This window comes from Oncorhynchus kisutch, linkage group LG12 (assembly GCF_002021735.2).
Source record: "Oncorhynchus kisutch isolate 150728-3 linkage group LG12, Okis_V2, whole genome shotgun sequence".
In the NCBI taxonomy this organism is placed as follows: domain Eukaryota; kingdom Metazoa; phylum Chordata; class Actinopteri; order Salmoniformes; family Salmonidae; genus Oncorhynchus; species Oncorhynchus kisutch.
This window is the reverse complement of record NC_034185.2, coordinates 4,131,085-4,203,173: the sequence shown is the minus strand read 5'-3', so window position 1 is coordinate 4,203,173 and position 72,089 is coordinate 4,131,085. Positions and strand designations below refer to the sequence as shown.

General features: G+C 47.2%; 2 protein-coding genes across 3 annotated transcripts in view; both read right to left on the bottom strand.

Annotated features, from left to right (window-relative positions):
- LOC109880982 (L-threonine 3-dehydrogenase, mitochondrial) overlaps positions 1–1,258 on the bottom strand; it is a 22,798-nt gene extending 21,540 nt beyond the window's left edge. Inside the window, exon 1 of the mRNA XM_031836748.1 lies at positions 1,103–1,258. The gene's annotated coding sequence lies outside the window, so the exon portion shown is untranslated. The remainder of the gene's footprint in view (positions 1–1,102) is intronic.
- Positions 1,259–16,068: 14,810 nt separating this feature from the next.
- mtmr9 (myotubularin related protein 9) lies at positions 16,069–69,162 on the bottom strand. Of its 2 annotated transcripts, none has more exons than XM_031836747.1 (11): positions 69,050–69,162; positions 67,603–67,809; positions 67,047–67,155; positions 66,303–66,428; positions 62,492–62,665; positions 61,673–61,890; positions 43,427–43,588; positions 43,194–43,335; positions 40,933–41,153; positions 32,117–32,268; positions 16,069–16,255 (listed from the first exon to the last, which is right to left on the bottom strand). In XM_031836747.1, exons 2-11 carry the CDS (start codon positions 67,782–67,784, stop codon positions 16,092–16,094), a joined length of 1,650 nt encoding a protein of 549 aa, XP_031692607.1. In that variant the 5' UTR covers positions 67,785–67,809; positions 69,050–69,162; the 3' UTR covers positions 16,069–16,091. The 2 variants fall into 2 exon arrangements, with proteins under 2 accessions (XP_031692607.1, XP_031692606.1); XM_031836746.1 differs by having other exon boundaries at positions 67,603–67,787; positions 69,050–69,122.
- Between the last annotated feature and the right edge of the window lie 2,927 nt (positions 69,163–72,089).

Sequence of the window (72,089 nt, the reverse complement as noted above, 5' to 3'; positions counted from 1 at the left end):
AAAAATAAATACACAATGAATAATGATAACTTGGCTATAGACACTGGGTACCAGTAATAATAAATACACAATGAGTAACGATAACTTGGCTATAGACACTGGGTACCAGTAATAATAAATACACAATGAGTAACGATAACTTGGCTATAGACACTGGGTACCTGTATTGAGGGGATGTGCAGGAGTACGAGGTCGTTGAGGTAGATATGTACACGTAACATATTGATATGCACTATTGAGTCGTGTCATCTTACTGTGCAAAGGGAATGCATGCAGGCGGCTATACAAGCTGCAAATGCGTCAATTTCCTCCTTTACTCTATTTAATAGAGAGAAGGCAACAACAACAAAAAACTGGGAAAATGTGCACTTTGTTCATGAAACACCATTTACCACCACCATGCTAGAGTAGGTAATGCTAGTCCCGGGTGTTGCATGTCACTTTCAACCAATCAATAATTTTTCCCGCCTTCTCGCCATTAAATCGAGTTGAGGAAATTGATGCCTTTGCAGTTGAATGGAGAATGTTTTATGTAAAGAATTGGTCCACGGGGAATAAATGTATAGCATGCTGCATACATTCCCTTTGGAAGGTAAGATGAAACTGCTCAATATCGCCATCTACCGGGCTTTGGTCCAACTCCTCACACTGGTTTATATGAACGGTGTCCTGGGACTGATTGGAAAAGCCTACAACGAGCAAAGGCCGCGTATCGGCCACGTAACGGAAATGCTATAAACCACATTGGCAGGTTTTAATTTCAAGCATTAGTGTTATATCTTCTTCTCTATGACGTCTTATTTGCTTAGGATAGTTTTTTTTTGGAGGGAAGGTTAGATGTGCCAACAGTTGAATCGATCGAGTTGTTTTAATTGTACTAGATTGCTGATTTCGAGAAATGTTAACAATAAGCGACAGTCTCTATAATATAGTTATTTATATTACGTCCTTAAAATAAGTTATTTGCGCCAGCATAAAAAAAAACCTCAATGTTGTCCCATGTAATTGTCCTTTTTGCTTCAAGAAATTTGAATAAAACCCCAATTCAGTGTACACAACATATCTGCTTTAACTCAATACGTTAAAATGAATAATTACTCACCAAAATAAATAGTCTGGATCTTTATGAAATTCGAAGAGTGTTCTTTGTTTCTTTACGCCTTGGTTAGGTATGCTTCTCCCCAAGTTTGGCTGGTCCGTCCTATTCGCTGTCAGCTAGACAAGCTATACGACGCTCGTAAGTTTTCATAAATTATGTCTCAGCACCAGGCGTTATATATCAGCAGAAGCCATCTGGGTTCAAGAGAAGCCGGTTTCCCCTCGGATTGGCGGAGCCTCGGAGGTGCGGTCCCACTGCCGCGCCGAGTCCACACCCACATGACGTCAATGAGTGGAGTGTTCTGTCAGGATATTGACTGAGCCTGCACACCAACTCAACGACTATATGTGAAAATCTGAGGCCCCACTCAAACCTAACCCGTAAATATAGAAAATGCACTATAGGCTACAGTCAACACGGCAGAACGATTTTTGACAGGGGGTGCAGGATTTTTCGTTGTTGCCTGATTTAGTTTCTGCTGATAATTTCCGTCATTTTGTAAGGCTTTTTGTGAGTCAACTTGTCTATAATTAGATACATACAGCTTATCTTTTGTCATTATATTTTGCCCTAGAAGACTAAATCAACCCTTGTTCAACAGAATAATGTAATAGGTCGATAGAATAAATGCTTAAATCTAGTTGACATCGGTAAAGTTCTCGGTCATCTTTCGCGGTGCAAATACGTTTAGGGGAGGAAAATACAATAACGCAAAAAAAAAAGCGGGAAAGATTATATATATATATATATTAAGTACTATGTGCTTTTATGATGAAGACAGCACCTCTACAGATTGTATCTAACTGACTATTGCGTTCTCTCACGATGCAGAAATAAATTCAGCATATTTCTCCGCTCCTGTTCCCAGGTCCAAATTTAGCCTACATTTGGAGTATCATTTTACTGCAAGAAACGCTTAATTCTGCAGAAGTTATTAAGGTAATGTGAGATGTTCTAGACCTACAGTCAGTGTCCAGATGTCAGTTTCCATTTAACCCATCTAAACAGCAGGCTACAGTTCCCTTGACGTGCCCAAAGGCCTATTCTGAAATCCCATCTTGTGACTGTTGCATTTGTATAGCGCCTCACAATCACCACACAACACAGCCGGCACTGCTGCCTCACAATCACCACACAACACAGCAGGCACTCACAATCACCACACAACACAGCCGGCACTCACAATCACCACACAACACAGCCGGCACTCACAATCACCACACAACACAGCCGGCACTCACAATCACCACACAACACAGCCGGCACTCACAATCACCACACAACACAGCCGGCACTCACAATCACCACACAACACAGCCGGCACTCACAATCACCACACAACACAGCCGGCACTGCTGATCCCAAAAGCATCATTTGGCGATTGGCTGTGTTGGCTATTTGGCGCGAGTACAGTTAAACCCTAACATTTAGGTTTATGCACTAAGACCGAAAAACCCTCAAAGTAGCCTATAGATATAAATTGCACAAGAATGATACATTTATAAAACATGTTAAGGTATTGTTTCTCTTTATTCAACCCGCCCGCCCTTCAGCCAGGCAATATTGAATGACCCTTAACCCGTCCGGACTGCGGGTTATGAGTCAAGCCGCTCATCACTATTGTGTGTAAAGGGACATGAGGGAGAGGTGACAAAACTAAAAAAAATGCCACAAAAAAACCTCCTCCTCTAATGTCTGGAAGTCAAATTTCTTGCACAGTCTATTTGCAAAAGAAAATTATACTGAGTCAACCAGAGATTTCTATAATTGGGGTAAGAAACGTTATTCCGGTATACTGTGTAATGTATTACCTCAGAGCTGGTATTTGGCATTTGACCTCAAGTGGGAGTATGGAGCAGCATTATGATAAAATACGGAATACGGCATATGACGCTAAGGTGCTGTAAAACTGTTACCAGAGAAATGTTCTGGCAAGTATCTTAAATTATATATATATTTTTGACAATCCCATAACATTGTAACAAAGCAACAGGTCACTGAAAATACATTTGTGTTGCTGTCAATTGGTACAAAATATAGGCGTAGTAGCATACCTTTTTGTTTCATGTTTATTACGATTTAGTAAATGATACGTAGGAAATGTCCCAAGGGGAAAACTGTCTTAAACACAGGTACTGCTGTATAGAAAATAGACCCTGTACATTACACACTCAGCATTAATACATACAATACACCCTTATTATCATACACTTCTCATACACTTACATAATACTTACGAAGAACACCATCGAATGCGTGACGCTATTGTGAGAAGACCGATTTTAGGGATGTCACCTGGTCTGACAAACACCACTGTAGCTCTGCCACTTCCCACCACAGACGGGGGTCTGCATTCCAAACACGTCAAAGACATATGCTTGTCCACTTACCCTCATCATATGTCCTTGGGGGGATCCCAGCGGCCATCTTTGCTGTCGGTCCAAACAATTAGCCATGTAAGGAAAGTTGGCAACCTAAGTCCATCAGCCTTCGTTTGTGGTCCGAGTGTGAGTGATCGAATTCTGTTCACTCCAGGGCCTGAAACATCCCATAATTTAATTCTGGATGATTGTACATCTCAAAGAAAATTTTCCCAAAACTTAAAACTAACATTAATATGGAGTCAACTTACAACTATAAGTAAAAATGAATGTAAATAAGTTAGAAATTGTGTTACTAATACACATAATGGCACCAACACGTCTCTCTTTTGGAAACGATAGCCAGCGCATAACTTTCCCTGACATCACATTATAATTTTCAATTTACCTGATATCGTCAGATGGCTAGTATTCAATGTCCGTGGATGCATTGTCTTTTGGCCAAGATATGAAATGAAATCATAATTGACTGTAGCACATATAAAGCACACACAACAGACACCGGTGGTTCCGTGATGACTGAAAACACTACGCTGGGACAAACTAATGACGAATTTCCATGCAAAGGCGATTCGTTTAAAATTAATTAATTCCTCCCTCGCCCTGCAAGATAGATCATCTCTCTCTCTCTCTCTCTCTCTCTCTCTCTGTGTGGAAACCTGGCTGTAGTCCTAGATCATCAGAGGTGTCCACTTAATTTGAGGGCTGAGGGGAGAGTGTGTCTTTTCCGTTTACGTTTGGAATGCAGCCATAGGCGGATGTGGCGGACTGAGACACAGCCCATACAACAAAATAAACATCTTCAGTTTAAACAGACAGATTCTGATGGGGATTTTATATTATGTTAATACTCTAGGGGATTAAGGCCTACAGATCATGTGATTAAGGACAACAGATCACGTGATTAAGGCCTACAGGTCACGTGATTAAGGCCTACAGATCACGTGATTAAGGCCTACAGGTCACGTGATTAAGGCCTACAGATCACGTGATTAAGGCCTACAGATCACGCGATTAAGGCCTACAGATCACGTGATTAAGGCCTACAGATCACGTGATTAAGGCCTACAGATCATGTGATTAAGGCCTACAGATCACGTGATTAAGGCCTACAGATCACGTGATTAAGGCCTACAGATCACGTGATTAAGGCCTACAGGTCACGTGATTAAGGCCTACAGGTCACGTGATTAAGGCCCACAGATCACGTGATTAAGGCCTACAGATCACGTGATTAAGGCCTACAGATCACGCGATTAAGGCCTACAGATCACGTGATTAAGGCCTACAGATCACGTGATTAAGGCCTACAGATCACGTGATTAAGGCCTACAGATCACGTGATTAAGGCCTACAGGTCACGTGATTAAGGCCTACAGATCACGTGATTAAGGCCTACAGATCACGTGATTAAGGCCTACAGATCATGTGATTAAGGCCTACAGGTCATGTGATTAAGGCCTACAGGTCACGTGATTAAGGCCTACAGATCATGTGATTAAGGCCTACAGATCATGTGATTAAGGCCTACAGATCATGTGATTAAGGCCTACAGATCATGTGATTAAGGCCTACAGATCATGTGATTAAGGCCTACAGATCATGTGATTAAGGCCTACAGATCACGTGATTAAGGCCTACAGATCATGTGATTAAGGCCTACAGATCACGTGATTAAGGCCTACAGGTCACGTGATTAAGGCCTACAGATCACGTGATTAAGGCCTACAGATCATGTGACTCGACCTACAGTGTGAACATGTTGGTTTTTCCACACCCTTAGTTTGACTTTGAGGTTTGTTTGTATCTGAGGAGAGGCAGGGCAGGGCCGACCACGGACTGACCCGAGTAACCAGAGAGCAGGCTCATAACTCAGATGACTTGTGATTGGTCGATAGGTGCACACCCCCTTTCCGTCATCAGGGGTATGGGAATTAGGAAACAAGACACTAAGTACGTTCCAAATAGCCCCCTAATATAGTGCACTACTGTTGACCAGAGCCCTATTCCCAATATAGTGCACTACTTTAGACCAGGGCCCTATTCCCTATATAGTGCACTACGTTAGACCAGAGCCCTATGGCACCTTATTCCCTACATAGTGCACTACTTTAGGCCCCTGACTCCAAAGCAACAGGTTAATCAGTGATTTAGAGCGACACACTTTTTAAAGTAAAGTACACAAAGTTCAGTGACCTCAAGGAAATTACTCTGGGTTATGTCCCAAATCTAGCCACCTGGACCCTGATACCTGTAATTTAACAGGTATTTTTGATTAGAAACTAGTTGGATAAGTTGTATTAAACTAGTTGGATAAGATCTATTAAACTAGTTGGATAAGTTGTATTAAACTAGTTGGATAAGCTGTATAAAACGGAGCCCCAGATCATCAGCTAGGACAGCAGGGCTACTAAAGAGAGCTAGGACTACAGCCAGGTTTCCACACAGCAGGGCTACTAAAGAGAGCTAGGACTACAGCCAGGTTTCCACACAGCAGGGCTACTAAAGAGGGCTAGGACTACAGCCAGGTTTCCACACAGCAGGGCTACTAAAGAGGGCTAGGACTACAGCCAGGTTTCCACACAGCAGGGCTACTAAAGAGAGCTAGGACTACAGCCAGGTTTCCACACAGCAGGGCTACTAAAGAGAGCTAGGACTACAGCCAGGTTCCCACAGAGCAGGGCTACTAAAGAGGGCTAGGACTACAGCCAGGTTTCCACACAGCAGGGCTACTAAAGAGAGCTAGGACTACAGCCAGGTTTCCACACAGCAGGGCTACTAAAGAGGGCTAGGACTACAGCCAGGTTTCCACACACACACACAGAGAGAGAGAGAGAGAGAGAGAGAGAGGGCTACTAAAGAGGGCTATATATATATATATCAACATGACAGCAGGATATATGCCCATGCCGTGAGTAGAGCAACAGGCCCAACCCCCACTATTACAGCCGAGCCACATCCTGCGACCTAAGAGGTATGTATCAGATGTTCAACATGCTCTGCTCACACCTACTGTGATGGTCCGGGCCTAAGCCACACAAAAAACAACACTTGACACTATGGAACACAACAAAGCTTTTACTATCTCATCCAGGAATATACAAGGTCTGAGGTCATCTGCCTTTGGTCTAAAGAGCAGGAACTCAGACTTCATCAAAGAAATTGTAAATACAGACATTGTCATCCTACAAGAAACATGGTATAGAGGAGATGGGCCCACTGGTTGCCCTCTAGGTTACAGAGAGCTGGTAGTCCCATCAACCAAACTACCAGGTGTGAAACAGGGTATAGAGGAGATGGACCCACTTGTTGCTGTTTAGGTTACAGAGAGCTGGTAGTCCCATCCACCAAACTACCAGGTGTGAAACAGGGCAGACACTCAGGGTATATGCTAATTTGGTATAGAGCAGACCTAACCCACTCTATTAAATTAGTTAAAACAGGAACATTCTACACCTGGCTAGAAATTGATAAGGAAATATCTCAACAGAGAAAAATGTCCTCCTGTGTGCTACCTATATCACCCCTAATAGAATTCCCATACTTTAACGATGACAGCTTCTCCATCCTACAGGGGCAGATCAACCATTTAAAGGCCTAGGGACATGTACTAGTATGTGGCGACTTAAATGCCAGAACTGGACAAGAACCTGACACCCTCAGCACACAGGGGGACAAACACCTACCTGGAGGTGACAGCATTCCCTCCCCCATATGCCCCCCTAGGCACAACTACGACAATGTAACCAACAAAACCGGGTCACAACTCTTGCACAACTCTTGCAGCTCTGTCAGACGCTGGGTATGTACATAGTTAATGGTAGGCTCTGATGGGAATCCTATGGTAGGTACACCTATAGCTCATCTCTTGACGGTAGCATTGTAGACTACTTTATCACTGACCTCAACCCAGAAACTCCCAGAGCGTTCAGTCAGCACACTGACAGCCCTATCAGATCACAGCAAAATCACACTCTACTTGAACAGAGCTATGATCAATCATGAGGCATCAAAGCCAAAGGAACTGAATAATATTAAGAAATGCTATAGATGGAAGGGAAGTAGTGTGGATATTTACCATAAAACAATTAGGCAATAACAAATTCAACCATTTCTAGACAACTTCCTGGACAAAACGTTCCACTGTAATAGTGAAGGTGTAAACTTCGCAGTAGAAAACCTAAACAGTATATTTCACCTCTTAGCTTCCCTATCAAATCAAAAAATGTCAAGCAGACAACCTAAGAAAATGAACAACAACGACAAATTGTTTGATGAAGAATGCAAAACATCAGAAAGAAATTGAGAAACCTATCCAATGAAAAACAGACCCAGAAAACCTGAGTCTACGCCTTCACTATGGCGAATCACTAAAACAATACAGAAATACACTACGGAAAAAGAAGGAACAGCACGTCAGAAATCAGCTTAATGTAATTGAAGAATCCATAGACTAACCTCTTCAGGGAAAATTGGAAAACACTAAACAAACAACACAAAGAATTATCTATCCAAAATGGAGATGTATGGATAAACCACTTCTCCAATCTGTTTGGCTCTATAACAAACAACACAAAGAATTATCTATCCAAAATGGAGATGTGTGGGTAAACCACTTCTTCAATCTGTTTGGCTCTATAACAAAGAACAAACAGCAAAAACATATACAGGATCAAATAATCTTAGAATCAACTATTAAAGACCAGAACCCACTAGATTCTCCAATTACATTGAATGAACTCTACAGGACAAAATACAAACCCTCCAACCCAAAAAGGCCTGTGGTGTTGATGGTATCCTCAATGAAATGACAAAATATACAGACCACAAATTCTAATAATCTCTTTAACAAAATCCTTAGCTCTGGCATCTTCCCCAATATTTGGAACACAGACGGATCACCCCAATCAACAAAATTTGACTCCAATAACTACCGAGGGATATGCGTCAACAGCAACGTTGGAAAAATCCTCTGCCTTTTCATTAACAGCAGACTCGTACATTTCCTCAATGAAAACAATGTACAGAGCAAATTTCAAATTGGCTTTTTACCAAATTCCCGTACGACAGACACCTTAAATCACAATTCTAATTAACAAACAAACAAACAAAAACAAAGGCAAAGTCTTCTCATGCTTTGTTGATTTCCAAAAAGCTTTTGACTCAATTTGCGTCTGCTTTACAAATTGATGGAAAGTGGTGTTGGGGGAAAAACATACAACATTATAAAATCCATGTACACAAACAAGTGTGTGGTTAAAATTGGCAAAAAAACACACATTTCTTTCCACAGGGCCGTGGGGTGAGACAGGGATGCTGCTTAAGCCCCAACCTCTTCAATATATATGTTTTCTATGTTTACAGTTCAAGTCGGAAGTTCACATACCCTTAGGTTGGAGTCATTAAAACTCGTTTTTCAACCACTCCACACATTTCTTGTTAACAAACTATAGTTTTGGCAAGTTGGTTAGGACATCTACTTTGTGCATGACAAGTAAATGTTCCAACAATTGTTTACAGATTATTTCACTTATAATTCACTGTACCTGACATGATGACTCCTTGCTGTCCCCAGTCCACCTGGCCGTGCTGCTGCTCCAGTTTCAACTGACCTGAGCCCTAGGACCATGCCCCAGGACTACCTGACATGATGACTCCTTGCTGTCCCCAGTCCACCTGACCGTGCTGCTGCTCCAGTTTCAACTGTTCTGCCTTATTATTATTCGACCATGCTGGTCATTTATGAACATTTGAACATCTTCTGCCATGTTCTGTTATAATCTCCACCCGGCACAGCCAGAAGAGGACTGGCCACCCCACATAGCCTGGTTCCTCTCTAGGTTTCTTCCTAGATTTTGGCCTTTCTAGGGAGTTTTTCCTAGCCACCGTGCTTCTACACCTGCATTGCTTGCTGTTTTGGGTTTTAGGCTGGGTTTCTGTACAGCACTTTGAGATATCAGCTGATGTACGAAGGGCTATATAAATAAATGTGATTTGATTTTGATATCACAATTCCAGTGGGTCAGAAGTTTACATACACTAAGTTGACTGTGACTATTTTAAACAGCTTGGAAAATTCCAGAAAATGATGTCATGGCTTTAGAAGCTTCTGATAGGCTAATTGACATCATTTGAGTAAATTGGAGGTGTACCTGTGGATGTATTTCAAGGCCTACCTTCAAACTCAGTGCCTCTTTGCTTGACATCATGGGAAAATCAAAAGAAATCAGCCAAACATTGGAGACCTCCACAAGTCTGGTTCATCCTTGGGAGCAGTTTCCAAATTCCTGAAGGTACCACATTCATATGTATAAACAATAGTACGCAAGTATAAACACCATGGAACCACGCAGCCGTCATAACGCTCAGGAAGGAGACGTGTTCTGTCTCCTAGAGATGAACGTATTTTGATGTGAAAAGTGCAAATCAATCCCAGAACAACAGCAACGGACCGTGTGAATATTCTGGAGGAAACGGGTACAAAAGTATCTATATCCACAGTAAAACGAGTCCTATATCAACATAACCTGATAAGGCCGCTTAGCAAGGAAGAAGCCACTGCTCCAAAATATCCTCCATGTACAACGTAAAACAGCAAAAAATGCATGCAGAGCAGAATTAGACCAAATAATTATCCAAATATAGAAAAGAGACGTTAAATTCTACAACCACATAAAAGGAAGCAATTCTGGGCCTCCCGAGTGGCACAATGCACTGCATTGCAGTACTAGCTGTGCCACTAGAGATCCTGGTTCGAGTCCAGGCTCTGTCGCAGCTGGGTGCGACTGGGAGACCCATGGGGCAGCGCACAATTGGCCTAGTGTCATCCGAGATAGGGGAGGGATTGACCGACAGGAATATTCTTGTCCCATCGCGCATTAGCGACTCCTGTGGCGGGCTGGGTGCAATTCACGCTGACACGGTCACCAGATGTACGATGTTTCCTCCGATTGGTGTGGTTGGCTTCCAGGTTAAGCGGGATATTAGAGATATTTTTCCCTGAATCACGCTGTACCGTAACACCCTGTATATAGCCTCCACATTGACTCTGTACCGGTACTCCCTGTATATAGCCTCCACATTGACTCTGTACCGTAACACCCTGTATATAGCCTCCACATTGACTCTGTACCGTAACACCCTGTATATAGCTTCCACATTGACTCTGTACTGGTACCCCCTGTATATAGTCTCCACATTGACTCTGTACCGTAACACCCTGTATATAGCCTCCACATTGACTCTGTACTGGTACCCCCTGTATATAGCCTCCACATTGACTCTGTATTTCGCCCCGCTATTGTTATTTACTGTTGCTCTTTAATTATTTGTTATTATTATCTCTTACATTTTTGGGGGCATTTTCTTGAAACTGCATTGTTGGTTAAGGACTTGCATTTCACTGTAATGTGCATTCCTGTTGTATTCGGCACGTGACAAATACAATTTGATTTGATCCCTGACCTCAAACCCCATAAAAACATGAATTGGAACACTGACTGCAGAGCCAGAGCTAATCGCCCAACATCAGTGCCCGACCTCACCAACGCTCGTGGCTGAATGAAAGCAAGCAGTGTTCCAACATCTAGTGGAAAGCCTTCCCAGAAGAGTGGAGGCTGTTATAGCATCAACGGAGGGACCAAACTCCATATTAAATGCCCATGATTTTAGAATGAGATGTTGGATGAGCAGGTCATGTAGTGTATGCCTGTCCGGTGTGAAGCTGAAACACAACCTGTCTGAAATAAGTCTTGAGACAGGGACACGGGCACAATAAACACACGTCAATGCCTTCAGCACAATCCTCTTTTAATGCCCGAGAAAACATATTTAATTTAAATCACTCAATAAAAAGGTTCATTTCATAAAGACAGAAGAAATCAAAAATGGGAGACGAGAGAAAAAAACTAAAATATTTAACTTAGATTATACAGAATATATATTTTTTCCCCCCCAGAAGGAATTGCACTGATCAGAGGTGTGAATGTCAATCAGAACGTGAGAAGGCTAAAACAGAACAACTTGTGTCAGCGATAACAGCAATGTATTAGTATAGATAATTATAACCCACGTGATAACAGTGGACACCGATATAAGGCTAATATGTACAGCTCTTTCCTGTCATTCTGAAGCTGTAACTAGTTTGACATCTAAAAGCAAATCATGATGTGGTTTACAAGATAAGTGTAGGTATATAAAAACGGGCATCGAACATGAAACCCTTTTCAGAAACTCTTTCAATATACAGATCCAAATCGTCGTCTCGGTCTCTTAAGTCGCTCAGCTTTTCACCCAAATGACAGTGTAATTTTCAGAGGCCAACTCTTGTAAAGTTGTTGGCTAGCCAACCCTGCAACATGACTTAGCAGAAAGCAGGCAGCCCCCCTACAAGTAGACAGTCAGTCCCTTTATTAAGACAGAGTGTTCATAGATTTAAGGACTTCCTGTGTTCTAAATAGTCCACTACATTAGGCTAGGGGGACTAGGTATCGCCCTTTGACCTCTACATTAGGCTAAGGGGACTAGGTATCGCCCTTTGACCTCTACATTAGGCTAGGGGGACTAGGTATCGCCCTTTCAGGATGTAGGCGTGGAGAGCGCTTGGAAGGTTGCTATAGGCAACACCGCCACCCCATCGCACCCGATAGAAACACGTACGACACAGGACAAGAGAGTCATAAAAATAGTTTTCTGAACGTTTAATGCCGCTTTGCGTCACAAGATGACGCAAGATGACTTGATCGCTCAACCTCAGCGTCAGTAGCTTTTTGCCGTGTGTCTTCTTCTAACCGAAGCAGGAAGAGGAAACCTTTAAAAGCAGCAGGACAGTGGAGTCGACGACTGGTGGAGACTCAACGTGTAGAATCATCAGGAAACTATCAGAAAATGACGGTCGATGTTCTGGTCTGAGGCGATAAGACGGCCCACCGAGGTTTTGGGGGCAATTTCCGTTCCCAATTCTCTGCAACGCATTTTAACTAGGAACATTTTCTAAATTTGGTTAACTTTCTGAATCGGAATGGACCCTAACCCCGATGAACACCCTATACTGTTATCTTAAGACATTTTGACCAATGAAGACAGCAAGTCAATGAAACGTACAAAACAGGTTCATCGTAGTGTTAAACATACAACATAAGCAAATTTCCATCTACTGCAGTTAGCTAGTATAATGACAATATTACACATGAAATACCTCTCCCAAAAAGCTATTTTAGAGCAGAACAGCAATGGCAGTAGTAACGTCTGCCAAGACAATGGTTAAACTGTAATTTTTTTTCAATTTATTTAAACATGTTCAGTTTGGATAAATAGGGTGAGTGTGTGGTTCTGTGTGCCCTAAAGTAGCCAGTGTGTATATGGTCCTGTGTGCCCTAAAGTAGCCAGTGTGTGTGTGGTTCTGTGTGCCCTAAAGTAGCCAGTGTGTATGTGGTTCTGTGTGCCCTAAAGTAGCCAGTGTGTATATGGTCCTGTGTGCCCTAAAGTAGCCAGTGTGTGTGTGGTTCTGTGTGCCCTAAAGTAGCCAGTGTGTGTGTGGTTCTGTGTGCCCTAAAGTAGCCAGTGTGTATGTGGTCCTGTGTGCCCTAAAGTAGCCAGTGTGTGTGTGGTTCTGTGTGCCCTAAAGTAGCCAGTGTGTATGTGGTTCTGTGTGCCCTAAAGTAGCCAGTGTGTATGTGGTTCTGTGTGCCCTAAAGTAGCCAGTGTGTATATGGTCCTGTGTGCCCTAAAGTAGCCAGTGTGTGTGTGGTTCTGTGTGCCCTAAAGTAGCCAGTGTGTATGTGGTTCTGTGTGCCCTAAAGTAGCCAGTGTGTATATGGTCCTGTGTGCCCTAAAGTAGCCAGTGTGTATGTGGTTCTGTGTGCCCTAAAGTAGCCAGTGTGTGTGTGGTTCTGTGTGCCCTAAAGTAGCCAGTGTGTGGTTCTGTGTGCCCTAAAGTAGCCAGTGTGCGTGTGGTTCTGTGTGCCCTAAAGTAGCCAGTGTGCATGTGGTTCTGTGTGCCCTAAAGTAGCCAGTGTGTGGTTCTGTGTGCCCTAAAGTAGCCAGTGTGTGTGTGGTTCTGTGTGCCCTAAAGTAGCCAGTGTGTATGTGGTTCTGTGTGTCCTAAAGTAGCCAGTGTGTATGTGGTTCTGTGTGTTCTAAAGTAGCCAGTGTGTATGTGGTTCTGTGTGTTCTAAAGTAGCCAGTGCGTGTGTGGGTCTGTGTGTTCTAAAGTAGCCAGTGTGTATGTGGTTCTGTCTGTTCTAAAGTAGCCAGTGTGTATGTGGTTCTGTGTGTTCTAAAGTAGCCAGTGTGTATGTGGTTCTGTGTGTTCTAAAGTAGCCAGTGTGTATGTGGTTCTGTGTGTTCTAAAGTAGCCAGTGTGTATGTGGTTCTGTGTGTTCTAAAGTAGCCAGTGTGTGTGTGTGGGTCTGTGTGTTCTAAAGTAGCCAGTGTGTATGTGGTTCTGTCTGTTCTAAAGTAGCCAGTGTGTATGTGGTTCTGTGTGCCCTAAAGTAGCCAGTGTGTGTGTGGTTCTGTGTGTTCTAAAGTAGCCAGTGTGTATGTGGTTCTGTGTGTTCTAAAGTAGCCAGTGTGTATGTGGTTCTGTGTGTTCTAAAGTAGCCAGTGTGTATGTGGTTCTGTGTGTTCTAAAGTAGCCAGTGTGTATGTGGTTCTGTGTGTTCTAAAGTAGCCAGTGTGTATGTGGTTCTGTGTGTTCTAAAGTAGCCAGTGTGTATGTGGTTCTGTGTGTTCTAAAGTAGCCAGTGTGTATGTGGTTCTGTGTGTTCTAAAGTAGCCAGTGTGTATGTGGTTCTGTGTGTTCTAAAGTAGCCAGTGTGTATGTGGTTCTGTGTGTTCTAAAGTAGCCAGTGTGTATGTGGTTCTGTGTGTTCTAAAGTAGCCAGTGTGTATGTGGTTCTGTGTGCCCTAAAGTAGCCAGTGTGTGTGTGGTTCTGTGTGTTCTAAAGTAGCCAGTGTGTATGTGGTTCTATGTGTTCTAAAGTAGCCAGTGTGTATGTGGTTCTGTGTGTTCTAAAGTAGCCAGTGTGTATGTGGTTCTGTGTGTTCTAAAGTAGCCAGTGTGTATGTGGTTCTGTGTGTTCTAAAGTAGCCAGTGTGTATGTGGTTCTGTGTGTTCTAAAGTAGCCAGTGTGTATGTGGTTCTGTGTGTTCTAAAGTAGCCAGTGTGTATGTGGTTCTGTGTGCCCTAAAGTAGCCAGTGTGTGTGTGGTTCTGTGTGTTCTAAAGTAGCCAGTGTGTGTGTGGTTCTGTGTGTTCTAAAGTAGCCAGTGTGTATGTGGTTCTATGTGTTCTAAAGTAGCCAGTGTGTATGTGGTTCTGTGTGTTCTAAAGTAGCCAGTGTGTATGTGGTTCTGTGTGTTCTAAAGTAGCCAGTGTGTATGTGGTTCTGTGTGTTCTAAAGTAGCCAGTGTGTATGTGGTTCTGTGTGTTCTAAAGTAGCCAGTGTGTATGTGGTTCTGTGTGTTCTAAAGTAGCCAGTGTGTATGTGGTTCTGTGTGTTCTAAAGTAGCCAGTGTGTATGTGGTTCTGTGTGTTCTAAAGTAGCCAGTGTGTATGTGGTTCTGTGTGTTCTAAAGTAGCCAGTGTGTATGTGGTTCTGTGTGTTCTAAAGTAGCCAGTGTGTATGTGGTTCTGTGTGTTCTAAAGTAGCCAGTGTGTGTACACAGTGCAGCTACTGGCACGTGTTGCCGTGGTTACTCAGAGTAGTGCTTCAAAGTCTCCTCATATCCAGCAATGAGAGCCCCTTTCATAATCTGGACGAGGTGCCTGGGTGTGTGGATCTATTTATGTAGAACGTGAGCTGGTGGGGGGTTACTAAAGTCAGGCAGCTGCTGGCTGGTGACCAGAGGGGTAGCATGAGGAACATATCTATACATGTCTGTAATATAGATAGATATATATTTATATATACACTTGGGCTTTAGTGCTGCTCTAGAGAACTCTCTGAACTTTCCAGCAGTCACTGACCTAACACCAACAGATTGGTGTAAAGGAATTTACCGCATTACTTAAAGACGAGGAAGCATTTTTAAAGTACTCAAAAATCTCTCGTCCCAGTCCCTCCGTCCCCGTCCCTTCGTCCCAGTCCCTCCGTCCTCGTCCCTCCGTCCCTTCGTCCCTGTCCCCCCGTCCCTGTCCCTGTCCCTCCGTCCCTGTCCCTCCGTCCTCGTCCCTCCGTCCTCGTCCCTCCGTCCTCGTCCCTCCGTCCCCTTCCCCGTTCATATCGTACTCTTCTTCTGGGACCGCATGCGTCAAGCAGTTCAGAGTAGGAGCATCAATAAGGCCTTTTATATAATAATGCTGAATAACATTAGATAGAGTAGGAGTGCTGATCTAGGATCAGGTAAATCCTGTCCAAGATGTTTAATACATACAGCCTCAGGTTGCTTGAGTAGTAACCTACAGTGTTGTTACCTCTCCTTTAATCTTCCTTCTCTCCTGCTCTCTCTCCCTGCTCCCTTTCCTCCTTCAAGTCTCCTTCTCCCACTCCTCTTCTCCACCACCTCTCCTCTCCTCCCTCCCTCCCCTCCCCTCCCCTCCCTCCCCTCCTCCCTCCCTCCCTCCCTCCCCTCCTCCCTCCCTCCCTCCCTCCCTCCCTCTCCTATCCTCTATGGTGTTTGCAGCAGAGGCTCCTCAGTCTCCAGTTGGGCCAGCTGTCTCCTGAGGTTGTTGACTTTATTCTGCAGCTCTTTGTTGTACTGTATGATATGAACCATCTCGTCGTATGCCTCATCCAGACACCTGGAGCTGCGCTTCCAACGCAGGAACACACCTGGGGAGGGGGGGGGGGGAAGACAGAGAGAGAGAGAGACATTGATCTGTTACTTCCTGTATATAGCTCCACATTGATCTGGTACTGGTACTTCCTGTATATAGCTCCACATTGATCTGGTACTTCCTGTATATAGCTCCACATTGATCTGGTACTTCCTGTATATAGATCCACATTGATCTGGTACTGGTACTTCCTGTATATAGCTCCACATTGATCTGGTACTGGTACTCCCTGTATATAGCTCCACATTGATCTGGCACTTCCTGTATATAGCTCCACATTGATCTGGTACTTCCTGTATATAGCTCCACATTGATCTGGTACTTCCTGTATATAGCTCCACATTGATCTGGTACTTCCTGTATATAGCTCCACATTGATCTGGTACTTCCTGTATATAGCTCCACATTGATCTGGTACTGGTAATTCCTGTATATAGCTCCACATTGATCTGGTACTTCCTGTATATAGCTCCACATTGATCTGGTACTTCCTGTATATAGCTCCACATTGATCTGGTACTTCCTGTATATAGCTCCACATTGATCTGGTACTTCCTGTATATAGCTCCACATTGATCTGGTGCTTCCTGTATGTAGCTCCACATTGATCTGGTACTTCCTGTATATAGCTCCAGATTGATCTGGTATTTCCTGTATATAGCTCCAGATTGATCTGGTACTTCCTGTATATAGCTCCAGATTGATCTGGTACTTCCTGTATATAGCTCCAGATTGATCTGGTACTTCCTGTATATAGCTCCAGATTGATCTGGTACTTCCTGTATATAGCTCCACATTGATCTGGTACTTCCTGTATATAGCTCCACATTGATCTGGTACTTCCTGTATATAGCTCCAGATTGATCTGGTACTTCCTGTATATAGCTCCACATTGATCTGGTACTTCCTGTATATAGCTCCAGATTGATCTGGTACTTCCTGTATATAGCTCCACATTGATCTGGTACTTCCTGTATATAGCTCCACATTGATCTGGTACTTCCTGTATATAGCTCCACATTGATCTGGTACTTCCTGTATATAGCTCCACATTGATCTGGTACTTCCTGTATATAGCTCCAGATTGATCTGGTACTTCCTGTATATAGCTCCACATTGATCTGGTACTTCCTGTATATAGCTCCACATTGATCTGGTACTTCCTGTATATAGCTCCACATTGATCTGGTACTTCCTGTATATAGCTACACATTGATCTGGTACTTCCTGTATATAGCTCCACATTGATCTGGTACTTCCTGTATATAGCTCCACATTGATCTGGTACTTCCTGTATATAGCTCCACATTGATCTGGTACTTCCTGTATATAGCTCCACATTGATCTGGTACTTCCTGTATATAGCTCCACATTGATCTGGTACTTCCTGTATATAGCTCCACATTGATCTGGTACTTCCTGTATATAGCTCCACATTGATCTGGTACTTCCTGTATATAGCTCCACATTGATCTGGTACTTCCTGTATATAGCTCCACATTGATCTGGTACTTCCTGTATATAGCTCCACATTGATCTGGTACTTCCTGTATATAGCTCCACATTGATCTGGTACTTCCTGTATATAGCTCCAGATTGATCTGGTACTTCCTGTATATAGCTCCAGATTGATCTGGTACTTCCTGTATATAGCTCCACATTGATCTGGTACTTCCTGTATATAGCTTCATATTTTATTCCTCGTGTTACTATACAAAAAATAATTGTAAAACATGTTTTACTCTGCATCGTCGGGAAAGCTTTTCACTGTAACGTCTGTACAGCGAATGTGACATTTTATTCTCTCTGAACTGCCAGAGGGAATTCATGAACACATCCTTAGTCATAGGAGTCAATGGGAGTGAAAGTGGTGTAAACCGGGAAAAGTTATGATTCAACCTTTAGGGTTAGAGGTCAGGGAACTTAAGTGGCATCTGACCCGTCTTGTATGAATCTAAAACGGTATCAGAATAACTAGGGACTAATGCCTCATGGCCACCAGATGAGTCAAACTCCGGAGGAAGTCATTGATTGAGCAGTCCAGGAAAAATACATTGGGAATGCCACACAAGGCTGCGGTGTGTTCTGGGTAATATTATAAACTTGTGTGTTGCTTTACCGTGCTGTGGTAAAAACAGAAGTTCATAACCAGACTCCAAATAGCTCGCTTTTAGCTATTTGAAAAAGCGAAGCAGTTGGGCGTCAAGTACGGAAAAGGCGGGCGAGACATCTGGGCAAAACAAAACGCATCTGCTGGACAGCGGGCATAAGATTAGCATCTGCTCGCGGCTGGCTTGTCCATCGATGTTCATGTAATAGTAATTAGCACGCAAGCCTCCCGATCGGCCTTTGACCTTCTGTGGAGGCGTCACTGCTACTCAAGTGACCCTAAAGTCAGTAAGGACGCCCTATAATAAGCAGACCACGCAGGGCACTTTGGAGGGGGCAGAGAGAGTCAGTCAACGTGCCACAGATAGCAAACCATTCCCAGCCAGGGAGAGAATGCCAGGGTGGAATTCAGTGACGTCTGGTAACCCACACGAAGCATTGGAAGACCGTCATATGATCATGTGAGCTTCGTAAGCCAGTCATGAGTTCGTAAGGCTGTCCAGGAATTGACATTAAAGTCTGAAAGGCACTTGCCTATTAGACAAGTTAGGTGTATTTTTGGGTTGCCTCCTGGTTCAGTGGTGTTAAAACACCAAGCAGCATACTGCCCCCTCCTGGTTCAGTGGTGTTAAAACACCAAGCAGCATACTGCCCCCTCCTGGTTCAGTGGTGTTAAAACACCAAGCAGCATACTGCCCCCTCCTGGTTCAGTGGTGTTAAAACACCAAGCAGCATACTGCCCCCTCCTGGTTCAGTGGTGTTAAAACACCAAGCAGCATATTGCCCCCTCCTGGTTCAGTAGTGTTAAAACACCAAGCAGCATACTGCCCCCTCCTGGTTCAGTGGGGTTAAAACACCAAGCAGCATACTGCCCCCTCCTGGTTCAGTGGTGTTAAAACACCAAGCAGCATACTGCCCCCTCCTGGTTCAGTGGTGTTAAAACACCAAGCAGCATACTGCCCCCTCCTGGTTCAGTGGTGTTAAAACACCAAGCAGCATATTGCCCCCTCCTGGTTCAGTAGTGTTAAAACACCAAGCAGCATACTGCCCCCTCCTGGTTCAGTGGGGTTAAAACACCAAGCAGCATACTGCCCCCTCCTGGTTCAGTGGTGTTAAAACACCAAGCAGCATACTGCCCCCTCCTGGTTCAGTGGTGTTAAAACGATAACATGTGCACTACACAGAGACACACACGATAACATATGCACTACACACAGATACAATACAGTAGGGGGAGTGCTGAGGTAATACAGTAGGGGGAGTGCTGAGGTAATACAGTAGGGGGAGTGCTGCTCAGCGTGAGGTAATACAGTAGGGGGAGTGCTGAGGTAATACAGTAGGGGGAGTGCTGCTCAGCGTGAGGCAATACAGTAGGGGGAGTGCTGAGGTAATACAGTAGGGGGAGTGCTGAGGTAATACAGTAGGGGGAGTGCTGAGGTAATACAGTAGGGGGAGTGCTGCTCAGCGTGAGGCAATACAGTAGGGGGAGTGCTGAGGTAATACAGTAGGGGGAGTGCTGAGGTAATACAGTAGGGGGAGTGCTGCTCAGCGTGAGGTAATACAGTAGGGGGAGTGCTGAGGTAATACAGTAGGGGGAGTGCTGCTCAGCGTGAGGTAATACAGTAGAGGGAGTGCTGCTCAGCGTGAGGTAATACAGTAGGGGGAGTGCTGCTCAGCGTGAGGTAATACAGTAGGGGGAGTGTGAGGTAATACAGTAGGGGGAGTGCTGAGGTAATGCAGTAGGGGGAGTGAGAGGTAATACAGTAGGGGGGAGTGCTGCTCAGCGTGAGGTAATACAGTAGGGGGAGTGCTGCTCAGCGTGAGGTAATACAGTTGGGGGAGTGCTGCTCAGCGTGAGGTAATACAGTAGGGGGAGTGCTGCTCAGCGTGAGGTAATACAGTAGGGGGAGTGCTGCTCAGCGTGAGGTAATACAGTAGGGGGAGTGTGAGGTAATACAGTAGAGGGAGTGCTGAGGTAATGCAGTAGGGGGAGTGGGAGGTAATACAGTAGGGGGGAGTGCTGCTCAGCGTGAGGTAATACAGTTGGGGGAGTGCTGCTCAGCGTGAGGTAATACAGTAGGGGGAGTGCTGCTCAGCGTGAGGTAATACAGTAGGGGGAGTGCTGCTCAGCGTGACGTAATACAGTAGGGGGAGTGCTACTCAGCATGAGGTAATACAGTAGGGGGAGTGCTGCTCAGCGTGAGGTAATACAGTAGGGGGGAGTAATACAGTAGAGGGAGTGCTGCTCAGCGTGAGGTAATACAGTAGGGGGAGTGCTGAGATAATACAGTAGGGGGAGTGCTGCTCAGCGTGAGGTAATACAGTTGGGGGAGTGCTGCTCAGCGTGAGGTAATACAGTAGGGGGAGTGGGAGGTAATACAGTAGGGGGAGTGCTGCTCAGCGTGAGGTAATACAGTAGGGGGAGTGGGAGGTAATACAGTAGGGGGAGTGCTGCTCAGCGTGAGGTAATACAGTTGGGGGAGTACTGCTCAGCGTGAGGTAATACAGTAGAGGGAGTGTGAGGTAATACAGTAGGGGGAGTGTGAGGTAATACAGTAGGGGGAGTGTGAGGTAATGCAGTAGGGGGAGTGCTGCTCAGCGTGAGGTAATACAGTAGGGGGAGTGCTGCTCAGCGTGAGGTAATACATTAGAGGGAGTGTGAGGTAATACAGTAGGGGGAGTGCTGCTCAGCGTGAGGTAATACAGTAGGGGGAGTGCTGCTCAGTGTGAGGTAATACAGTAGGGGGAGTGCTGAGGTAATACAGTAGGGGGAGTGCTGCTCAGCGTGAGGTAATACAGTAGGGGGAGTGCTGCTAAGCGTGAGGTAATACAGTAGGGGGAGTGCTGCTCAGCGTGAGGTAATACAGTAGGGGGAGTGCTGCTCAGCGTGAGGTAATATAGTAGGGGGAGTGCTGCTCAGCGTGAGGTAATACAGTAGGGGGGGTGTGAGGTAATACAGTAGAGGGAGTGCTGCTCAGCGTGAGGTAATACAGTAGAGGGAGTGTGAGGTAATACAGTAGGGGGAGTGCTGAGGTAATACAGTAGGGGGAGTGCTGCTCAGCGTGAGGTAATACAGTAGGGGGAGTGCTGCTCAGCGTGAGGTAATACAGTAGGGGGGGTGTGAGGTAATACAGTAGAGGGAGTGCTGCTCAGCGTGGGGTAATACAGTAGGGGGAGTGCTGCTCAGTGTGAGGTAATACAGTAGAGGGAGTGTGAGGTAATACAGTAGGGGGAGTGCTGCTCAGTGTGAGGTAATACAGTAGGGGGAGTGCTGCTCAGCGTGAGGTAATACAGTAGGGGGAGTGCTGCTCAGCGTGAGGTAATATAGTAGGGGTAGTGCTGCTCAGCGTGAGGTAATACAGTAGGGGGAGTGCTGCTCAGTGTGAGGTAATATAGTAGGGGTAGTGCTGCTCAGCGTGAGGTAATACAGTAGGGGGAGGTGGAGTCTGAGGTAATACAGTAGGGGGAGTGCTGCTCAAATGGAATATTCTATGTGTTCTCCACTCTCGTCCTCACAAGAACTGAAGAGAACATTGTTGGAGACTCGGAGCATGAGACTGTGGAGCACGGTAGCATGCATATTGAGAAACACCCATGGATTTTGTGTTGTGGATATGTGGTGGTAGAGTAGTGTCCTGAGGGAATGGCAGGTCGCCTAGTGGTTAGAGTGTAGAGGCGGCAGGTAGCCTAGTGGTTAGAGTGTAGAGGTGGCAGGTAGCCTAGTGGTTAGAGTGTAGAGGTGGCAGGTAGCCTAGTGGTTAGAGTGTAGAGGCGACAGGGTAGCCTAGTGGTTAGAGTGTAGAGGTGGCAGGGTAGCCTAGTGGTTAGAGCGTTGGACTAGTAACCGAAAGGTTCCTAGATCGAATCCCCGAGCTGACAAGGTACAAATGTGTCGTTCTGCCCCTGAACAAGGCAGTTAACCCACTGTAGGCCGTCATTGTCATTTGTTCTTAACTGACTTGCCTAGTTAAATCATGTGAAATATAATAATAAACCCCAGGAAGAGTAGCTGCTTCCTTGGCAGGAACTAATGGGGATCCATAATAAACCCCAGGAAGAGTAGCTGCTGCCTTGACAGGAAGTAATGGGGATCCATAATAAACCCCAGGAAGAGTAGCTGCTGCCTTGGCATGAACTAATGGGGATCCATAATAAACCCCAGGATGAGTAGCTGCTGCCTTGGCAGGAACTAATGGGGATCCATAATAAACCCCAGGAAGAGTAGCTGCTGCCATGGCAGGAACTAATGGGGATCCATAATAAACCCCAGGAAGAGTAGCTGCTGCCTTGACAGGAACTAATGGGGATCCATAATAAACCCCAGGAAGAGTAGCTGCTGCCTTGACAGGAACTAATGGGGATCCATAATAAACCCCAGGAAGAGTAGCTGCTGCCTTGACAGGAACTAATGGGGATCCATAATAAACCCCAGGAAGAGTAGCTGCTGCCTTGACAGGAACTAATGGGGATCCATAATAAAACCCATGAAGAGTAGCTGCTGCCTTGGCAGGAACTAATGGGGATCCATAATAAACACCAGGAAGAGTAGCTGCTGCCTTGACAGGAACTAATGGGGATCCATAATAAACACCAGGAAGAGTAGCTGCTGCCTTGGCAGGAACTAATGGGGATCCATAATAAACCCCAGGAAGAGTAGCTGCTGCCTTGACAGGAACTAATGGGGATCCATAATAAACACCAGGAAGAGTAGCTGCTGCCTTGACAGGAACTAATGGGGATCCATAATAAACACCAGGAAGAGTAGCTGCTGCCTTGGCAGGAACTAATGGGGATCCATAATAAACACCAGGAAGAGTAGCTGCTGCCTTGGCAGGAACTAATGGGGATCCATAATAAACACCAGGAAGAGTAGCTGCTGCCTTGACAGGAACTAATGGGGATCCATAATAAACCCCAGGAAGAGTAGCTGCTGCCTTGGCAGGAACTCATGGGGATCCATAATAAACCCCAGGAAGAGTAGCTGCTGCCTTGACAGGAACTAATGGGGATCCATAATAAACCCCAGGAAGAGTAACTGCTGCCTTGACAGGAACTAATGGGGATCCATAATAAACCCCAGGAAGAGTAGCTGCTGCCTTGACAGGAACTAATGGGGATCCATAATAAACCCCAGGAAGAGTAGCTGCTGCCTTGACAGGAACTAATGGGGATCCATAATAAACCCCAGGAAGAGTAGCTGCTGCCTTGACAGGAACTAATGGGGATCCATAATAAACCCCAGGAAGAGTAGCTGCTGCCTTGACAGGAACTAATGGGGATCCATAATAAACCCCAGGAAGAGTAGCTGCTGCCTTGACAGGAACTAATGGGGATCCATAATAAACCCCAGGAAGAGTAGCTGCTGCCTTGACAGGAACTAATGGGGATCCATAATAAACCCCAGGAAGAGTAGCTGCTGCCTTGACAGGAACTAATGGGGATCCATAATAAACCCCAGGAAGAGTAGCTGCTGCCTCGGCAGGAACTAATGGGGATCCATAATAAACCCCAGGAAGAGTAGCTGCTGCCTTGACAGGAACTAATATGGATCCATAATAAACCCCAGGAAGAGTAGCTGCTGCCTTGGCAGGAACTAATGGGGATCCATAATAAACCCCAGGAAGAGTAGCTGCTGCCTTGACAGGAACTAATGGGGATCCATAATAAACACCAGGAAGAGTAGCTGCTGCCTTGACAGGAACTAATGGGGATCCATAATAAACACCAGGAAGAGTAGCTGCTGCCTTGGCAGGAACTAATGGGGATCCATAATAAACCCCAGGAAGAGTAGCTGCTGCCTTGACAGGAACTAATGGGGATCCATAATAAACACCACGAAGAGTAGCTGCTGCCTTGACAGGAACTAATGGGGATCCATAATAAACCCCAGGAAGAGTAGCTGCTGCCTTGACAGGAACTAATGGGGATCCATAATAAACACCAGGAAGAGTAGCTGCTGCCTCAGCAGGAACTAATGGGGGTCTATAATAAACCCCAGGAAGAGTAGCTGCTGCCTTGACAGGAACTAATGGGGATCCATAATAAACCCCAGGAAGAGTAGCTGCTGCCTCGGCAGGAACTAATGGGGATCCATAATAAACCCCAGGAAGAGTAGCTGCTGCCTTGACAGGAACTAATGGGGATCCATAATAAACCCCAGGAAGAGTAGCTGCTGCCTTGACAGGAACTAATGGGGATCCATAATAAACACCAGGAAGAGTAGCTGCTGCCTTGACAGGAACTAATGGGGATCCATAATAAACACCAGGAAGAGTAGCTGCTGCCTTGGCAGGAACTAATGGGGATCCATAATAAACCCCAGGAAGAGTAGCTGCTGCCTTGACAGGAACTAATGGGGATCCATAATAAACCCCAGGAAGAGTAGCTGCTTCCTTGGCAGGAACTAATGGGGATCCATAATAAACCCCAGGAAGAGTAGCTGCTGCCTTGACAGGAAGTAATGGGGATCCATAATAAACCCCAGGAAGAGTAGCTGCTGCCTTGGCATGAACTAATGGGGATCCATAATAAACCCCAGGATGAGTAGCTGCTGCCTTGGCAGGAACTAATGGGGATCCATAATAAACCCCAGGAAGAGTAGCTGCTGCCATGGCAGGAACTAATGGGGATCCATAATAAACCCCAGGAAGAGTAGCTGCTGCCTTGACAGGAACTAATGGGGATCCATAATAAACCCCAGGAAGAGTAGCTGCTGCCTTGACAGGAACTAATGGGGATCCATAATAAACCCCAGGAAGAGTAGCTGCTGCCTTGACAGGAACTAATGGGGATCCATAATAAACCCCAGGAAGAGTAGCTGCTGCCTTGACAGGAACTAATGGGGATCCATAATAAACCCCATGAAGAGTAGCTGCTGCCTTGGCAGGAACTAATGGGGATCCATAATAAACACCAGGAAGAGTAGCTGCTGCCTTGACAGGAACTAATGGGGATCCATAATAAACACCAGGAAGAGTAGCTGCTGCCTTGGCAGGAACTAATGGGGATCCATAATAAACCCCAGGAAGAGTAGCTGCTGCCTTGACAGGAACTAATGGGGATCCATAATAAACACCAGGAAGAGTAGCTGCTGCCTTGACAGGAACTAATGGGGATCCATAATAAACCCCAGGAAGAGTAGCTGCTGCCTTGGCAGGAACTCATGGGGATCCATAATAAACCCCAGGAAGAGTAGCTGCTGCCTTGACAGGAACTAATGGGGATCCATAATAAACCCCAGGAAGAGTAGCTGCTGCCTTGACAGGAACTAATGGGGATCCATAATAAACCCCAGGAAGAGTAGCTGCTGCCTTGACAGGAACTAATGGGGATCCATAATAAACCCCAGGAAGAGTAGCTGCTGCCTTGACAGGAACTAATGGGGATCCATAATAAACCCCAGGAAGAGTAGCTGCTGCCTTGACAGGAACTAATATGGATCCATAATAAACCCCAGGAAGAGTAGCTGCTGCCTTGGCAGGAACTAATGGGGATCCATAATAAACCCCAGGAAGAGTAGCTGCTGCCTTGACAGGAACTAATGGGGATCCATAATAAACACCAGGAAGAGTAGCTGCTGCCTTGACAGGAACTAATGGGGATCCATAATAAACACCAGGAAGAGTAGCTGCTGCCTTGGCAGGAACTAATGGGGATCCATAATAAACCCCAGGAAGAGTAGCTGCTGCCTTGACAGGAACTAATGGGGATCCATAATAAACACCAGGAAGAGTAGCTGCTGCCTTGACAGGAACTAATGGGGATCCATAATAAACCCCAGGAAGAGTAGCTGCTGCCTTGACAGGAACTAATGGGGATCCATAATAAACACCAGGAAGAGTAGCTGCTGCCTCAGCAGGAACTAATGGGGGTCTATAATAAACCCCAGGAAGAGTAGCTGCTGCCTTGACAGGAACTAATGGGGATCCATAATAAACCCCAGGAAGAGTAGCTGCTGCCTCGGCAGGAACTAATGGGGATCCATAATAAACCCCAGGAAGAGTAGCTTCTGCCTTGACAGGAACTAATGGGGATCCATAATAAACCCCAGGAAGAGTAGCTGCTGCCTTGACAGGAACTAATGGGGATCCATAATAAACACCAGGAAGAGTAGCTGCTGCCTTGCCAGGAACTAATGGGGATCCATAATAAACACCAGGAAGAGTAGCTGCTGCCTTGGCAGGAACTAATGGGGATCCATAATAAACCCCAGGAAGAGTAGCTGCTGCCTTGACAGGAACTAATGGGGATCCATAATAAACCCCAGGAAGAGTAGCTGCTGCCTTGACAGGAACTAATGGGGATCCATAATAAACCCCATGAAGAGTAGCTGTTGCCTTGGCAGGAACTAATGGGGATCCATAATAAACACCAGGAAGAGTAGCTGCTGCCTTGACAGGAACTAATGGGGATCCATAATAAACACCAGGAAGAGTAGCTGCTGCCTTGGCAGGAACTAATGGGGATCCATAATAAACCCCAGGAAGAGTAGCTGCTGCCTTGACAGGAACTAATGGGGATCCATAATAAACACCAGGAAGAGTAGCTGCTGCCTTGACAGGAACTAATGGGGATCCATAATAAACACCAGGAAGAGTAGCTGCTGCCTTGGCAGGAACTAATGGGGATCCATAATAAACACCAGGAAGAGTAGCTGCTGCCTTGACAGGAACTAATGGGGATCCATAATAAACACCAGGAAGAGTAGCTGCTGCCTCAGCAGGAACTAATGGGGGTCTATAATAAACCCCAGGAAGAGTAGCTGCTGCCTTGACAGGAACTAATGGGGATCCATAATAAACCCCAGGAAGAGTAGCTGCTGCCTCGGCAGGAACTAATGGGGATCCATAATAAACCCCAGGAAGAGTAGCTTCTGCCTTGACAGGAACTAATGGGGATCCATAATAAACCCCAGGAAGAGTAGCTGCTGCCTTGACAGGAACTAATGGGGATCCATAATAAACACCAGGAAGAGTAGCTGCTGCCTTGACAGGAACTAATGGGGATCCATAATAAACACCAGGAAGAGTAGCTGCTGCCTTGGCAGGAACTAATGGGGATCCATAATAAACCCCAGGAAGAGTAGCTGCTGCCTTGACAGGAACTAATGGGGATCCATAATAAACCCCAGGAAGAGTAGCTGCTGCCTTGACAGGAAACTAATGGGGATCCATAATAAACCCCATGAAGAGTAGCTGTTGCCTTGGCAGGAACTAATGGGGATCCATAATAAACACCAGGAAGAGTAGCTGCTGCCTTGACAGGAACTAATGGGGATCCATAATAAACACCAGGAAGAGTAGCTGCTGCCTTGGCAGGAACTAATGGGGATCCATAATAAACCCCAGGAAGAGTAGCTGCTGCCTTGACAGGAACTAATGGGGATCCATAATAAACACCAGGAAGAGTAGCTGCTGCCTTGACAGGAACTAATGGGGATCCATAATAAACACCAGGAAGAGTAGCTGCTGCCTTGGCAGGAACTAATGGGGATCCATAATAAACACCAGGAAGAGTAGCTGCTGCCTTGACAGGAACTAATGGGGATCCATAATAAACACCAGGAAGAGTAGCTGCTGCCTTGACAGGAACTAATGGGGATCCATAATAAACCCCAGGAAGAGTAGCTGCTGCCTTGGCAGGAACTAATGGGGATCCATAATAAACCCCAGGAAGAGTAGCTGCTGCCTTGACAGGAACTAATGGGGATCCATAATAAACACCAGGAAGAGTAGCTGCTGCCTTGACAGGAACTAATGGGGATCCATAATAAACACCAGGAAGAGTAGCTGCTGCCTTGGCAGGAACTAATGGGGATCCATAATAAACCCCAGGAAGAGTAGCTGCTGCCTTGGCAGGAACTAATGGGGATCCATAATAAACACCAGGAAGAGTAGCTGCTGCCTTGACAGGAACTAATGGGGATCCATAATAAACACCAGGAAGAGTAGCTGCTGCCTTGACAGGAACTAATGGGGATCCATAATAAACCCCAGGAAGAGTAGCTGCTGCCTTGACAGGAACTAATGGGGATCCATAATAAACCCAGGAAGAGTAGCTGCTGCCTTGACAGGAACTAATGGGGATCCATAATAAACACCAGGAAGAGTAGCTGCTGCCTTGACAGGAACTAATGGGGATCCATAATAAACCCCAGGATGAGTAGCTTGCTGCCTTGGCAGGAACTAATGGGGATCCATAATAAACCCCAGGAAGAGTAGCTGCTGCCTTGACAGGAACTAATGGGGATCCACAATAAACCTCAGGAAGAGTAGCTGCTGCCTTGGCAGGAACTAATGGGGATCCATAATAAACCCCAGGAAGAGTAGCTGCTGCCTTGGCAGGAACTAATGGGGATCCATAATAAACCCCAGGAAGAGTAGCTGCTGCCTTGACAGGAACTAATGGGGATCCATAATAAACACCAGGAAGAGTAGCTGCTGCCTTGGCAGGAACTAATGGGGATCCATAATAAACACCAGGAAGAGTAGCTGCTGCCTTGACAGGAACTAATGGGGATCCATAATAAACCCCAGGAAGAGTAGCTGCTGCCTTGACAGGAACTAATGGGGATCCACAATAAACCTCAGGAAGAGTAGCTGATGCCTTGGCAGGAACTAATGGGGATCCATAATAAACCCCAGGAAGAGTAGCTGCTGCCTTGGCAGGAACTAATGGGGATCCATAATAAACCCCAGGAAGAGTAGCTGCTGCCTTGGCAGGAACTAATGGGGATCCATAATAAACCCCAGGAAGAGTAGCTGCTGCCTTGGCAGGAACTAATGGGGATCCATAATAAACCCCAGGAAGAGTAGCTGCTGCCTTGGCATGAACTAATGGGGATCCATAATAAACCCCAGGAAGAGTAGCTGCTGCCTTGACAGGAACTAATGGGGATCCATAATAAACCCCAGGAAGAGTAGCTGCTGCCTTGACAGGAACTAATGGGGATCCATAATAAACCCCAGGAAGAGTAGCTGCTGCCTTGACAGGAACTAATGGGGATCCATAATAAACCCCAGGAAGAGTAGCTGCTGCCTTGACAGGAACTAATGGGAATCCATAATAAACCCCAGGAAGAGTAGCTGCTGCCTTGACAGGAACTAATGGGGATCCATAATAAACCCCAGGAAGAGTAGCTGCTGCCTTGACAGGACTAATGGGACTTCATGGATTATAATAACCCCAGGAAGAGTAGCTGCTGCCTCGGCAGGAACTAATGGGGATCCATAATAAACCCCAGGAAGAGTAGCTGCTGCCTTGACAGGAACTAATAGGGATCCATAATAAACCCCAGGAAGAGTAGCTGCTGCCTTGGCAGGAACTAATGGGGATCCATAATAAACCCCAGGAAGAGTAGCTGCTGCCTTGCCAGGAACTAATGGGGATCCATAATAAACACCAGGAAGAGTAGCTGCTGCCTTGACAGGAACTAATGGGGATCCATAATAAACACCAGGAAGAGTAGCTGCTGCCTTGACAGGAACTAATGGGGATCCATAATAAACCCCAGGAAGAGTAGCTGCTGCCTTGACAGGAACTAATGGGGATCCATAATAAACACCAGGAAGAGTAGCTGCTGCCTTGGCAGGAACTAATGGGGATCCATAATAAACCCCAGGAAGAGTAGCTGCTGCCTTGACAGGAACTAATGGGGATCCATAATAAACCCCAGGAAGAGTAGCTGCTGCCTTGACAGGAACTAATGGGGATCCATAATAAACCCCATGAAGACTAGCTGCTGCCTTGGCAGGAACTAATGGGGATCCATAATAAACACCAGGAAGAGTAGCTGCTGCCTTGACAGGAACTAATGGGGATCCATAATAAACACCAGGAAGAGTAGCTGCTGCCTTGGCAGGAACTAATGGGGATCCATAATAAACCCCAGGAAGAGTAGCTGCTGCCTTGACAGGAACTAATGGGGATCCATAATAAACACCAGGAAGAGTAGCTGCTGCCTTGACAGGAACTAATGGGGATCCATAATAAACACCAGGAAGAGTAGCTGCTGCCTTGGCAGGAACTAATGGGGATCCATAATAAACACCAGGAAGAGTAGCTGCTGCCTTGACAGGAACTAATGGGGATCCATAATAAACCCCAGGAAGAGTAGCTGCTGCCTTGGCAGGAACTAATGGGGATCCATAATAAACCCCAGGAAGAGTAGCTGCTGCCTTGACAGGAACTAATGGGGATCCATAATAAACACCAGGAAGAGTAGCTGCTGCCTTGACAGGAACTAATGGGGATCCATAATAAACCCCAGGAAGAGTAGCTGCTGCCTTGACAGGAACTAATGGGGATCCATAATAAACCCAGGAAGAGTAGCTGCTGCCTTGACAGGAACTAATGGGGATCCATAATAAACACCAGGAAGAGTAGCTGCTGCCTTGACAGGAACTAATGGGGATCCATAATAAACCCCAGGATGAGTAGCTTGCTGCCTTGGCAGGAACTAATGGGGATCCATAATAAACCCCAGGAAGAGTAGCTGCTGCCTTGACAGGAACTAATGGGGATCCACAATAAACCTCAGGAAGAGTAGCTGCTGCCTTGGCAGGAACTAATGGGGATCCCTAATAAACCCCAGGAAGAGTAGCTGCTGCCTTGGCAGGAACTAATGGGGATCCATAATAAACCCCAGGAAGAGTAGCTGCTGCCTTGACAGGAACTAATGGGGATCCATAATAAACACCAGGAAGAGTAGCTGCTGCCTTGGAAGGAACTAATGGGGATCCATAATAAACACCAGGAAGAGTAGCTGCTGCCTTGACAGGAACTAATGGGGATCCATAATAAACCCCAGGAAGAGTAGCTGCTGCCTTGACAGGAACTAATGGGGATCCACAATAAACCTCAGGAAGAGTAGCTGATGCCTTGGCAGGAACTAATGGGGATCCATAATAAACCCCAGGAAGAGTAGCTGCTGCCTTGGCAGGAACTAATGGGGATCCATAATAAACCCCAGGAAGAGTAGCTGCTGCCTTGGCAGGAACTAATGGGGATCCATAATAAACCCCAGGAAGAGTAGCTGCTGCCTTGGCAGGAACTAATGGGGATCCATAATAAACCCCAGGAAGAGTAGCTGCTGCCTTGACAGGAACTAATGGGGATCCATAATAAACCCCAGGAAGAGTAGCTGCTGTCTTGGCAGGAACTAATGGGGATCCATAATAAACCCCAGGAAGAGTAGCTGCTGCCTTGACAGGAACTAATGGGGATCCATAATAAACCCCAGGAAGAGTAGCTGCTGCCTTGACAGGAACTAATGGGGATCCATAATAAACCCCAGGAAGAGTAGCTGCTGCCTTGGCAGGAACTACTGGGGATCCATAATAAACCCCAGGAAGAGTAGCTGCTGCCTTGACAGGAAGTAATGGGGATCCATAATAAACACTAAGAGAGAAAAAGGAAGAGCAGAAGACAGTGACAGAGGAAGAGGTCATACTGAGAGGTGAACAAGAAACTAAGAAAAGGGAGGGAAGCTTGAACAGACACACACTTTTTGTTTTGAAAGTCCTATTTTTTTTGTAAAAATAAATAAATAAATAAAAGTGTAAAAATGAACAGCTCTCACACAAAAATGTAGTTTGGAATATTAGATGTTGCTAGTCGTGCGTCTGAGTAAGTCAGTGTCCAGCTCCCCTAAACCCATTCTACTCGTGAACCATCCAAAACAGAACACCGACCTGGGAGTAGGCAGAACATTTGGGGTCAGGGGTTAGGAATGGAGCCAGGTTCTTACCTTCCCATAGTAGCAGGCTCTGAGGGGCTACGGAGGGCCATATAACCAGACAGTTGGCCTCGTAGAGCGGGTTAGACAGCCTCTCCACCTCCTGGGGCCGGTTCACCCACGACCACAGAGAGACTGTCTTCTGAGACAGGTTCAACTTAGACCTGGGGGGGAATAGGAGAGATTCAAAATAAAATTATCTCAACAGAAAAAGATGTCCTCCTGTGTGCTTCCTATATCCCCCCACTAGAATAACCATACTTTAATGAAGACAGCTTCTCCATCCTGGAGGAGGAAATCAATCATTTCCAGGCCCAGGGACATGTACTAGTCTGTGGCGACCTAAATGCCAGAACTGGACAAGAACCTGACACCCTCAGCACACAGGGGGACAAACACCTACCTGCAGGTGATAGCATACCCTCTCCCATTGGTACAACTACAACGTAACCAACAAAAACGGGTGATAACTCCTGCAGCTCTGTCAGACGCTGGGTATGTACATAGTCAATGGTAGGCTTCGAGGGGACTCCTATGGTAGGTACACCTATAGCTCATCTCTTGGCAATAGCACAGTAGACTACTTTATCACTGACCTCAACCCAGAGTCTCTCAGAGCATTCACAGTCACAGTCAGCACACTGACAGCCTTATCAGATCACAGCAAACTCACAGTCTACTTGAACAGAGATCTACTCAAAAAAAGAAGGAGCAGCACGCCAGAAAACAGCTCATTATAATTGAAGAATCCACAGACTAATCATTTGGAAAATTCTAAACAAACAACATGAAGAGTTATCTATCCAAAACGGAGATGTCTGGGTAAACCACTTCTCCAATCGTTTTGGCTCTATAACAAAGAACAAACAACAAAAACAAATACATGATCAAATACAAATGTTAGAGTCAACTATTAAAGACTATCAGAACCCACTGGATTCTCCAATTACATTGAATAAACTGCAGGACAAAATACAAAACCCTCCAACCCAAAAAGGACTGTGGTGTTGATGGTATCCTGAATGAAATGACAAAATATACAGACCACAAATTCACAAATTTATGCAAAATTATAAAATATATAAAAATACAAATTCCAATATTTAAACTCTAACATCATCCTTAGGTTTGGTATTTTCCTGAATATTTAGAACCAAGGACTAATCACTCCAATCCCCAAAATACTAAAATAAATTTGACCCCAAAAACTACCATGGGATATGCGTTAACAGCAACCGTGGGAAAATCCTCTGCACTATCATTAACTGCAGACTTTTTTTTTTTATCCAGTTACCAGGACAACAAATACAAATTCCACCTAGAAACCGTTTCCCCAGAGCACACAAACAGCTATACATATCTTGGCCTAAACAACAACACCACAGGTAACTTCCACAAAGCTATGAACGATATGAGAGACAAGGCAAGAAGGGCCTTCTACGCAATCAAAAGGAACATAAAAGTTGACATACCAATTAGGATCTGGCTAAAAATACTTGAATCATTTATAGAACCCATTGCCCTTTATGGTTGTGAGGTCTGGGATCTGCTCACCAACCAAGAACTCACAAAATGGGACAAACACCAAATTGAAACTCTGCATGCAGAATTCTGCACAAATATCCTGTGTGTACAACGCAAAACACCAAATAATGCATCCAGATACCTGCTAATTATCAAAATACAGAAAGAAGCCGTTAAATTCAACAAATCAAAATAACAAAGCCATCACCTACAGAGAGATGAACCTGGAGAAGAGCCCCGAGCAAGCTGGTCCTGGGCTCTGTTCACAGACACAAACAGACCCCACAGAGCCATCACCTACAGAGAGATGAACCTGGAGAAGAGCCCCGAGCAAGCTGGTCCTGGGACTCTGTTCACAGACACAAACAGACCCCACAGAGCACACAGAGCCCCAGGACAGCAGCACAATAAGATCCAACCAAATCATGAGAAAACAAAAATATAATTACTTAACAAAAAAACAGAGCCAACTAGAATGTTATTTGGCCGTAAACAGAGAGTACACAGTGGCAGAATACCTGACCACTGTGACTGACCCAAACGTAAGGAAAGCTTTGACTATGTATAGCCTTGCTATTGAGAAAGGCCACCGTAAGCAGACATGGCTCTCAAGAGAAGACAGGCTATGTGCACATTGCCCACAAAATGAGGTGGAAACTGAGCTGCACTTCCTAACCTCCTGCCAAATGTATGACAATTATAGAGAGACATTTTTCTCTCAGATTACAGAGACCCACAAAGATTTAGAAAACAAAACAAATTTTGATAAACTCCCATATCTACTGGGTGAAATACCACAGTGTGCCATCACAGCAGCAAGATTTGTGACCTGTTGCCACAAGAAAAGGTCAACCAGTGAAGAACAAACACCATTGTAAATACAACCCATATTTGTTTATTTAACTTCCTTTTTGTCCTTTGACTATTTGCACATCATTACAACACTGTATACAGACATTTGAAATGTCTTTTCGATTCTTATGGAACTTTTGTGATGTTGTGTGTTTATTGTACTATTGGTGATCTATTTCTTTGTCTATTTCTTTTGTTAACATATGTTTCACTAAAGCCCTGTGCTTGATTATTAATTAATAATTATTATTATTATTATTATCCTCCCGCCGAGGCTAGAACCCGGCCTCGCAAAACACACGTGACCACCTACTTAGCAACGTCTTAGCCAACTAGGTTACCAAAAAGCTAGGCGTTTCAATAGTACGGGTGGAGACTTTTCAAGCTGGGAAGTGAGGTCGCGAATCTGACTCTGTTACATCTGATATGATAGATCAGACGCAGGGTATATTGAGGAGAGAGATCTGTAGAAAGAATGTGCTGGGTGGACGGGAGGAGAGCACCGTGTTGATATAGGGGCGACAGATGGACATCTGTGGATTAGGTGAAGGAGGGGTTGAGGTCAGGAGGTCAGGTCAGATCCCCTGAAGGGAGTAATAAGGGTTTAGTATCCTGTTACTCTTTTCCTGTAGAACATAAGATGAACGGATTGGAGAGGTCTTCAGTGGGATATATATACACTGCTCAAAGAAATAAAGGGAACACTTAAACAACACAATGTAACTCCAAGTCAATCACACTTCTGTGAAATCAAACTGTCCACTTAGGAAGCAACACTGATTGACAATAAATTTCACATGCTGTTGTGCAAATGGAATAGACAACAGGTGGCAATTAGCAAGACACCCCCAATAAAGGAGTGGTTCTGCAGTTGGTGGCCACAGCCCACTTCTCAGTTCCTATGCTTCCTGGTTGATGTTTTGGTCACTTTTGAATGCTGGCTGTGCTTTCACTCTAGTGGTAGCATGAGACGGAGTCTACAACCCACACAAGTGGCTCAGGTAGTGCAGTTCATCCAGGATGGTACATCAATGCGAGCTATGGCAAGAAGGTTTGCTGTGTCTGTCAGCGTAGTGTCCAGAGCATGGAGGCGCTACCAGGAGACAGGCCAGTACATCAGGAGACGTGGAGGAGGCCGTAGGAGGGCAACAACCCAGCAGCAGGACCGCTACCTCCGCCTTTGTGCAAGGAGGAGCAGGAGGAGCACTGCCAGAGCCCTGCAAAATGACCTCCAGCAGGCCACAAATCTGCATGTGTCTGCTCAAATAGTCAGAAACAGACTCCTTGAGGGTGGTATGAGGGCCCGACGTCCACAGGTGGGGGTTGTGCTTACAGCCCAACACCGTGCAGGACGTTTGGCATTTGCCAGAGAACACCAAGATTGGCAAATTCGCCATTGGCGCCCTGTGCTATTCACAGATGAAAGCAGGTTCACACTGAGCACATGTGACAGTCTGGAGACGCCGTGGAGAACGTTCTGCTGCCTGCAACATCCTCCAGCATGACCGGTTTGGCGGTGGGTCAGTCATGGTGTGGGGTGGCATTTCTTTGGGGGGCCGCACAGCCCTCCATGTGCTCGCCAGTGGTAGCCTGACTGCCATTAGGTACCGAGATGAGATCCTCAGACCCCTTGTGAGACCAAATGCTGGTGCGGTTGGCCCTGGGTTCCTCCTAATGCGAGACAATGCTAGACCTCATGTGGCTGGAGTGTGTCAGCAGTTCCTGCAAGAGGAAGGCATTGATGCTATGGACTGGCCAGCCCGTTCCCCAGACTTGAATCCAATTGAGCACATCTGGGACATCATGTCTCGCTCCATCCACCAACACCACATTGCACCACAGACTGTCCAGGAGTTGGCGGATGCTTTAGTCCAGGTCTGGGAGGAGATCCCTCAGGAGACCATCCGCCACCTCATCAGGAGCATGCCAAAGGCATTGTAGGGAGGTCATACAGGCACGTGGAGGCCACACACACTACTGAGCCTCATTTTGACTTGTTTTAAGGACATTACATCAAAGTTGGATCAGCCTGTAGTGTGGTTTTCCACTTTAATTTTGAGTGTGACTCCAAATCCAGACCTCCATGGGTTGATAAATTTGATTTCCATTGATAACTTTTGTGTGATTTTGTTGTCAGCACATTCAACTATGTAAAGAAAAAAGTATTGAATAAGAATATTTCATTCATTCAGATCTAGGATGTGTAATTTTAGTGTTCCCTTTATTTTTTTGAGCAGTATATATATATATATATATATCTGTGATGGGAGAAATGTTGGGTTGTCTGAATTACAGCTTTACAGAACCTTTGGGCAGAATTAAACTTGGTTAAAGCTTCTCTAGTGTCCATGAGTTATTTACTCTGAACAATAAGAAACGAACAGCAGTGATGAAGTCCATCTGTCCTCCACTTTCAGCCAGGAGAGATTGACATGCATATTATTAATGTTACCTCTCTGTGTCCATCCAAGGGCCAGCCTTGCTGCCCTGTTCTGAGCCAATTGCAATTTTCCTTTGTTGTGGTACCGGACCAAACGACTGACCAGTAGTCCAGATCAGACAAAACTAGGTAGAAGAAGGTAGAAACTAGGGCCTGTAGGACCTGCCATGTTGATAGTGCTGTTAAGAAGGTAGAAACTAGGACCTGTAGGACCTGCCATGTTGATAGTGTTGATAAGAAGGTAGAAACTAGGGCCTGTAGGACCTGCCTTGTTGATAGTGTTGTTAAGAAGCTAGAAACTAGGGCCTGTAGGACCTGCCTTGTTGATAGTGTTGTTAAGAAGCTAGAAACTAGAGCCTGTAGGACCTTCCTTGTTGATAGTGCTGTTAAGAAGGTAGAAACTAGGACCTGTAGGACCTGCCTTGTTGGTAGTGGGGTTAAGAAGGTAGAAACTAGGGCCTGTAGGACCTTCCTTGTTGGTAGTGCTGTTAAGAAGGTAGAGCTGCCAGACCAGGACATGTGCACTATAAAGGGAATAGTGTTCCATTTAGGATGCAGACCACCTTAGAGGGACTGCCTTTAAAAAGCAACAAACCTTTGAAAATGGCCTATGTGGCATTGATATGAGTCAGGAAAGTTATTCTAGCGTCAAAATTGACTACAAAGTGTAAATAGAATACATTTGTTTTTGATTTGCCAATGTACATTTGCTGCACCAAAACACCTTAGTACGGATGTTTTAGTTGGGCAATTTGACATATTTGGGGAAAAAAATATCAAAATTAATTATCTTAGATTCATTCTTGGGATTTTGAGGATGTGAAATACGCAGTGCTTCATGGGGGGACAAACATCATTAACCGGATACACACCTACAACACTGAAATCTTAATTTTTATTTTTATGAGCAACGTGCCAAATCGGCATGTTTAGCAGCTCTTTAAAGCCTTATTAGTGTCTGACTTAGTGACTCTTTAAGGCCCTATTAGTGTCTGACTTAGTGACTCTTTAAAGCGTTATTAGTGTCTGACTTAGTGACTCTTTAAGGCCGTATTAGTGTCTGACTTAGTGACTCTTTAAGGCCGTATTAGTGTCTGACTTAGTGACTCTTTAAAGCCTTATTAGTGTCTGACTTAGTGACTCTTTAAGGCCCTATTAGTGTCTGACTTAGTGACTCTTTAAGGCCCTATTAGTGTCTGACTTAGTGACTCTTTAAGGCCCTATTAGTGTCTGACTTAGTGACTCTTTAAAGCGTTATTAGTGTCTGACTTAGTGACTCTTTAAAGCGTTATTAGTGTCTGACTTAGTGACTCTTTAAAGCCTTATTAGTGTCTGACTTAGTGACTCTTTAAAGCCTTATTAGTGTCTGACTTAGTGACTCTTTAAAGCCTTATTAGTGTCTGACTTAGTGACTCTTTAAGGCCTTATTAGTGTCTGACTTAGTGACTCTTTAAGGCCCTATTAGTGTCTGACTTAGTGACTCTTTAAAGCCTTATTAGTGTCTGACTTAGTGACTCTTTAAGGCCTTATTAGTGTCTGACTTAGTGACTCTTTAAGGCCCTATTAGTGTCTGACTTAGTGACTCTTTAAAGCCTTATTAGTGTCTGACTTAGTGACTCTTTAAGGCCCTATTAGTGTCTGACTTAGTGACTCTTTAAAGCGTTATTAGTGTCTGACTTAGTGACTCTTTAAGGCCGTATTAGTGTCTGACTTAGTGACTCTTTAAGGCCGTATTAGTGTCTGACTTAGTGGGGTAACTTGAGCAGTGACTTCTGTACCCCCCCCCAGTCCCTTGCAGTGAACAGAGATTCTTCCCTGTAGAACACACACTCTCTCTCTCTGGCTGACCAGGTCTGAGCTAACGCTGACCTGCGTGTGACGGGCTGACCAGGTCTGAGGTAACGCTGACCTGCGTGTGATTGGCTGACCAGGTCTGAGGTAACGCTGACCTGCGTGTGATTGGCTGACCAGGTCTGAGGTAACGCTGACCTGCGTGTGACGGGCTGACCAGGTCTGAGGTAACGCTAACCTGCGTGTGACGGGCTGACCAGGTCTGAGGTAACACTGACCTGCGTGTGATTGGCTGACCAGGTCACAGGTTAAAAAAGTCAAGGGAAACAGCAGAATTGGCCATGTACTGTACGGGCCCTGGTCCAAAGTTCAGCACTATAGAGGGAACATCATGGACGACATGTAGAGATAACAGAGATTCTCCCCTGTAGAACACACACTCTCTCTCTGGCTGACCAGGTCTGAGCTAACGCTGACCTGCGTGTGATTGGCTGACCAGGTCTGAGGTAACACTAACCTGCGTGTGATTGGCTGACCAGGTCATGTAGAGATACAGGGTCTTCAGAAAGTATTCAAACCATTTGATTCATTCCACATGTTGTTGTGTTACAGCCTGAATATAAAATGGATTCAAATGTAGATGGTTTTGTGTGTCACTGGCCTACACACACACACACACACACACACACAATACCCTATAATGTCAAAGTGGAATTATGTTTTTAGAAAAAAAATCATTAAAAAAATGATAAGCTGAAATGTCTTGAGTCGATAAGTATTCAACCACTATGTTATGGCAAACGGAAACACGTTCAGGAGTAAACATGTGCTTTAACAAGTCACATAATATGTTGCATGGACTCATTCTGTGTGCGATAATAGTGTTTAACATGATTTTTGAATGACCATCTCATTTCTGTACCCCTACCACATACAGATAATCGTAAGGTCACTCAGTCGAGCCGTGAATTTCCAACACAGATTCAACCACAAAGACCAGGGAGGTTTTCCACTGCCTCAGAAAGGACACCTATTGGTAGATGGGTACACATAAGAAGCAGACATTGAATATCCCTTTGTGATGTTATTCATTACACTTTGGATGGTGTATCAATACACCCAGTCACTACAAAGATACAGGCGTCCTTCCTAACTCAGTTGCCAGAGAGGAAGGAAACCACTCAGGGATTTCACCATGAGGCCAATGGTGACTTTAAAACAGTTACTGAGTTAAAAGTCTGTGATAGGAGGAAACTGAGAATGGATCCACAATATTGTAGTTACTCCACAATACTAACCTAAATGACAGAGTGAAATAAGGAAGTCTGTACAGAATACAAATATTCCAAAACATCAAGGCACTAAAGTAAATCTGCAAAACAATGCAACTTCCTGTCCTGAATACAAAGCGATATATTTGGGGCAAATCCAACACATCACTGAGTATCACTCTTCATATTTTCAACCATGGTGGTGGCTGCATCATGTTATGGGTATGCTTGTCAAAGAAACGGAATAGAGCTAAGCACAGGCAAAATCCTAGAGGAAAACCTGGTTCAGTCTGTTTTCCAACAGACACTAGGAGACAAATTGACCTTTCAGCAAGACAATAACCTTAAACTCATGACAAAATCTACACTGTAGTTGCTTACTAAGACTACACTGAACGTTCCTGAGTGGCCGTGTTACAGTTTTGACTTAAATTGGCTTGAAAATCTATGGCAATATTTGAAAATGGCTGTCTAGCAATGATCAACAACCAACTTGATAGAGCTTGAAGAATTCTTTAAAAGAATAATGTGCAAATACTGTACAATCCAGGTGTGCAAAGCTCTTAGAGACTTACCCAGAAAGACTCACAGCTCTTAGAGACTTAACCAGAAAGACAGCTGTAATATCTGCTAAAGGTGATTCTAACATGTATTGACTCAGGGGTGTGAATACTTATGTAAATTCGATATTTCTGCATTTAATTTTCAATACATTTGCTAACATTTCTAAAAACATGTTTTCACTTTGTCATTATGGGGTATTGTAATGTCATTATGGGGTATTGTGTGTTGGTGGGTGAGAAACAAAATATATTTAATCAATTTTGAATTCAGGTTGTAGCACGACAAAAATGTGGAATAAGTCAAGGTGTATGAAAACTTTCTGAAGGCACTGTATATCCAGAACTAAACATAATGTATGACTCTCAGGATGTAATTCTCTGACAGACCTCTCGGAGGCGCTGTTGCCCATGAAGGTCCCGAACTGCGAGGCGTAGGTGTGTTCGAAGAGCAGAACCAGGAAGTGTTGCGAGAACTGGAAGGAGCAGGGGAACTGGCGGAGGATCTGCCACACACAGTCTAGGAAGAGCAGGAACACCGGGGCTTCACAACGAGGCTTACTGTTACTGTAGGCTGACTGGGAACAACGCTGCTGGAACGGATGGCCCGCCTAGAGGGAGGAGGCAGATATAACCAATAAACACATTACTAAACTTAGAATCAGCTATTAGAGAGAGTACCAGAACCCACTGGATTCTCTAAATCAGCTATTAGAGAGAGTACCAGAACCCACTGGATTCTCTAAATCAGCTATTAGAGAGATTACCAGAACCCACTGGATTCTCTAAATCAGCTATTAGAGAGAGTACCAGAACCCACTGGATTCTCTAACTCAGCTATTAGATGTGTTTCCACAAGGCCGTGGGGTGAGACAGGGATGCAGCACAAGCCCCACCCTCTTCAACATAAATACAGTGAATTAGGAAAGTATTCAGACCTCGACTTTCCACATTTTCTTACGTTACAGCCTTATTATAAAATAGATTTGTTTTTTTCCTCAATCGACAAACAATAACCCATAATGAAAGCGAAAACAGGTTTTCAGAAATGTATAAAAAAGTTAAACTGACATATCACATTTACATTAGTATTCAGACCTTTTACTCCGTACTTTGTTGAAGCACCTTTGGCAGCGATTACAGTCTGGAGTCTTCTTGGGTTTGACGCTACTAGCTTGGCACACCTGTACTTTGGCAGTTTCTCCCATTCTTCTCTGCAGATCTTCTCAAGCTCTGTCAGGTTGGATGGGGAGAGTTGCTGCACAGTTATTTTCAGGTCTCTCCAGAGATGTTTGATGGGGTTCAAGTCCGGGCTCTGGCCGGGCCACTCAAGGACATTCAGAGACTTGTCCCGAAGACACTCCAGCGTTGGAAGTTTTTTTTTTTTCATATAAATTTGCCAGAAGTTCTAAAAACCTGTTTTTGCTTCGTCTTTATGGGGTTTTGTGTGTAGATTGATGAGGATTATTTTTCTTCACCCATTTAAGAATAAGGCTGAATTGGCGAGGGCACTAGAACAGTCAGCAGCACCTGGCCTCACCCTACTAGCAGCACCTGGCCTCACCCTACTAGCAGCACCTGGCCTCACCCTACTAGCAGCACCTGGCCTCACCCTACTAGCAGCACCTGGCCTCACCCTACTAGCAGCACCTGGCCTCACCCTACTAGCAGCACCTGGCCTCACCCTACTAGCAGCACCTGGCCTCACCCTACTAGCAGCACCTGGCCTCACCCTACTAGCAGCACCTGGCCTCACCCTACTAGCAGCACCTGGCCTCACCCTACTAGAATCTGAAGTCAAATGTCTCCTGTTTGCAGATTAATCTGGTGCTTCTGTCCCCAACCAAAGAGGGTCTACAGCAGCACCTAGATATTTTGCACATATTCTGACAGACCTGGGCCCAGACAGACCTGGGCCCAGACAGACCTGGGCCCAGACAGACCTGGGCCCAGACAGACCTGGGCCCAGACAGAAAATCTCAGTAAGACAAAAATAATGGAGTTCCAAAAAAAAAGAAAAATGTCCAGTTGCCAGGACAACACATACACATTCTATCGAGACACCGTTGCCCCAGAGCGCACAAACAACTATATATACCTCGGCCTAAACGTCAACACCACAGGTAACTTCCACAAGGCTGTGAGCGATCTAAGAGACAAGGCTAGAAGGGCCTCCCATGAAAGTCACCGTCCCAATTGATTTGTTTGTGTTTGTTTGTCTTCCCCTATTATTCACACTACAACTACATTGCTAAAACACTATACACAGCTGATCATTTTACACTTGAAACATCTATTGTTTTGAAACCTTTATAAGTGCAATGTTTACTGTTTACCGTGCTTCTACGCCTGCATTGCTTGCTGTTTGGGGTTTTAGGCTGGGTTTCTTTACAGCACTTTGAGATATCAGCTGATGTACGAAGGGCTATATAAATACATTTGATTTGATTTGTTCATTTCAACAACAAAACATTAAGTGTTGTTTTTGTTTATTTCACTGGTTTGGCAATGTCAACATATGTTTCCCATGCCAATAAATCATTGAATTTTCAGAAAGAGAAGGCTTGCTATTAGGGGGGGGGGGGGGGGGGGGGGGGATAGTTCAGGCTCAGGGTGTGTGTGTGTGTGTGGTGTGTGTGTGTGTGTGTTACCTGCAGCCACTCTCTCTCCACTAAAGCTTGGAATCCTTGAATGGTCCTGCAGGCTGGGTCCAGGATGATCTGAGCCAGAGACGTCACCTGTAGGGTCGAGTCTGTCCCCTCTGTCCCGTGCACAAGTACTGACGCACCCTCCCTGAGACAGACAGACGCGAGAAGGATAAAAGTTTTGAGTTTAACTTAAAGAGAGACAGAGATAGATAGAGAGATAGCTAGAGGTTACCTACCTGTCGATGCACTGAGCAGCCAGACAGGCAGAAGTGAGGATCTCCTTGACGTGAGTCTGCCAATTAGAAGCCTCTAGTTTACTGAGCCAGCGGTCCATACTGTGGCTCTGGTCATTACAGGCTTCAACCAGCTTTATCAGGCTCTCCTGGAGGATGCTGGACCTGGGGGGGAGGGGAGGTTATTACAGGCTTCTATCAGCTTTATCAGGCTCTCCTGGAGGATGCTGGACCTGGGGGGGAGGGGAGGTTATTACAGGCTTCTATCAGCTTTATCAGGCTCTCGGAGAATACTGGACCTGGGGGGGAGAGGAGAGGTTATAATAGACTTCTACCAGCTTTATCAGGCTCTCCTGGGGAATACTGGACCTGGGGGGGGGGCGGGGGGACTTCTACCAGCTTTATCAGGCTCTCCTGGGGAATACTGGACCTGGGGGGGGGGGGGGGGACTTGTACCAGCTTTATCAGGCTCTCCTGGGGAATACTGGACCTGGGGGGGGGGGGGGGGGGGGGGACTTCTACCAGCTTTATCAGGCTCTCCTGGAGAACACTGGACCTGGGGGGGGGGGGGGGGGGTTGTAGGAGACTTCTACCAGCTTTATCAGGCTCTCCTGGAGAATACTGAACCTGGGGGTTCAGTATTCAGTAACTGTCTTTCATAATTTGGTCAGATATACTTGGATGTGTAGTGTCAGCGTTTGTCGCTTCTTTGGAACAGGGGGCAGTATTTTCACGTCCGGATGAAATGCGTGTCCAAAGTAAACGGCCTGCTACTCAGACCCAGAATTTAAGATATGCATATTGTCAGTAGATGTGGATAGGAAACACTCGGAAGTTTCTAAAACTGTTTGAATCATGTCTGTGAGTATAACAGAACTTATTTGGCAGGCGAAACCCAGAAGACAAACGGTTCAGATTATTTATTTTTTTGAGGTCACTTTCTTTTCAAATGAGTTTTCATTGGGATTCCAGATTTCTAATCGACTTTCCTGCAGTTCCTATCGTTTCCACTGGATGTCAACAGTCTTTAGAAATTGATTGAGGTTTTTCCTTTGAGAAATGAAGAAGTAACACTGTTCAGAACGAGGCTCCAGTCTAGTCAAAGCACGCTCCACTTTGTTTTCCTCCGGTATTGAACACAGATCATCCAGTCTTCAATTTTATTGATTATTTATGTTAAAAAAATACCTAAAGTTGTATTAGGAAAGTAGTTTGACATGTTTGGACAAAGCTTACAGGCAACTTATGAGACATTTTGTAGTCATGTTGCACGACTTGGAACCAGTGTTTTTGCTGGAGGTAAGGCATGAATTATTTTTATTTCTGCATTTTGTGTCGCGCCTGCAGGGTTGAAATATGTTTTTCCCTCTGTTTACTGGGGTGCTATCCTCAGAAAATAGCATTGCTTGCTTTCGTCGAAAAGCCTTTTTGAAATCTGACATGTTGGCTGGATTCACAACAAGTGTAGCTTTAATTTGGTATCTTGCATGTGTGATTTCATGAAATTTGGATTTTTATAGTAATATACTTGAATTTGGCGCTCTGCATTTTCACTGGCTTTTGGCTAGGTGGACGCCAACATATCCAAGAGAGGTTAAGCTACATTTGTTAACGTGGGCAGTTTAACACTTTTCGGGGGATGCTTGATTCTTTTCATTGCTTTACTGGAAAGCTTAGAATAAGTAGACATGCTCATGTTATTTATGTTAGTGCAGGGTGAGCTGCACACAGTAGACTGTCTACTAGGGCACACCGCCTCAGTTCTGACAGTATACATCTGGTTCATAGGTACATGATTACTGCTGTGGGATCAGCAAAGGCATTCAGGGTAATAAGAGGGACATCAATTAGGTTACTTACATTGTGTCTACCAACGCCCCTGGTGTAATGTACATTTACTGAAGCATTATGACAACTCAGTGACACAATGGTAGGGATTAACTGACCTGGGCTCGGGTCGCTGATAAGTCACTGTCTCAACGTAGCAATTTAAGGCTGTGAAAGGATCCAGGAACCTGCGTTACAATGGTAGGGATTAACTGAGCTGGGCTTGGGTCATTGATAAGTCATTGTCTCAACGCAGCCTTATAATGCTGTGAAAGGATCCAGGAACCCAGATGATTTGGGTGGATAACTTCCTCCTTATAAAACAAGCTTTGATATCAACATTGAAGATATCAACATTGAATCCCACATGAACTACGATAGACTCAATTTTCCTGATGCAGGTTTATAATGTCTGGGAGCAGCTTGTTGATGTTCTGTGCTCCTGGATAGCACAACAGGGACTGAGACATGTATTACCATTCAACTGTCCAATACAGCAGCCGGAGAAGGGAACGGAGAAATCCGCCCATTCCTACCACTCACACAATTCATTGAACCTTTCCAAGGGCCCACGAGAAGCAGGATAGAGTGCGCCCCCGTTGCTCCCGGCGATAGGCCAGACCTCCCACAGCAGGCAGTGCCCGGTCAGATCCAAAGAGAGGGAAAGGAGTCGAACTCTGCGACAAAGCTGCTGCTGGCGTCCGTGTAGTTGGGAGTCAGAACTGCCATCGTAGACACAGGCAATTCCATCGATGAAGGCGCCGGTAGATCAGGCACCAATGGGAGCGAAGCTATTCATTATATCAATCTGGTCCGAACGAACCCCGCTGATTGGAACAATCTTCTTCACCTACTTCACTACAAGATGGAGGAGGAGAAGCAGATGGAGACGACTTCCTTGGCAGGCTAGTTCCAGGTAGCACAGGCCCTTCAGATATGGACAGATGGAGAAGACTTCCTTGGCAGGCTAGTTCCAGGTAGCACAGGCTCTTCAGATATGGACAGATGACAAGGCAGGGAAACATCATTCATCAGCCCCGAGCGGCGTCCAGCCATTGGAGTTGAGAACTAGAAAGTTCCAATTTGCATTTTCCCCATAAGTTCGAGCAAAATTGACATTTGCTTGCTAAGGATAGCCAGCTCATTCCTGTAATCCTCCGCTAGCAAACAATTGCCACATTGGAGGTCTGCATGTCAATATTGTCCCGGACAAGAGCGTAATAAACATAGCTTCTACAGCGCTGGAAATGCTAGTTAGCTATTCCAGGCGAAGCGAGCTCTATTGCAACCTAGCTAGCTAGCTAGCTGGTAGCATGTGTTGACACTAACACGTAAATAAATCAAAACTAAAGTAATACTTGGGAAACAGCAGGCTGAAACAACAGGTTGAGGCGCAGGAGGTATCCGAGTTTGTGACTTGTCTCTCAAATACATTGTTAGTTATTGGTTAGCTAGCTTTGTTGCCTATTATCAAATGACTTGACTTGAGTCAAACAATACAGGGTATCAGTAACAAGATAAAAACGAGCCACCTACAATTCCCCACATTGCATCTTTGTGTCATTGTTGCAAGCGATCTGCCCGTTCAGTACCATAAACCACACGGCCTTCTGCCCCATTGAGGCGTGCACATCGTTTTTCTGTGACGTTGTCTGCTAACTCGTCTATATCGTTTCCATTAGGCCGTCTGGGAGCGCGCGGGCAGTGCCAGTGAGGTGATTTCTGTTTTGAAGCAGTCAGTTGTTTGAGGAATAAAGACAAGGTTGGTGATTTACTGCCACCTGCAGTTCTAGAATGTTTGTTCACGAGTATAATTCATTGGCTGATCCCTCCTGATGACCCATAGGAAGTCCCACTCAATGGTGAAAGTCCTCAATGCTGCTGCCCTTGCTAATACAGGCTTTGGGCCAGAAGAGGCCTCTATCATTCTCTATAAAAAAACGTATTGTATACCTCTCCATCACCATCAACCTCTCCATCACCATCACCTCTCCATCACCATCACCTCTCCATCACCATCACCTCTCCCTCACCATCACCTCTCCCTCACCATCACCTCTCCATCACCATCACCTTCTCCATCACCATCACCTCTCCATCACCATCACCTCTCCTCCCATCACCTCTCCATCACCATCACCTCTCCATCACCATCACCTCTCCATCACCATCACCTCTCCCTCCCCATCACCTCTCCATCACCATCACCTCTCCTCCCATCCTCTCCTCCCCATCACCATCACCTCTCCATCACCATCACCTCTCCTCACCATCACCTCTCCATCCCCCCATCACCTCTCCCTGACCATCACCTCTCCCTGACCATCACCTCTCCTCCCCATCACCTCTCCCTCCCCATCACCTCTCCCTCCCCATCAACTCTCCATCACCATCACCTCTCCCTCTCCATCACCTCTCCATCACCATCACCTCTCCCTCTCCATCACCTCTCCCTCCCCATCACCTCTCCATCCCCATCACCATCACCTCTCCCTCCCCATCACCTCTCCCTCCCCATCACCTCTCCCTCCCCATCACCATCACCTCTCCCTCCCCATCACCTCTCCCTCCCCATCACCATCACCTCTCCCTCCCCATCACCTCTCCCTCCCCATCACCATCACCTCTTCCCTCCCATCATCTCTCTCCCCATCACCTCTCCCTCCCCATCACCTCTCCCTCCCCATCACCTCTCCCTCCCATCACCTCTCCCTCCCCATCACCTCTCCCTCCCCATCACCTCTCCCTCCCCATCACCATCACCTCTCCCTGACAATCTCATTCACCTCTCCCTCTCCCCCTCTCCTCTCCCTCCCCATCATCTCTCCTCCATCACCTCTCCCTGAAAATCACCTCTCCATGACCATCACCTCTCCTGACATCACCTCTCCCTCCCCTCCCCATCACCATCACCTCTCCCTCCCCATCACCATCACCTCTCCCTCCCCTCCCCATCACCATCCCCTCTCCCTCCCCTCCCATCACCTCTCCCTCCCCTCCCATCACCATCACCTCTCCCTCCCCTCCCCATCACCTCGCCCTCACCATCACCTCTCCCTGACCTTCATCTCTCCCACCCCCTCATCTCTCCCTTCCCATCATCTCTCCCTCCCCATCACCTCCCTGACCATCACCTCTCCCTCCCCTCCCCATCACCATCACCTCTCCCTCCCTCCCCATCACCTCTCCCTCCCTCACCTCTCCTCCCTCCCATCACCTCTCCTCCCCTCCCATCACCATCACCTTCCCTCCCCTCCCCTCACCTCGCCCTCACCATCACCTCTCCCTGACCTTCATCTCTCCCACCCATCATCTCTCCCTTCCCATCATCTCTCTCCTCCCCATCACCTCTCCCTCCCCATCACCTCTCCCTGACCATCTCATTCACCTCTCCCTCTCCCTCTCCTCTCCCTCCCCATCATTTCTCCCTCCCATCACCTCTCCCTGACCATCACCTATCCCTGACCATCAACACTTCCCTCCCTCTCATTCACACTCTCCCTCCCTCACCAATCACCTCACCCTGACATCTCATTCACCTCTCCCTCCCCTCCCTCCCCTCTCCCTCACCATCATCTCTCCCCTCCCCTCCCATATCTCTCCCTCACCTCTCCATCATCTCTCCCTCACCATCAATCTCTCCCTCCTCGCCATCCCCATCAGCCTCTCCTCCCCATCACCTCTCCCTCCCCTCAACCTTCCTCCCCATCACCTCTCCCTCCGCATCACTCACCCTCCCCATCATCTCTCCCCGACCATCTCATTCACCTCTCCCTCCAATCACCTCTCCTCCCCTTCCTATCACCATCACCTCTCCCTCCATCATCTCTCCCTGCCCTCACCTCTTCCTGACCATCACCTCTCCCTGACCATCACCTCTCCCTCCCCTCCCCTCCCCTCTCCCTGACCTTCATCTCTCCCCACCCCATCATCTCTCCCTCCCCATCACCCCTCCCTGACCATCACCTCTCCCCCTCCCCATCACTCTCCCTGACCATCTCAATTCACCTCTCCTCCCCTCTCCTCTCCCTCCCCATCATCTCTCCCTCCATCACCTCTCCCTGACCATCACCTCTCCCTCCCCCCCTATCATCTCTCCCTGACCATCACCTCTCCCTGACCACCATCNCCCTCCCCATCACCTTCCCTGACCATCACCTCTCCCTCCCCTTCCCCATCACCATCACCTCTCCCTCCCCTCCCCATCACCTCTTCCTCCCCCTCACCTCTCCCTCCCCTCCCATCACCTCTCCCTCCCCTCCCCACACCATCACCTCTCCCTCCCCTCCCCATCACCTCGCCCTCACCATCACCTCTCCCTGACCTTCATCTCTCCCACCCCATCATCTCTTCCTTCCATCATCTCTCCCTCCCCATCACCTCTCCCTCCCCATCACCTCTCCCTGACCATCTCATTCACCTCTCCCTCTCCCTCTCCTCTCCCTCCCCCTCATTTCTCCCTCCCATCACCTCTCCCTGACCATCACCTATCCCTGACCATCACCTCTCCCTCCCCATCTCATTCACCTCTCCCCCCCTCCCCATCACCTCACCCTGACCATCTCATTCACCTCTCCCTCCCCTCCCCTCCCCCTCTCCCTCACCATCATCTCTCCCCTCCCCTCTCCATCATCTCTCCCTCACCTCTCCATCATCTCTCCCTCACCATCATCGTCTCCCCCTCCCCTCGCCATCCCCATCACCTCTCCCTCCCCATCACCTCTCCCTCCCCCATCACCTCTCCCTCCCCATCACCTCTCCCTCCGCATCACCTCACCCTCCCCATCATCTCTCCCCGACCATCTCATTCACCTCTTCCTCCTCCCTCCAATCACCTCTCCCTCCCCTTCCTATCACCATCACCTCTCCCTCCCCATCATCTCTCCCTGACCATCCACCTCTCCCGACCATCACCTCTCCCTGACCATCACCTCTCCCTCCCCCTCCCCTCCCCCTCTCCCTGACCTTCATCTCTCCCACCCCATCATCTCTCCCTCCCCATCACCTTCTCCTCTGACCATCACCTCTCCCTCCCATCACCTCTCCCTGACCATCTCATTCACCTCTCCCTCCCCCTCTCCTCTCCCTCCCCATCATCTCTCCCTCCCTCACCTCTCCCTGACCATCACCTCTCCCTCCCCATCCCTATCATCTCTCCCTGACCATCACCTCTCCCTGACCACCATCTCTCCCTGACCATCACCTCTCCCTCCCTATCACCATCACCTCTCCCTCCCCATCATCTCTCCCTCCCCATCACCTCTCCCTGACCATCACCTCTCCCTCCACTCCCTATCACCATCACCTCTCCCTGACCATCACCTCTCCCTGACCATCATCTCTCCCTGACCATCACCTCTCCCTCCCCATCATCTCTCCCTCCCCATCACCTCTCCCTGACCATCACCTCTCCCTCCCCACCCTATCACAATCACCTCTCCCTCCCCATCATCTCTCCCTCCCCATCATCTCTCCCTGACCATCACCTCTCCCTGACCATCACCTCTCCCTCTCCATCACCTCTCCATCACCTCTCCCTCTCCATCACCATCATCTCTCCCTCCCCATCATCTCTCCCTGACCATCATCTCTCCCTGACCATCACCTCTCCCTCCCCATCCCCATCACCTCTCCCTCCCCATCATCTCTCCCTCCCCATCACCATCACCTCTCCCTCCGCATCATCTCTCCCTCCCCATCACCATCACCTCTCCCTCCCCATCACCTCTCCCTCCCCATCACCTCTCCCTCCCCATCACCATCACCTCTCCCTCCCCATCAACTCTCCCTCCCCATCACCTCTCCCTCCCCATCATCTCTCCCTCCCCATCACCGTCACCTCTCCCTCCCCATCACCTCTCCCTCCCCATCACCTCTCCCTCCCCATCACCTCTCCCTCCCCATCACCATCACCTCTCCCTCCCCATCAACTCTCCTCCCCATCACCTCTCCCTCCCCATCACCTCTCCCTCCCCATCACCTCTCCCTCCCCATCACCATCACCTCTCCCTCCCCAATCACCATCACCCTCTCCCTCCCCATCACCATCACCTCTCCCTCCCCATCACCTCTCCCTCCCCATCACCATCACCTCTCCCTCCCCATCATCTCCCCTCCCCATCATCTCTCCCTCCCCCATCACCATCACCTCTCCCTCCCCATCACCTCTCCATCACCTCTCCCTCCCATCACCATCACCTCTCCCTCCCCATCATCTCTCCCTCCCCATCACCATCACCTCTCCTCCCCATCACCTCTCCCTCCCCATCACCATCACCTCTCCCTCCCCATCATCTCTCCCTCCCCATCACCATCACCTCTCCCTCTCCATCACCTCTCCCTCCCCATCACCTCTCCCTCCCCATCATCTCTCCCTCCCCATCATCTCTCCCTCCCCATCACCATCACCTCTCCCTCCCCTCTCCCTCCCCATCACCTCTCCCTCCCCATCATCTCTCCCTCCCCATCACCATCACCTCTCCCTCCCCATCACCATCACCTCTCCCTCCCCATCACCTCTCCCTCCCCATCACCTCTCCCTCCCCCATCACCATCACCCTCCCCATCACCATCACCTCTCCCTCCCCATCACCTCTCCCTCCCAATCACCTACTCCCTCCCCATCATCTCTCCCTCCCCATCACCTCCCCATCACCATCACCTCTCCCTCCTCATCACCTCTCCCTCCTCATCACCTCTCCCTCCCCATCACCTCTCCCTCCCCATCACCTCTCCTTCCCCATCACCTCCCCATCACCTCTCCCTCCCCATCACCTCTCCCTCCCCATCACCTCTCCCTCCCCATCACCTCTCCCTCCCCATCATCTCTCCCTCCCCATCACCTCTCCCTCCCCATCACCATCACCTCTCCCTCCCCATCACCTCTCCCTCACCTCTCCCTCCCCATCACCTCTCCATCACCTCTCCCTCCCATCACCTCTCCCTCCCCATCACCTCTCCCTCCCCATTCACCTCTCCCTCACCTCTCCCTCCCCATCACCTCTCCCTCTCCATCATCTCTCCCTCCCCAATCACCCTCTCCCTCCCCATCACCTCTCCCTTCCCCATCACCTCTCCCTCCTCATCACCTCTCCCTCCCCATCACCTCTCCCTCCCCACCATCTCTCCCTCCCCATCACCTCTCCCTCCCATCACCTCTCCCTCCCCATCACCTCTCCCTCCCCATCACCTCTCCCTCCCCATCACCTCTCCTCCCCCATCACCATCACCTCTCCCTCCTCATCATCTCTCCCTCCCATCACCTCTCCCTCCCCATCACCTCTCCTGACCTTCATCTCTCCCACCCCCTCATCTCTCCCTTCCCATCATCTCTCCCTCCCCATCACCTCTCCCTGACCATCACCTCTCCCTCCCCTCCCCATCACCATCACCTCTCCCTCCCCTCCCCATCACCTCTCCCTCCCCCTCCCCATCACCATCACACCTCTCCCTCCCCTCCCCATCACCCTCGCCCTCACCCATCACCTCTCCCTGACCTTCATCTCTCCCACCCCCATCATCTTCCCCTTCCCATCATCTCTCCCTCCCCATCACCTCTCCCTCCCCATCACCTCTCCCTGACCATCTCATTCACCTCTCCCTCTCCCTCTCCTCTCCCTCCCCATCATTTCTCCCTCCCCATCACCTCTCCCTGACCATCACCTATCCCTGACCATCACCTCTCCCTCCCCATCTCATTCACCTCTCCACTCACCCTCCCCATCACCTCACCCTGACCATCTCATTCACCTCTCCCTCCCCTCCCCTCCCCCTCTCCCTCACCATCATCTCTCCCCTCCCCTCTCCATCATCTCTCCCTCACCTCTCCATCATCTCTCCCTCACCATCATCTCTCCCCTCCCCTCGCCATCCCCATCACCTCTCCCTCCCCATCACCTCTCCCCTCCCCCATCACCTCTCCCTCCCCATCACCTCTCCCTCCGCATCACCTCACCCTCCCCATCATCTCTCCCCGACCATCTCATTCACCTCTCCCTCCAATCACCTCTCCCTCCCCTTCCTATCACCATCAACCTCTCCCTCCCCATCATCTCTCCCTGACCATCACCTCTCCCTGACCATCACCTCTCCCTGACCATCACCTCTCCCTCCCCTCCCCTCCCCATCACCTCGCCCTCACCTCTCCCTGACCTTCATCTCTCCCACCCCATCATCTCTCCCTCCCCATCACCTCTCCCTGACCATCACCTCTCCCTCCCCATCACCTCTCCCTGACCATCTCATTCACCTCTCCCTCCCCCTCTCCTCTCCCTCCCCATCATCTCTCCCTCCATCACCTCTCCCTGACCATCACCTCTCCCTCCCCTCCCTATCATCTCTCCCTGACCATCACCTCTCCCTGACCACCATCTCTCCCTGACCATCACCTCTCCCTCCCTATCACCATCACCTCTCCCTCCCCATCATCTCTCCCTCCCCATCACCTCTCCCTGACCATCACCTCTCCCTCCACTCCCTATCACCATCACCTCTCCCTGGACCATCACCTCTCCCTGGACCATCATCTCTCCCTGACCATCACCTCTCCCTCCCCATCATCTCTCCCTCCCCATCACCTCTCCCTGACCATCACCTCTCCCTCCCCACCCTATCACAATCACCTCTCCCTCCCCATCATCTCTCCCTCCCCATCATCTCTCCCTGACCATCACCTCTCCCTGACCATCACCTCTCCCTCTCCATCACCTCTCCATCACCTCTCCCTCTCCATCACCATCATCTCTCCCTCCCCATCATCTCTCCCTGACCATCATCTCTCCCTGACCATCACCTCTCCCTCCCCATCCCCATCACCTCTCCCTCCCCATCATCTCTCCCTCCCCATCACCATCACCTCTCCCTCCGCATCATCTCTCCCTCCCCATCACCATCACCTCTCCCTCCCATCACCTCTCCCTCCCCATCACCTCTCCCTCCCCATCACCATCACCTCTCCCTCCCCATCAACTCTCCCTCCCCATCACCTCTCCCTCCCCATCATCTCTCCCTCCCCCATCACCGTCACCTCTCCCTCCCCATCACCTCTCCCTCCCCATCACCTCTCCCTCCCCATCACCTCTCCCTCCCCATCACCATCACCTCTCCCTCCCCATCAACTCTCCCTCCCCATCACCTCTCCCTCCCCATCACCTCTCCCTCCCCATCACCATCACCTCTCCCTCCCCATCACCATCACCTCTCCCTCCCCATCACCATCACCTCTCCCTCCCCATCACCTCTCCCTCCCCATCACCATCACCTCTCCCTCCCCATCATCTCTCCCTCCCCATCATCTCTCCCTCCCCATCACCATCACCTCTCCCTCCCCATCACCTCTCCATCACCTCTCCCTCCCCATCACCATCACCTCTCCCTCCCCATCATCTCTCCCTCCCCATCACCATCACCTCTCCCTCCCCATCACCTCTCCCTCCCCATCACCATCACCTCTCCCTCCCCATCATCTCTCCCTCCCCATCACCATCACCTCTCCCTCTCCATCACCTCTCCCTCCCCATCACCTCTCCCTCCCCATCATCTCTCCCTCCCCATCATCTCTCCCTCCCCATCACCATCACCTCTCCCTCCCCATCACCTCTCCCTCCCCATCATCTCTCCCTCCCCATCACCATCACCTCTCCCTCCCCATCACCATCACCTCTCCCTCCCATCACCTCTCCCTCCCCATCACCTCTCCCTCCCCATCACCATCACCCTCCCCATCACCATCACCTCTCCCTCCCCATCACCATCACCATCACCTCTCCCTCCCCATCACCTCTCCCTCCCAATCACCTCTCCCTCCCCATCATCTCTCCCTCCCCATCACCTCCCCATCACCATCACCTCTCCCTCCTCATCACCTCTCCCTCCTCATCACCTCTCCCTCCCCATCACCTCTCCCTCCCCATCACCTCTCCTTCCCCATCACCTCCCCATCACCTCTCCCTCCCCATCACCTCTCCCTCCCCATCACCTCTCCCTCCCCATCACCTCTCCCTCCCCATCATCTCTCCCTCCCCATCACCTCTCCCTCCCCATCACCATCACCTCTCCCTCCCCATCACCTCTCCCTCACCTCTCCCTCCCCATCACCTCTCCATCACCTCTCCCTCCCCATCACCTCTCCCTCCCCATCACCTCTCCCTCCCCATCACCTCTCCCTCACCTCTCCCTCCCCATCACCTCTCCCTCTCCATCATCTCTCCCTCCCCATCACCTCTCCCTCCCCATCACCTCTCCCTCCCCATCACCTCTCCCTCCTCATCACCTCTCCCTCCTCATCACCATCACCTCTCCCTCCTCATCACCATCACCTCTCCCTCCTCATCACCATCACCTCTCCCTCCTCATCACCTCTCCCTCCCCATCACCTCTCCCTCCCCACCATCTCTCCCTCCCCATCACCTCTCCCTCCCCATCACCTCTCCCTCCCCATCACCTCTCCCTCCCCATCACCTCTCCCTCCCCATCACCTCTCCCTCCCCATCACCATCACCTCTCCCTCCTCATCATCTCTCCCTCCCCATCACCTCTCCCTCCCCATCACCTCTCCCTGACCATCTCATTCACCTCACCCTCCCCATCAACTCGCCATCACCATGACCTCACCCCTCTCCATCAGGGTGGTGCGGTCTGCACAACACATCACTGGGTGCAATTACCTGCCCTCCAGGACACCTACATCACCTGTCACAGGAAGGCCAAAAAGATCATCCAGAAGGCGAGGTCAGTACAGGTGCATCAAAGCTGGGACCGAGAGACTGTTAAACAGCTTCTATCTCAAGGCCCACAGACTGTTAAACAGCTTCTATCTCAAGGCCCACAGACTGTTAAACAGCTTCTATCTCAAGGCCCACAGACTGTTAAACAGCTTCTATCTCAAGGCCCTCAGACTGTTAAACAGCTTCTATCTCAAGGCCCACAGACTGTTAAACAGCTTCTATCTCAAGGCCCACAGACTGTTAAACAGCTTCTATCTCAAGGCCATCAGACTGTTAAACAGCTTCTATCTCAAGGCCATCAGACTGTTAAACAGCTTCTATCTCAAGGCCCACAGACTGTTAAACAGCTTCTATCTCAAGGCCCACAGACTGTTAAACAGCTTCTATCTCAAGGCCCTCAGGCCATCAGACTGTTAAACAGCTTCTATCTCAAGGCCCACAGACTGTTAAACAGCTTCTATCTCAAGGCCCACAGACTGTTAAACAGCTTCTATCTCAAGGCCCTCAGGCCATCAGACTGTTAAACAGCTTCTATCTCAAGGCCCACAGACTGTTAAACAGCTTCTATCTCAAGGCCCACAGACTGTTAAACAGCTTCTATCTCAAGGCCCTCAGACTGTTAAACAGCTTCTATCTCAAGGCCCTCAGGCCATCAGACTGTTAAACAGCTTCTATCTCAAGGCCCACAGACTGTTAAACAGCTTCTATCTCAAGGCCCTCAGACTGTTAAACAGCTTCTATCTCAAGGCCCACAGACTGTTAAACAGCTTCTATCTCAAGGCCATCAGACTGTTAAACAGCTTCTATCTCAAGGCCCACAGACTGTTAAACAGCTTCTATCTCAAGGCCCTCAGACTGTTAAACAGCTTCTATCTCAAGGCCATCAGACTGTTAAACAGCTTCTATCTCAAGGCCATCAGACTGTTAAACAGCTTCTATCTCAAGGCCATCAGACTGTTAAACAGCTTCTATCTCAAGGCCCACAGACTGTTAAAACAGCTTCTATCTCAAGGCCCACAGACTGTTAAACAGCTTCTATCTCAAGGCCCACAGACTGTTAAACAGCTTCTATCTCAAGGCCCTCAGACTGTTAAACAGCTTCTATCTCAAGGCCCACAGACTGTTAAACAGCTTCTATCTCAAGGCCCACAGACTGTTAAACAGCTTCTATCTCAAGGCCCACAGACTGTTAAACAGCTTCTATCTCAAGGCCCACAGACTGTTAAACAGCTTCTATCTCAAGGCCCTCAGGCCATCAGACTGTTAAACAGCTTCTATCTCAAGGCCCACAGACTGTTAAACAGCTTCTATCTCAAGGCCCTCAGGCCATCAGACTGTTAAACAGCTTCTATCTCAAGGCCCTCAGACTGTTAAACAGCTTCTATCTCAAGGCCCTCAGGCCATCAGACTGTTAAACAGCTTCTATCTCAAGGCCCTCAGACTGTTAAACAGCTTCTATCTCAAGGCCCTCAGGCTGTTAAACAGCTTCTATCTCAAGGCCCACAGACTGTTAAACAGCTTCTATCTCAAGGCCCACAGACTGTTAAATAGCTTCTATCTCAAGGCCCACAGACTGTTAAACAGCTTCTATCTCAAGGCCATCAGACTGTTAAACAGCTTCTATCTCAAGGCCCTCAGACTGTTAAACAGCTTCTATCTCAAGGCCCTCAGACTGTTAAACAGCTTCTATCTCAAGGCCCACAGACTGTTAAACAGCTTCTATCTCAAGGCCCACAGACTGTTAAACAGCTTCTATCTCAAGGCCCTCAGACTGTTAAACAGCTTCTATCTCAAGGCCCACAGACTGTTAAACAGCTTCTATCTCAAGGCCCACAGACTGTTAAACAGCTTCTATCTCAAGGCCATCAGACTGTTAAACAGCTTCTATCTCAAGGCCCACAGACTGTTAAACAGCTTCTATCTCAAGGCCCTCAGACTGTTAAACAGCTTCTATCTCAAGGCCATCAGACTGTTAAACAGCTTCTATCTCAAGGCCATCAGACTGTTAAACAGCTTCTATCTCAAGGCCCTCAGACTGTTAAACAGCTTCTATCTCAAGGCCCACAGACTGTTAAACAGCTTCTATCTCAAGGCCCACAGACTGTTAAACAGCTTCTATCTCAAGGCCCTCAGACTGTTAAACAGCTTCTATCTCAAGGCCCACAGACTGTTAAACAGCTTCTATCTCAAGGCCCTCAGGCCATCAGACTGTTAAACAGCTTCTATCTCAAGGCCCACAGACTGTTAAACAGCTTCTATCTCAAGGCCCTCAGGCCATCAGACTGTTAAACAGCTTCTATCTCAAGGCCCACAGACTGTTAAACAGCTTCTATCTCAAGGCCCACAGACTGTTAAACAGCTTCTATCTCAAGGCCCACAGACTGTTAAACAGCTTCTATCTCAAGGCCCTCAGACTGTTAAACAGCTTCTATCTCAAGGCCCTCAGACTGTTAAACAGCTTCTATCTCAAGGCCCACAGACTGTTAAACAGCTTCTATCTCAAGGCCCACAGACTGTTAAACAGCTTCTATCTCAAGGCCCACAGACTGTTAAACAGCTTCTATCTCAAGGCCCACAGACTGTTAAACAGCTTCTATCTCAAGGCCCTCAGGCCCACAGACTGTTAAACAACTTCTATCTCAAGGCCCTCAGACTGTTAAACAGCTTCTATCTCAAGGCCCTCAGACTGTTAAACAGCTTCTATCTCAAGGCCCTCAGGCCATCAGACTGTTAAACAGCTTCTATCTCAAGGCCCTCAGACTGTTAAACAGCTTCTATCTCAAGGCCCTCAGACTGTTAAACAGCTTCTATCTCAAGGCCCACAGACTGTTAAACAGCTTCTATCTCAAGGCCCTCAGACTGTTAAACAGCTTCTATCTCAAGGCCCTCAGGCCATCAGACTGTTAAACAGCTTCTATCTCAAGGCCCACAGACTGTTAAACAGCTTCTATCTCAAGGCCCACAGACTGTTAAACAGCTTCTATCTCAAGGCCCTCAGACTGTTAAACAGCTTCTATCTCAAGGCCCTCAGACTGTTAAACAGCTTCTATCTCAAGGCCCACAGACTGTTAAACAGCTTCTATCTCAAGGCCCTCAGACTGTTAAACAGCTTCTATCTCAAGGCCCACAGACTGTTAAACAGCTTCTATCTCAAGGCCCACAGACTGTTAAACAGCTTCTATCTCAAGGCCCTCAGGCCCACAGACTGTTAAACAACTTCTATCTCAAGGCCCTCAGACTGTTAAACAGCTTCTATCTCAAGGCCCACAGACTGTTAAACAGCTTCTATCTCAAGGCCCACAGACTGTTAAACAGCTTCTATCTCAAGGCCCTCAGGCCATCAGACTGTTAAACAGCTTCTATCTCAAGGCCATCAGACTGTTAAACAGCTTTTATCTCAAGGCCCACAGACTGTTAAACAGCTTCTATCTCAAGGCCCACAGACTGTTAAACAGCTTCTATCTCAAGGCCCTCAGACTGTTAAAAAGCTTCTATCTCAAGGCCCACAGACTGTTAAACAGCTTCTATCTCAAGGCCCACAGACTGTTAAACAGCTTCTATCTCAAGGCCCACAGACTGTTAAACAGCTTCTATCTCAAGGCCCACAGACTGTTAAACAGCTTCTATCTCAAGGCCCACAGACTGTTAAACAGCTTCTATCTCAAGGCCCTCAGGCCCACAGACTGTTAAACAGCTTCTATCTCAAGGCCCTCAGGCCATCAGACTGTTACACAGCTTCTATCTCAAGGCCCACAGAATGTTAAACAGCTTCTATCTCAAGGCCCTCAGACTGTTAAACAGCTTCTATCTCAAGGCCCTCAGGACCACAGACTGTTAAACAGCTTCTATCTCAAGGCCCACAGACTGTTAAACAGCTTCTATCTCAAGGCCCACAGACTGTTAAACAGCTTCTATCTCAAGGCCCACAGACTGTTAAACAGCTTCTATCTCAAGGCCCTCAGGCCATCAGACTGTTAAACAGCTTCTATCTCAAGGCCATCAGACTGTTAAACAGCTTTTATCTCAAGGCCCACAGACTGTTAAACAGCTTCTATCTCAAGGCCCACAGACTGTTAAACAGCTTCTATCTCAAGGCCCTCAGACTGTTAAAAAGCTTCTATCTCAAGGCCCACAGACTGTTAAACAGCTTCTATCTCAAGGCCCACAGACTGTTAAACAGCTTCTATCTCAAGGCCCACAGACTGTTAAACAGCTTCTATCTCAAGGCCCACAGACTGTTAAACAGCTTCTATCTCAAGGCCCTCAGACTGTTAAACAGCTTCTATCTCAAGGCCCACAGACTGTTAAACAGCTTCTATCTCAAGGCCCTCAGGCCCACAGACTGTTAAACAGCTTCTATCTCAAGGCCCTCAGGCCATCAGACTGTTACACAGCTTCTATCTCAAGGCCCACAGAATGTTAAACAGCTTCTATCTCAAGGCCCTCAGACTGTTAAACAGCTTCTATCTCAAGGCCCTCAGGCCCACAGACTGTTAAACAGCTTCTATCTCAAGGCCCTCAGGCCATCAGACTGTTAAACAGCCTCTATCTCAAGGCCCTCAGACTGTTAAACAGCCTCTATCTCAAGGCCCTCAGACTGTTAAACAGCCTCTATCTCAAGGCCCTCAGACTGTTAAACAGCTTCTATCTCAAGGCCCACAGACTGTTAAACAGCCTCTATCTCCAGGCCCTCAGACTGTTAAACAGCCTCTATCTCAAGGCCCTCAGACTGTTAAACAGCCTCTATCTCAAGGCCCTCAGACTGTTAAACAGCTTCTATCTCAAGGCCCTCAGACTGTTAAACAGCCTCTATCTCCAGGCCCTCAGACTGTTAAACAGCTTCTATCTCAAGGCCCTCAGACTGTTAAACAGCTTCTATCTCAAGGCCCTCAGGCCCACAGACTGTTAACTATCTACTAGTCACTTTAATAACGTTTATATAATGTGTATTCCTCATCTCATATGTGTAACACTGTATTTTATACCATCTATTGTATCTTACCTACGCCGCTCGGCCATCGCTCATCCATATATTTATATGTACATATCCTTAATCCATCCATTTACCTACATTTGTGTGTATTAGGATGTTGTTGTGAAGTTGTTAGATTACTGGTTGGTTATTACTGCACTGTCGGAACTAGAAGCACAAGCACTCAACTCCAGCCACTTTAATAATGGAAATGGATGTAAAAATGTATCACAAGCCACTTTAAACAATGCCACTTAATATAATGTTTACACACCCTACATTACTCATCTCATATGTATATACTGTACTCGATACCATCTACTGCATCTTGCCTATGCCGTTCTGTACCATCACTCATTCATATATCTTTATGTACATATTCTTCATCCCTTTACACTTCTGTGTATAAGGTAGTAGTTTTGGAATTGTTAGGTTAGATTACTGGTTGGTTATTACTGCACTGTCGGAACTAGAAGCACAAGCATTTCGCTACACTCGCATTAACATCTGCTAACCATGTGTATGTGACCAATATAACATCTGCTAACCATGTATATGTGACCAATATAACATCTGCTAACCATGTGTATGTGACCAATATAACATATGCTAACCATGTGTATGTGACCAATATAACATCTGCTAACCATGTGTATGTGACCAATAACATCTACTAACCATGTGTATGTGAAAAATGTGATTTGATCACTATCACCCTTCCATCACCTCTCTATAGCCTTGTGAATCCTCCTCCACTGTGGGTAGTTGGCCTCTGATTCGAACCCTCCTCCCCGTGCCTTGGCCTGCTGCGCCACGCTGACGGTACGCGTGTCGATGATGTAACCGCGTTTCCCCGCCCGCAACGTGGCGTTGATCAACTTCTCGTCTTCCTTACAGCGACGCCCGTTGGTGCCGGTCAGCGGCTGGCCTGAACGCATCATCACCTGGTGACAGAGAGCGAATCAGGGATTAGAGTTCAGGGGTCAAGAAGCAGACACCACAGAGGAAGACAGAAATTGAGCATTTTGATTGGTTAATTAGGTTGCTAAGTGACTAAAATGTAAATGTTTTTATGTTATACGTGCTACTGAACATACAGAAAGATGAGACTTTTACTACCTTTAAAAGGCTTGAAGGAAAACGCCAGCCAATAACAATCACACCGGCTGTATTCCTGTGTTATGAAAGTGTATACCAGTCTCTTTCACTCTTCCTATTCAATCTCTATCATTTATTTAATATCTCAATGTTCAAAGTTTAGCCGATTCCAACTAATATTGATTGATGACATGCATTTTTTATTTATTTTTTGCAACAATGGACTAATGAAACAAATACCAAAAGAACGTTTTTGGGTGGATTTTCCCTTTAAGATCAGACTCAAATAGACCAATTCAGTTGGGGTTTAATACCTTGAAAGGCCTAAAAGACCTCAAGTCTTTTTCTGCCACATAAATTATGAACATGGTAGACGAGAACACTTCTCTATGGTGAACTACACTGACTATAAACTCAATTTCCCATGGTGCCGTGCACTCCTCTCACCATGCCGTTCTTCTTGTGATAGTAGCTGAGTACGGGGAAGCGTCCACCGTGGCGGAAGGCGGCAGCCTTCCTTAGGGTGTCGTCATCCACATCTTTTGGTACGGCCACCAGAGGAGGGTAGGAGGAACACACACTGTAGTCCTTATTCACATCACTCAGACGCCACTCTTCAGTCTAGGAGAGATGGATGGAGTGATGGATGGAGAGGAGGGGAGGGGAGGGAGGGAGGGAGGGAGGGAGGGAGGGAGGGAGGGAGGGAGGGAGGGGAGGTGGGGAGGGATGGATGGAGGGAGAGGAGGGAGGTGGGGAGGGATGGATGGAGGGAGAGGAGGGAGGTGGGGAGGGATGGATGGAGGGAGAGGAGGGAGGTGGGGAGGGATGGATGGAGGGAGAGGAGGGAGGTGGGGAGGGATGGATGGAGGGAGAGGAGGGAGGGAGGGAGGGAGGATGGAGAGGAGCGAGGGATGGATGGAGAGGAGCGAGGGATGGATGGAGAGGAGCGAGGGATGAGGTAGAGGAGGGAGGGAGAGGAGGGAGGTGGGGAGGGATGGATGGAGGTGGGGAGGGATGGATGGAGGGAGAGGAGGGAGGTGGGGAGGGATGGGTGGAGGGAGAGGAGGGAGGTGGGGAGGGATGGATGGAGGGAGAGGAGGGAGGTGGGGAGGGATGGGTGGAGGGAGAGGAGGGAGGTGGGGAGGGATGGGTGGAGGGAGAGGAGGGAGGTGGGGAGGGATGGATGGAGGGAGAGGAGGGAGGTGGGGAGGGATGGGTGGAGGGAGAGGAGGGAGGTGGGGAGGGATGGATGGAGGGAGAGGAGGGAGGTGGGGAGGGATGGGTGGAGGGAGAGGAGGGAGGTGGGGAGGGATGGATGGAGGGAGAGGAGGAGGGATGGGAGAGAGGTGGAGAGGGATGGATGGAGGGAGAGGGGGGGAATAGAGGGAGGTTGGGAGGGATGGATGGAGGGAGAGGGGGGGAATAGAGGGAGGTTGGGAGGGATGGATAGAGGGAGGTGGGGAGGGATGGATGGAGGGAGAGGGGGGGAATAGAGGGAGGTTGGGAGGGATGGATAGAGGGAGGTGGGGAGGGATGGATGGAGGGAGAGGAGGGAGGTGGGGAGGGATGGGTGGAGGGAGAGGAGAGAGGTGGGGAGGGATGGATGGAGGGAGAGGAGGAGGGATGGGAGAGAGGTGGAGAGGGATGGATGGAGGGAGAGGAGGGAGGTGGGGAGGGATGGGTGGAGGGAGAGGAGGGAGGTGGGGAGGGATGGATGGAGGGAGAGGAGGGAGGTGGGGAGGGATGGGTGGAGGGAGAGGAGGGAGGTGGGGAGGGATGGATGGAGGGAGAGGAGGGAGGTGGGGAGGGATGGGTGGAGGGAGAGGAGGGAGGTGGGGAGGGATGGATGGAGGGAGAGGAGGAGGGATGGGAGAGAGGTGGAGAGGGATGGATGGAGGGAGAGGGGGGGAATAGAGGGAGGTTGGGTAGTGATGGATGGAGGGAGAGGGGGGGAATAGAGGGAGGTTGGGTAGTGATGAGGGGAGATTTGATCATTAAAATACTTAAGGAAAGCTGGGTTTTTATGGGTTGTAAAAAGGGCATTAGAAAAACATTTGATTTGATTTGACAGAACATTATTGAAAATTAACATAATGAAAGAACCATTTGCCTTATTTGACAAATAAACCTTGAAACATCCAGATCTAAAAGAAACAGCCATACAGGGGTAATTAGAAACAGCCATACAGGGGTAATTAGAAACAGCCATACAGGGGTAATTAGAAACAGCCATACAGGGGTAATTAGAAACAGCCATACAGGGGTAATTAGAAACAGCCATACAGGGGTAATTAGAAACAGCCATACAGGGGTAATTAGAAACAGCCATACAGGGGAAATTAGAAACGGCCATACAGGGGAAATTAGAAACAGCCATACAGGGGAAATTAGAAACAGCCATAGAGGGGAAATTAGAAACAGCCATAGAGGGGAAATTAGAAACAGCCATAGAGGGGAAATTAGAAACAGCCATACAGGGGAAATTAGAAACAGCCATACAGGGGTAATTAGAAACAGCCATACAGGGGTAATTAGAAACAGCCATACAGGGGTAATTAGAAACAGCCATACAGGGGAAATTAGAAACAGATATACAGGGGTAATTAGAAACAGACATACAGGGGAAATTAGAAACAGACATACAGGGGTAATTAGAAACAGACATACAGGGGAAATTAGAAACAGACATACAGGGGAAATTAGAAACAGACATACAGGGGAAATTAGAAACAGACATACAGGGGTAATTAGAAACAGACATACAGGGGTAATTAGAAACAGACATACAGGGGAAATTAGAAACAGACATACAGGGGAAATTAGAAACAGACATACAGGGGAAATTAGAAACAGACATACAGGGGAAATTAGAAACAGACATACAGGGGAAATTAGAAACAGACATACAGGGGAAATTAGAAACAGACATACAGGGGAAATTAGAAACAGCCATACAGGGGTAATTAGAAACAGCCATACAGGGGAAATTAGAAACAGCCATACAGGGGAAATTAGAAACAGCCATACAGGGGTCATTAGAAACAGCCATACAGGGGTCATTAGAAACAGCCATACAGGGGTCATTAGAAACAGCCATACAGGGGTCATTAGAAACAGCAATACAGGGGTCATTAGAAACAGACATACAGGGGTCATTAGAAACAGACATACAGGGGTCATTAGAAACAGACATACAGGGGTCATTAGAAACAGACATACAGGGGTCATTAGAAACAGACATACAGGGGTCATTAGAAACAGACATACAGGGGTCATTAGAAACAGACATACAGGGGTCATTAGAAACAGACATACAGGGGTCATTAGAAACAGACATACAGGGGTCATTAGAAACAGACATACAGGGGTCATTAGAAACAGACATACAGGGGTAATTAGAAACAGACATACAGGGGTAATTAGAAACAGACATACAGGGGTAATTAGAAACAGACATACAGGGGAAATTAGAAACAGCCATACAGGGGAAATTAGAAACAGCCATACAGGGGTAATTAGAAACAGACATACAGGGGAAATTAGAAACAGACATACAGGGGTAATTAGAAACAGACATACAGGGGTAATTAGAAACAGACATACAGGGGTAATTAGAAACAGACATACAGGGGTAATTAACTCAATATACACAAAACAAGATGTACAAAACATTAGGAACAGCTGCTGTTTCCATGACATCGACTGACCAGGTGAATCCAGGTGTAAGATATGATCCCTTATTGATGTCACTTGTTAAATCCACTTCAATCAGTGTAGATGAAGGGGAGGAGACGGGTTAAAGAAGGACTTTTAAGTCTTGAGACATGGATTGCATACCTCTGCCATTCAGAGGGGCAAGACATAATATTTAAGTGCCTTTGAATGGGGTATGGTGGTAATAACCAGGTGTACCGGTTTGTGTCAAAAACTAACACTGCTGGGTTTTTCACACAACAGTTTCCTGTGTGTTTCAAGAATGTCCACCACCCAAAGGACACACAGCAAACTTGACATCCGTGTGAATCAACATGGGCCAGCATCCCTGTGGAACGCTTTCAACACCTTGTAGGGTCAACATGGACCAGCATCCCTGTGGAACGCTTTCGACACCTTGTAGACTCCACGACCTCACGAACTGAGGCTGTTCCGAGGGCAAAAAGAGGGCGCAACTCAATATTAGGAAGGTGTTCTTAATGTTTTGTAGACTCCTCGTATTATCTCAGCAGGTTCCTGGGTGAGCAGAGCAGCCCTACATTACCATGGACTCCAGGTCTTTGAAAGCATCCTCTGGAAGGAAAGACTTCCATCCGTCCTCGATGACCTGAAACATGGGCCGGTAGAAGAGCGGGTACATCAAAGAGACAGAGTCCAGAGTGGACAGAACCTAGAGGAAGAGAGCAGATATTACGTTGCTGGTGCACTCTGTAGTGAACGAGTGCACACTTCATAGAGAATGCGACCACAGCCTGAGAACCATAGCTAGTAACCTCCTCCCCAGGTTATTGTGTACAACACATACAAGCCTGGGATAGCAACCACTCAGAGTTGACCTTAGTGGGAGTGACCGTAGAATTCTGAGGGACCTACTGACTAAAGTATTTGTCATCATTTCATTTTAGTGAATCACATGACTGATGTGTGAATCTGCTTTGCTAGTGTAAAGGGGAGAGTTAGAGGGAAGGTGTTGTCGGAGAGGATTAGTGGGTAGATTAAGACAATTTATTTGGAGGCGGGGGGGGGGGGGGGGGGGGGGGGGGGGGGGGTTCTTCCGACTGTCTGTGTCGGTCCACCAGACCAGGCATTTAGGCGGAAGTGTCTATGAATGAGATTAGAACCACAGAGAAACTCCTCTAGAGGTCTATCTCCACGCTGGGATTGATACCATTGTTATTCTCCACGGTGGGATTGATACCAGAGGCTAGTTTACTGGTCAACCTGCATTGTTCCTATTCATTCCATTGATGTTTTTATATAAAACATGGAGACTATAGTCCCTCCTCACCTCGATAGAGCTGGCGATGTTGAGGCACTCCTCCATGCCAGGGATATCCAGCTGAATCACCCTGAGGTCTTTACACTTGACTATGATGGTGCCCAGAGACCCCACAAACCTGTAGACAGGGGGAGGAGAAGGTTAACACTGACCCTAAGCTTGATCATAACCCCTCACCCCTGATCCTAACCCCTCCTTACCCTCACCCTGATCCTAACCCCTCCTTACCCTCACCCTGATCCTAACCCCTCACAACCCATCCTCAACCCTGACACTCAGGTCTTTATACCTACTAGCAAGTCCCTAACCCCAAATATCCCCCTACAACCCCATTGTGTTTGTCCTGTACACACACACCCACCTCTTCTCTATGGGGTCGATGTTAGCATCCAGCAGCCTGACGCTGAGCCTGAGCTACCGACCACCCACCTCTTCTCTATGGGGTCGATGTTAGCATGCAGCAGCCTGAAGCTGAGCCTGAGCTACCGAACACCCACCTCTTCTCTATGGGGTCGATGTTAGCATGCAGCAGCCTGAAGCTGAGCCTGAGCTACCGAACACCCACCTCTTCTCTATGGCGTCGATGTTAGCATGCAGCAGCCAGAGTTCCTCCGTGTTGTCCTGTCTGGAGCTCAGTATGAGGTGATGTCCTGTCAGACAGAGAGTTCCCTCCACTGTGGGAAGGAAGGGTCTCCTCAACACCACCCCATCCACTCTGGGGGTCTTAATCAGCTCAGCAAACTCCATTTCCTAAAACAGAGACACAGACAGCCTACCATAAGGCGATAGTGTGAGTTAGCCTTTTTTGTATTTGTTCATTAACCAGAGATAGTCCACTCAGTTGCACTCTGTATGTTTATTTATTCTCTCAACCAAGAGGTTCAGTTTCTTTTTCACAACAAGAAATTATAATTTAATGTTTGATAGACATCAGATGCTTGCAATACTAGCTTTGGCCACCTAGCTAGTTAACATGCTCCTGCTGCAAACTTTCCTGGCAATCAAATTGTGCTTTCAAGACACCTGGGAACTCGAAGAAAAAATATATATAAAGGGGGGGGGGTGCTCGGAGCTCGTTTCCGCCCCGAGTTCCCATGTAGATTGAACGTTCGGGAATCGGCGATTTCCGAGTTCGCAGTTCTATTGAACGCGGCATTAGTTGTATTGAAAGCACCATAAGATAAGATAACTAACCAACTCGGATGTAGGAGTGACAGCTCTCATGCCTCGTTCAAAACAACTACGAACTCGGGAAAAATATGAGGTCAAATCAAGACATCGGTGATCTTCGGGTCGGAGTTCAAGAAAGAGACCCGAGTTGGTTGACTGTTCAAATCGATTTGTCCCAGTTGGAGATATGTGTAATGTTTACTGTTAATTTCACTTTTGTATATTATCTACCTCACTTGCTTTGGCAATGTTAACACATGTATCCCATGCCAATAAAGCCCTTGAATTGAATTGATATTGTTTTAATGACATTTGTAATCCTCTTTATTTTGGAACTTCTATGCAGTGTAATGTTTACTGTATATTTGTGTTTATTTCACTTCTGTATATTTAACATATACCAATAATTGAATTGATTTCCCGAGTACCCAGTTGTTTAGAAAGCCACATCTCTTAGCTAGCTCCACTAACATTAGCTACCGGCTAGGCATCTAGTTAGCTAGCTAACTAACGACGTACGCAAGCTAGTAGGCTGATATTAGATCATTTTAAGTTCATACAAAACATGTATCTTTGGTTCCTGACAGACGGCTTTATACAGGTAACGGAATAAAGTAGCGAGAGGTGGCGACCATAGTTGAGTTTTATCAACGAATGACAGATTTAGCTAGAGAGCTAACTTCCTATCTAAGGTTAACTAGCTAACTGCGTAGACACTGCAGCCTGAAAGTATAGCAAAGCTGATAATGATATCTTTGTCCGATACATTGGTTAATCAACACGTCCAACAACAACAACAATTTAGATTTGAAATGTAACTGTTGTGAACACTAGCATCCTACCTGGCACCTCTGCTGATGTTTGACCAAAAATGTTACTGGTTGAGTGAGAATGAAGTGGGAACACAAAAACATGCCGACTGGAACAAGAGGACATCTGACATTAGGGTTCCGATGGCAATCAATGGAAAACTATTTCTAATTCACAACGACACTATAGATGCTACTTAAACTGTACCAGTCAACAGTTCAGACACACCTACTCATTCAAGGGTTTTTTGTTATGTTTTACTATTTTCTACATAGTATAATAATTGTGAAGACATCAAAACGATCAAATAACACATATGGAATCATGTAGTAACCAAAAAAAAGTGTATCAAAATATATTTGAGATTCTTCAAAAGCATCCACCCTTTGCCTTGATGACAGCTTTGCACATTCTTGCATTCTCTCAACCAGCTTCAGGAGGAATGCTTTTTCTACAGTCTGAAAGGAGTTCCCACATATGCTGAGCACTTTTTTGGCTGCTTTTCCTTCACTCTGTGGTCCAACTCATCCAAAAACCATCTCAATTAGGTTGAGGTCGCGTGATTGTGGTGGCCAGGTCATCTGATGCAGCACTCCATCACTCTCCTTCTTGGTCAAATAGCCCTTACACAGCCTGGAGGCGTTTTGGGGTCATTGTCCTGTTGAAAAACGAATTATATTCCCACTAAGTGCAAACCAGATGGGATGGCATATCGCTGCAGAATGCTGTGGTAGCCATGCTGGTTACGTGTGCCTTGAATTCTAAATACATCACAGACAGTGTCACCAGGAAATAACCCCCACACCATCACACCTCCTCCATGCTTCACGGTGGAAACCACACATGCGGAGATCATCCATTCACCTACTCTGCGTCTCACAAAGACACGGTGGTTGGAACCAAAAAGATTTAGAACTCTCAGATTTAGACTCATCAGACCAAAGGACAGATTTCCACTGGTCTAATGTCCACTGCTCGTGTTTCTTGGCCCAAGCAAGTCTCTTCTTCTAATTGGTGTCCTTTAGTAGTGGTTTTTTTTGTAGAAATTCGACCATGAAGGCCTGACTCACACAGTTTCCTCTGAACAGTTGATGTTGAGATGTGTCTGTTACTTGAACTCTGTGAAGCATTTATTTGGGCTGCAATCTGAGATGCAGTTAACTCTGATTAACATATTGTAATGAAACAGGCAGGGAGCAGGCCTCAAACCCTCAACCTTCTAGCCCGAAGTCCAGTGCGCTATTGACTGTACCCCAAAAGCATGCTCAAGCGGCAGAGTCGATATCCGCGCTTATAAACGTAGGATCATTACACTACTCCCTCCTTTAAAAGAGAGCATCCTTGCAACTCTACGTCTTATAGGAAAGCGCTCACCGGCGTGGATGCAAGGTCCGATCACCTCTGACACCAATGTAATGAAGCAGGCAGGGAGCAGGTCTCGAACCCTCGACCTTCTAGCCCGAAGTCCAGCGCGCTTATTGACTGTGCCGCAAAAGCTCGAGCAGCAGAGTCGATATCCACGCCTATAAACCCAGGGTCATTACAGTATCATCTGCAGGAGAGGTAACTCTGGGACATGATATTTTTTTAATATATTTTTTTACCTTTATTTAACCTTTATTTAACCAGGCAAGTCAGTTAAGAACACATTCTTATTTTCAATGACAGCCTGGGAACAGTGGGTTAACTGCCTGTTCAGGGGCAGAACGACAGATTTGTACCTTGTCAGCTCGGGGGTTTGAACTCGCAACCTTCCGGTTACTAGGCCAATGCTCTAACCACTAGGCTACGCTGCCGCCCCATATCCTGTGGCGGTCCTCATGAAAGACAGTTTTTTCATCGCACTTGATGGTTTTTGCGACTGCAATTAAAGAAACTTTCAATGTTATTTTCCGGATTGACTGACCTTCATGTCTTAAAGGGATGATGGACTGTCTTTTCTCTTTGAGTAGTTGAGCTGTAATGGACTTGGTATTTTACCAAAGAGGGCTATCTTCTGTATACCACCCCTACCTTGTCACAACACAACTGATTGGCTATCTTCTGTATACCACCCCTACCTTGTCACAACACAACTGATTGGCTATCTTCTGTATCCAGTATTTATGCTGCAGTAGTTTATGTGTCGGGGGGCTGGGGTCAGTTTGTTATATCTGGAGTACTTCTCCTGTCCTATTCGGTGTCCTGTGTGAATCTAAGTGTGCGTTCTCTAATTCTCTCCTTCTCTCTTTCTTTCTCTCTCTCGGAGGACCTGAGCCCTAGGACCATGCCCCAGGACTACCTGACATGATGACTCCTTGCTGTCCCCAGTCCACCTGGCCATGCTGCTGTTCCAGTTTCAACTGACCTGAGCCCTAGGACCATGCCCCAGGACTACCTGACATGATGACTCCTTGCTGTCCCCAGTCTACCTGGCCATGCTGCTGCTCCAGTTTCAACTTCCACCTGACTGTGCTGCTGCTCTAGTTTCAACTGTTCTGCCTTATTATTATTCGACCATGCTGGTCATTTATGAACATTTGAACATCTTGGCCATGTTCTGTTATAATCTCCACCCGGCACAGCCAGAAGAGGACTGGCCACCCCACATAGCCTGGTTCCTCTCTAGGTTTCTTCCTAGGTATTGGCCTTTCTAGGGAGTTTTTCCTAGCCACCGTGCTTCTCCACCTGCATTGCTTGCTGTTTGGGGTTTTAGGCTGGGTTTCTGTACAGCACTTTGAGATATCAGCTGATGTACGAAGGGCTATATAAATAAAATTGATTTGATTTGATTTGATTATACCACCCCTACCTTGTCACAACACAACTGATTGGCTCAAACGCATAAAGAAGGAAAGAAATTCCACAAATGAACTTTTAACAAGGTACACCTTTTAATTGAAACGCATTCCAGGTGACTCTCATGAAGCTGGTTGAGAGAATGCCAAGAGTGTGCAAAGCTGTCATCAAGGCAAAGGGTGGCTACTTTTGAAGAATCTCAAATATAAATATATCTTGATTTTTTAAAACACTTTTTTGGTTAATACATGATTCCATATGTGTTATTTGATAGTTTTCATGTCTTCACTATTA

Excerpts from the sequence above, each read along its gene's own strand:
- mtmr9 (XM_031836746.1), bottom strand. The coding sequence starts at position 69,121 with ATGTTTTTGTGTTCCCACTTCATTCTCACTCAACCAGTAACATTTTTG. Across the intron at positions 67,788-69,049 it reads AACATCAGCAGAGGTGCCAG|GAAATGGAGTTTGCTGAGCT; the intron begins GTAGGATGCTAG and ends TCTCTGTTTTAG. Across the intron at positions 43,589-61,672 it reads ATTCACAAGGCTATAGAGAG|GTCCAGCATCCTCCAGGAGA; the intron begins GTGATGGAAGGG and ends CCTCCCCCCCAG.